We start from the raw sequence: 72089 nt of genomic DNA on the forward strand, positions 1-72089 counted from the left end.
ATCCCATTGAGGGGGAATGAGCAATCGGCAGTGTGGTGCTTAGCTCCCTACGGGGGTTAAACAATGACAAGCTCATAACGGGATGCTTATAAGGATCAGGTAGCCTAGAGGAAAGAATAAATGCCAAGTATCCTTATGAAAAACTGCAACTCATCTTTTCCAGAAATTCATGTCGAAAACAATGAAAATGCAAGCATGAAAATCTCTTTCAGCTGATGGACAACAAATAGGAGAGAAATGAGAGAATTGAGACATTGCTACTCAAGTAGTATGCAAGAAGTGGCAAGGCACAGGCAGCTCTACAGACCGGAATGTGATGCCCTGCAAGAGCTGCGTTAATAGCCAATTATCCCACTCCTTCCTCAGATGTACCCTTCAACCTAAACACATTAGTCAACTTTCCTACCCTATAGTAGGAAATTCAATTAATGTTCTATGTGTATGTGTGTATTTTGTGCATGTGCATAATATTTATTACACACATACATGAACACACAAGATTTATGGCAGGATGCTTTTCTGTTATGCCCTAAAGCCAGAAGTGAGAAACTAGGAGCAAGGTAGAGTTGACTGTGTATTTTTAATCCCTGGGGGGAGTTGTAACTGAAACAGAAGAGCAAACATACATTTTAAGACAACTTACCACCTTTAAGGCAACTTTTTGCTATGAAAAAATTCAATTTTCAAGGGTTTTTTTTAGAAAATGGAGAGTAAAAAAATAAAGAAAATTTGTATAACGGCAAGTTTTCTGCAGGAAAAAAAAATCTTCCTATTACTACAGAAAATAACAAAAGTTGTTTTCAAATCATCATGCTCACACTCCCAAAAATAATACAAGAAAACATTTGCTATGCACAGTTTCTACTTTGCATTGTTATTTATGACTACAAGATCAGTCACTGAACATCAGTCAGTAAGCTGGACGGGGGGAATGGAGAAATCAATCAATGATTAAGCAATATGGAAATTACACCTCTCATAAATGAAAGATGACCATCCTTTTAGAAAGAGCATACAAGGAAAGTAATTTTGCCATCAACTTTTGTGAATATTAGCTATAGTACTGTACTGTGTAGTACAGCGTAGTTTAGTATAGCATAGTACAGCAGTATAGCACAGGTAAAGGGCATGAAAGATCTGTCTTCACATAAAAGGGAGAGATTGAGTCTAAATCAGAAAACAACATATGCCACATTGTTGGTTGAGAACTAATAAAATAAAATTTAAAAAAAGGACACGATAATAAAAACATAAATACCTTCCACAAAGTTCCAAAATAATTAGACACCAAAAGTGAATGCTAATGTTTGGAGCTTGTTCCAATAAATAAAATGCATTCTTTACAAATTATATTCAGTTACTAGCTTTTGCTTTTGTGCCTCTTCCTCTCATTAGTACTGCTTGTTCAAAACTCATCTAGTGATATACGTTGTAGCCACAAAAAATTAATTAGTCTAAATCATTTCACCTCAGAAAATTAATTGCCTTTCTCTCTGTTGTATTCACAATGCCTCTGGAACATGCTGAATTATTGAGAAAGGTCAGCTCATTTGCAACAAGATTCTTTTTCTGCCAAATAAGCCTGTCTGACACTAGAAATAGGAGAAAGGTTTTGTGATTTAGTACATAAAAAAGCAATCCAATTTTTTTGCAAGGAGTGGCATACACAGAAAAGCTTGAGACAAAACTACTGACATTCGGTTTCCAACCTTAACAGCAATACTTTGTTGATGTAACTGGTAATCTCAGAGCACTTTACAAAGCAGATTAGGAGGATGGGAATTCTGAAGTTCAGAAAGGAACTGATTTCTCCAAACTGGGTTGTGCCACAGCCAAACTAGATGGCAGGCTCCACAAATCCAGTTCAATGGTCTTAGCACTCAGCAACCAATCGCCTTTTGCCTGCCACGGCTCTAGGAGACAGCATAAGATTAACTAAGAATATACTTTTCCTTACTTATTTTTTTTGAGTAAATATAGCTCATTCCACATGTTCAAAAACAAAACCTTTTTGTTTTAAGCAGTGTCAAGAAAACTGAACGGGGCTGAGGTAACACAAAAATGTGTAGCAGTCAGGTGATTTAATAGGTCAGCTCAATTAAAAGAAAAGGCAATAGGAATGCTACCCATGCTAAGACAAAACTAGTACAACTTGGCTCTTTTCTACAATTTGTAGATTATATCACCTGAAGAATCCGTGGTACTGCAGACCAGCCACAGAAGAAGCAGTACCAGCATACTTAGAATACTGTGTGCTAGTAGAAGCAAAAAGTGAGAAATACCTTTACTCTTCACTCCCCTCCTCTCCACGGCACAACTAAGGCTTATGCAAAGCTGAAAAATTAAATATTTTCAACAAAAGCCCAAAACAAAAAACTCAGGAAATAGTTTTGAAAATAATTTCTAATTAGAAGTTACTTTTCGTCAATCTTCTACTGATCAGTTGCCATGTTACAAGCACAGAATCTAATAAGAAAACGCTTTCTTGAACTCTGCTAATTCTCTAGTAATACTTCATAAATGAGAGAATAAAGTAGCCCAGAAAATACTTTTCTCTAGTGCATAGGAAAAGAAATCACTGAGAATAAGAGTTTGATGGATCAGATCCGCCCCCCCCACCCCACCGCCCCGCCCCATAAGGGAGCTAGCACATCCTATTACATAAGGTGATCAAAGCAAGGAAATATATTCAGTACTACAAATTATTCCTAGAATTATGATGAACGCAGAAATCCTAGCCTGATTCATATTTAAATTATATCTGCTCTTCCTGGATTATCTCCACTATTTATCTCCATTTTTGGCGGAGAACTTTTACTATTTTAAATGATGGCTAAGGTAAAAGGAGAAACTAAACCCTTACTTTTGGATGCAGACTTAAAAGCTGACTTTGCTGCAGACATTTCTAAAAGCAGACATTTAGAGCAACTCTCCAGAAATCAGAGTAATTCTGGATCAACAGCACTGTAAGTGAGATCAGAAGCTGTATTAATACCTAACCTAGCTTCAGCATGTCCCTTCATTCTTCCTTACAGTGACTTCTGTGAAGAGTTTAGACTGTACCCCTTTTTTAAGTAAATATATTTTCTGTAATAATCCACTGTGCTATAGTACTTTTCAGTTTTGTTATTACTACTACTTGTAATGTTCAATTCTTCCTGATTCCTTAATCTGCTCTGGTTAATCTGTTTGTTTCACAGAGGTTATGGATATTAAATGCGATCATATACTTTTTCTAAAAGCCTCAAAATGCAATTATTTTGATTTTCCTTTAACTTAACAATATAGAAATATGAGTGTAGCAGGAAAGCTTCTTTGGCTTTGTGAATAAAGCTAGAATGTTTAAAAAAAAAAAAAACAGTTTACTGAGCAGGCAGAAAGAGTAGCAATTTCGAGAACCATTTGCAGCAAACTTATGGGAAAAAGTATTTGTTGTCTGGAAGGCTTGGATGAGGGAAATTACAGTTAGCATATTTCCAGAAAATCTTCCATTAGAAAAACTAACAAAATTACCCTTTTTATTGTTCATCCTCTTTTTTTACTTTTTCTGTCATGGCTTTTTGGGGTCATAATGACCTAAAAATCTTCAAGTCAATGTGTAATCTGTCATATTTTCTCACATTTTTTGGACTGTAATGCAGCTTGCTGAACATCAACAAGCATGTGATCTTCAGCCATCAATAAACCATTGGCCAGTCACCTTCAGAGTGTCACTCCCTGGGCTGGCTGGAGGAATGAGTCCTCTCATGCTGAAAAATTTTAAATCTGAATCATAGGGTTGGAAGGGACCTCTGGAGATCATCTAGTCCAATCCCCCTGCCAGAGCAGGGTCACCTAGAGCAGGCTGCACAGGAACCTGCAGGTTTTGAATGTCTCCAGAGTTGGAGACTCCACCACCTCTCTGGGCAGCCTGTTCCAGTGCTCTGCCACCCTCAAAGTAAAGAAGTTCCTCCTCGTGTTTAGGTGGAACTCCCTATGCTCAAGTTTGTGCCTGTTAGCTCTTGTCCTGTCCCCGGGCGCCACTGAAAAGAGCCTGGCCCCATCCTCCTGACACCCACCCTTTAAGTATTTATAAGTGTTGATAAGGTTCCCCCTCAGCCGTCTTTCTTTCAGACTGAAGACACCCAAATCCCTCAGCCTTTCTTCATAAGAGAGGTGTTCCAGTCCCCTAATCATCTTGGTAGCTCTCTGCTGCACCCTCTCCAGCAGTTCCATGTCCCTCTTGAACCAGGGAGCCCAGAACTGGACACAGTACTCCAGAGGTGGCCTCACCAAGGCAGAGTAGAGGGGGAGGATGACCTCCGTCAACCTGCTGGCCACACTTTTCTTGATGCACCCCAGGATGCCATTGGCCTTCTTGTTCAAAAGGGCACATTGCTGGCTCGTGGTCATCCTGTTGTCCACCAGGACTCCCAGGTCTCTTCCCACAGAGCTGCTCTCCAGCAGCTCAGCCCCCAACCTGTACTGGTGCATGGGGTTATTCCTCCCCAGGGGCAGCACCCTACACTTGTCCTTGTTGAATTTCATAAGGTACATCTCTGCCCAAATCTCCAACCTGTCCAGGTCTCTCTGTATGGCGGCACAGCCTTCCGGTGTGTCAGCCACTCCCCCCAGCTTTGTGTCATCAGCAAACTTGCTGAGGGTGCACTCTATCCCCTCATCCAGGTCAGTGATGAATATATTGAAGAGGACCGGACCCAGTACTGACCCCTGGGGAACACCACTCGTCACTGACCTCCAACTAGACTCTGTGCCCCTCATCACTACCCTCTGAGCTCTGTCTTTCAACCAGTTATCTATCCACCTTACTGTCCGTTCATCTAGCCCACTCTTTCTAAGCTTCCCTATGAGGATGCTGTGGGAGACCGTGTCGACCGCCTTGCTTAAGTCAAGGTAGACCACATCTACCACCCTCCCCTCATCTATCCATCCAGTCATGCCATCATAGAAGGCTATCAGATTAGTCAGACATGATTTCCCCTTGGTGAATCCATGTTGAGTACTTCTGATAGCTTTCTTTTCCTCCACATGCCTTGAGATGATGCCCAGAATGAGCTGTTCCATCATCTTTCCAGGGATGGAGGTGAGGCTGACCGGCCTGTAGTTCCCCGGCTCCTCCTTCTTGCTTTTTTTGAAGACTGGAGTGACATTGGCTTTCCTCCAGTCCTCAGACACCTCTCCTGTTCTCCAGGACCTTTCAAAGATGATGGAGAGCAGCCCAGGAATGACATCTGCCAGCTCCCTCAGCACTCTCGGGTGCATCCCATTGGGGCCCATGGACTTGTGAATATCTAATTGATCTAATTGATCCCTCACTCGATCCTCCTCAACCCTAGAGAAGTCGTCTTCTTTCCCTGTTACTTCCCCCAATGCCTGGGACTCCTGAGGGCTGGGCCGAGCAGTAAAGACCGAAGCAAAGAAGGCATTCAGTAACTCCACCTTCTCCGCATCCTCCATCACCATGGCTCCTGTGTCATTCAACAGTGGGCCCACAACTTCTCTCGTCTTCCTTTTGCTCCCAATATACTTGTAGAAGCCCTTCCTGTTGAGCTTGACATCCCTAGCCAGGTTTAAATGATGATGAAAGGCAAGTGGGAAGTACTCTTGTTCTTACATAAGTAGACTTCTTTCAACATGAATATAGGAAATCAAATTAATAATAACTCTTTTGTAAATATATATCATCACAGAAATAAGACGGTCGAATGGTTTGACTAAGTTCTTGAAGCCACAAATTGAATTTCACTGATATGGTCATAGGATTTTTTTTCTTTTCATTCCAACTCATAAGGAAGAAGAATGATCACACAACAGAGAAACAGAAACTGAGCATTAGGGAGAAGGGACAGGAAAAAAAAATGTTTGGCAACAGCGATTAGCTGTAATTGAAAAATAATAGTTCTTAAGGCATGATTATTTCAATAACAGGTTCCATAAAACTCTACATAGGCAGATCATATTGTATTTTGGAAAAATAAATTAAAGTATTATTTCTGCTGAAAACCAACTAGCTAGCAGACCTTTTGTCTTAAGAACTCTATAGTTTAGAAACAGAATGTTTGTGATAAAATGTCATAAGAATACCATGATCCTTATGCACCAGTTTTGACGATTGTTTCTTTTCCACTGACAGTCACACAGGCAAACGCACAAAACTTGACAAGATATTGTCAGCATGTCTATTAAGTTATTATATGCTTACTGCATAAGAAATTACAAAATTCATTTGACTCCGATCCTCCTCTAGCACTTAGAATTTAAAATAATTTCTGGACAAAAGTCATGAGGCTTTAAAAATATCATGTGTAAACGTATACCTTTTTTTTTGCTTGTACAACAAAGACAATAGTAACATACTATTTCTATGCTGCCACAATATAGTCTCATATAAGCATTCCCATTAGAGAGTCTTCTGAAATGGATGAGATAACATTATTTTTTGAATAAATGCTCTGTAGATAGTATTCTAAACCTGTGAATTGCCTGTAATACTTTACGAAGAGCAATCCATAAAAATTCTTTTTTAATGAAGGAATCAAATAATGTTGAATGTTCTCTTGATATGACAGTGATAGTAAGATAATGTCTCCTGTTTTTAAAAAGCAAAGTCAAGAAGCCTCCTTGTTTTGCTTTTCAGGTAACAGTGAAACACAGATGCATCAGCTATGCTCTATGAATAATGTGGATAAAGCTACCTGAAAATCTTATTTGCTGATTTCACTCAGCACTGAGTTACCATGATTTCATTTACAGCTCCACATCTTTCTCAAGACCTTAAAATATGCATTTTATTATGTATTAATACGTATGTACATTTCATTATATAGAACATATATTCATTAACTACAGGAGGCAGAAAAGTCACCAATAAAATCTCCCTTATTTTGGACATTTGGAAGGAAACAAATTACTAGAAAGAGCCCTGTAGGAGACAGAGAAAATTGTGTTGCCAGTAGGTGCCTTTTCTATTGACTTTAGTGGGCTTACAAACAGGCCCACGGGAATTTCAGGTGGCAACAGCAGCTACCCATTAGTTTCGACTGTATGTTCCGAACCTGCAAGATCTAATAAAACACATTCTTTTCATCTCTGATTTATGTGACCGTATAATTCTGTTGTTGAACGTAACTTTAAAAAAAAATTATTAAAGCAATTTAAATGAAAAGTAGAATGGGGGAAACATATATGAGTGCATACATATATGCAAGTTGCTAGTTCATCTCACCTATGACATTAGACAGGCACTTGAGCAGTTGGAGAAAGATTAAAAGGCAGAGATGCCTGGAATTACAGTTGCAAATAATTTGTCTCCCACTTGAGAAAATAAAGAATGTACAGCATTTAGGAAAAAAAAAATATTTCAGTGAAGATTTCATACAAATTTGTGTTAGGGACTGCAACAAAGAATGTAAAGAGGAAAAGAATCAGAGCAGGAAAGAAGACTAATCACAATAGCCCAAGAAAATGTTTATTATATCACATCCTATTTCACTCTGCCTTTACCTCCTCTCCAGATATACTGCTGTCAGGTAGAAGAACCACTTGAATCAATCCACTTAATTTTTTTCCAAAAAATTGCAAGTATCGCACTTTGTATTATGTATTTTCCTCTCACAGCCCTAGCTGATTGGGAAAGAAAATAAATAAGAATTATTTTTCACAGAACTGTGCCCTACAATTTACATCTTGACACAAGCACCTCACTGTAACAGCTATTCAGGCCCTTCAGTCAGGTCCTATCTGCAGCAACTGAAAACCAGAGGACTAAGCTATGCTGGTGACAATGGAAACCAAGTGCATTCAGACTTCCACGAGGATCAGAAGATCAAACTCTCAGTGGCTGAAGAAATCCTGCTGGTTTTTCCTTCATCAAAGAAGAATAAAAGTTTTCTCATACAAAATAATTTGTGAATGCTACCTATAATTCAGAATAATCTTCATTTCTATTTAGTGTTAATTTCCCATAACTCATCCCTAGACCTGCTGAGTTTTCCTTTATTCTAAAAGTAGTTTTAGTCAAGTTTCACCTCAGCATCCCATTCAGGAAGAAAACTTGTCTGTAATCAGTTCTTTGGCTCTGACTGTCCCCACCCTTCTGCCAGCCTTTAGCTATGATGAAGAGCCACATCCAATACTTACAGTTTTGGCCTACCCTTTTGCTGCAACATCCTTACTCACATGCTTGTGAAGTTGCCTGGTATCCCACTGAGTCATTTTCAGTTGGTGCCAGGAAGAAGACTTTTGCATTCATAAGCAATAATCAGAAACCAAGTTCAAACTGAGTTTTCCAGCTGTGTTTTAAGCCACACAAATAAAAGCAAACTGTTCAAAATCCAGGTAGGCTGACATTGTCATGACAGCAGCACAATGCTAACGAGCAGCCATAATAAATAGGACAGTGCTCAGCATCCTTAAATTGCAAAAATTTTCCTGCCATAGTTAAAATTTTACATGACTGACTGATAAACAGGAGATATCAAAGATGAAGAAAAAAATTGGACCATCAAAGCCGCTGCTGAAGGATCGTCTCTTCCAGCTGGAGGCTGGAAGAAGGATGCAGGGAATGAGGTCATTAGGCTAAGACTAATCAAGCAAGCAAATCTAAAACCAAAAGCAAACTTAGCAATGCCCCCAGTGCTATATGCAAAAGAAAGGAACCATAGGGGACAGGTCTTGTGAAACAGAACTGCCCTAATTAACAATGATGCAGTTAGCACTCATGCTAAATAGATACACTGTGCAGGCTGCTGTTTTGCAACAAATCCCTAACTCGTCCCCTACTGATGACATTCTCTGGCTCTCCTTCCCATAGTACAGAGATGAATTTAGTGGAAGAGTGACTTCAGAGGAAAACTTCAAGTACACCAGAAGACCCGTAGAAGATTAAATCATAGTCTCATAAATAGCAAAGAATAGAATAATTTCTAAATCTACCTTGTAGTCAAGATGCTAAGTCAAGATCTTGTCTTTCATTCTGGGCTCAAGTAGGAAAGGTTGTGCTGGAACTGTGAAAAAATAGCTTCAAGCGATATAACAGAAAGGAAGACCTACAAACAATAACAGCTACTTTCCTGATCACACTTTGGATGTTTCTTTCACATTTCTAAGTATTTCTGTGAATCTGGGAATGAGGAACTGCTATAGCCACAAGTTTAACCACAGCTGATTGTACAAGCACAAAGTAGCTACCAGCAAAAGGGCAAAAGAGAACAGCAAATAGCAGGTGACCAGAAAGCAGTCACTCACAGAGATTTTCTTTACCATAGTTAATTCAATTTCTTACTTGGATTTTGCCTGTGACTTAGATAATGTATTACAAGTCACATTTCCTCACCCAGGTACGGGATTCTATCAGTCTGTCCCACTGGCCTATTTTGGACAATATGATACAACAAGGAGCCCTTAGCTAATAACCCTCTGGCCAGCACCCCACTGACTTTACCAGAAGAGTGCACATGAATTACTCAACCACTTATTCTTCACTGCCTTTCCAAAGTCCCCTCTATACATGTCCAAAGGAAGAGAAGTATATGCTACAGTTCACTGTAGTTTAAGCTAGCTTAAAGAGTGGTTCAGCCCGCTCAGCACTAGTACAGTTTCTTACTATGGGATCTCTTGAGAACAGGGCACAAAGCCTGTTGAGGAAATGGTGTGTGAGCTACTGTTCCCTTCTTCAGACTCACCTCCAGGGAGAGGATGAAAGACAATGCCGATGGAAGATGTAGGATGCTAAATGGAACTATAGGATCACCTCCAGTGGTTTTCCTGTGATGAGGACCTGCAGTGTATGTGTAGGTTCCAGACATGCTCTAGCAAAGGGTGGTTTTCAGCAGAGCTTCTTACACTGGGGTGGGCTGCCACTTGGGATTGTGTCAGCTGGTAAGACCTGAGAAATATATAGAAATGGCCACAAATGCAGTCATCCAAATTAAAACTGCAGTGAAGACCTGACAATTAAAGTGCAGACACTACTTCCATTGGGTAAATACAGCAGGGAGGAAGTGGCACACAGGAATATTTGACTTTTGTATAAAGCTTTTGTTTAAAAAAATGTAGAATGTGTCATTGCTAATAGGGGTATTGAATAGCTCCCACTGCTGCGATACAGTTGAAATCTCTGCTGATGATAAGTGGTAGCTCTAAATTGTTGAAGCGTAGAGCAGATCAGCACTAAAACACATTTTCTCCCTGAAGACTATTGAATAACAAAGGTTTGTTAGCTGAAGTCCCTTGCAATCAACCCTTGCACAAAGCATGCATTCCCAATGCCAGCTGTTGTTAACACATTAACAAGAAAACTGATTTCTTGGATGTGAAAACATCAGGTATCAAATTCCTCATTTACCCTTTTCTACCAGTATAGAAATCACTGCATATAAAAATATTATTTACTCAAAATAATAATAGTACTAAGTGTGGAATTAATGCAAATAAGTAAAAAGAGTTTTAATATTATTTGTTTTCAAAGACACAAAGAAAACAAACCCTTACCATTTTACCCATATCTAAGGACATCTATGTTTAGGGCTGCATAGTGTTTCAACAAAAAACAGTGTCTGCTGAACATGCAAATAGCTTTACAGGCACCAAAGTTAGTGCTGTAAGGAAAAGACAGTCACATTTTAATTTTATAAATATTTCTTGATGTCATTAAATTTTACAGATTGAAAAGCGAAATAAGGGAGCAGCAGGATGTATTTCTTTATCTGAAAGAGGTCGCTATTACAAATACGTAGTTACCGGAATGGTTAAAAGGAAACTGTGTACTAAATGAAACGACAGCACACACACAAAAAAAAGTACAGATCTGAATTCATCTGAAATAAATTCATAAATTCCTCCGGAAACAGCTTTAATAAAAAGCAGTCTCAATCCTGGGATGTTTGACTAAGCCAGCTAATTAGCCCTGCAAAGACAGGGCAAAAAGACTATTTAAAAAGGAAGCGCAATAATGAAACTTAAAGAAAGGCAATATAAAACAAATCTCTCAACAAAAACGAGACAAGAATTCATTTTCCCCGTGGTGCTCTCCACAGCTCCTGAAAGTGCCTGCTGCTGGCAATGAATGAAATAGAAGGGGAGGAGGGAGAACAGAGAGAAAGAGGTGTTATCTTACCAGCTGACGGAGTTTATCGCTCCACTCCCTTCATGACGCTGGGAACTCACAAGCCTATAAAATGTGCCTTGGCTCCCAATCCCTTTCTCCTTCAGCAAAACCAAAAGCAAGAGGCAGCTGTACAGAGGAGGAATGGGATGCTTTCTATCCAGAGGTAGCTCTTCTGTCTCAGCTAGTACATCTCAGCATTTCTAACAGTTTGAACACCATAACCAAAGCTTTTTCTGACAGATCTCTCCTTCCCAGTACCTGCTGTGCTGCTGTACTTCCTTTTTTCTTTCTTTCCTCTTCTTATCTGTTGGTGGGGATTTTGGAGGGTTGGGAGAGGGAGGTGGGAGAGGCACATCATTCCTGGAAGAAAGGAGAGGAACGTCCAACATGACTTCTGTCCCCACAGCCGACTGGAACATTAGCATGAGCAGCAGGTGGAACATGAGCATTGCTGCAGTGGGTGATCCCTGGGGACAGGTGCTGGGAGCACCAGCTGGAAATGCTTCTCCCCCTGTAGCATCCTCAGCAGCTAACTTCTCCAATCAGTTTGTGCAACCTTCTTGGCGCATTGCCCTGTGGTCTCTTGCTTATGGTGGTGTGGTGGCAGTGGCTGTTTTTGGAAATCTCATTGTCATCTGGATTATCCTGGCTCACAAGCGCATGAGGACAGTGACCAATTACTTCCTGGTGAACCTGGCCTTTTCCGATGCCTCTATGGCTGCTTTCAATACTCTCATCAACTTCATCTACGCGCTGCACAGCGAGTGGTACTTTGGAGAGGCTTACTGCCGCTTCCACAACTTCTTCCCAATCACAGCTGTCTTCGCCAGCATCTACTCCATGACAGCGATAGCTGTGGACAGGTGAGAAAAGAGAGGAAAAGTTTAGGGGTGAGAGCCTGAGATCAGATTCTCTACTGAAATAAAAATACAGAGATAACAATCATTAAATGATGAGAGGCAGAGTCCTTAAGAGTCCATTGATTGTGCTCTTCTGTACTTCTTTAAGATCTCTCCCTAACACACTGGTTTTCTTCCTGTCTTTGTTCTTTCTCCTTCAGCTTTTCATTGGTTTTACTCTCTTGCTTTCTTTTACAACAAACACTGCCTCTCTCTGTTTGACTACAGCTGCTCTCTGGGCTCTGTCTTTTAATACTAATACTGTAACAGCAGCCATTGCTCAGGGTTTTGCTTCCCCACCTGTGAAAACAGCATCTGTCCCTCAGTCAATGTCATCTAATTCATACTGATAAGGAGTTGTAGAGATTGTGTGTAAAGGGAGAGGATTTCAAATTTCCCTCCTCTTTTATTTCTGCAGCTGGCAGAGGCATTTTTCTCCTCTTCAAAAATCACTTCAGACTCCTGTTTTAATAACTCTTCTCATAGACAGCTCTGAACAGCTTGGTTCCTCCTGATTTTAACTAATGAGACTATTTACATTGCCATCTGTGCATATCCAGAGGTCTGGTATAACATGATTTCAAAGTGCTTGATTTTTTTTTTCTGATTACTTGCAGCAAAACAAGCCTTTGTGTCTGTGAAAGAAAACAGGACAGGGAAAAACTTTACCTTTGTGCTTCTGACAATAATGGAATAGGACAGCTGTAGTCTCTATAAGACTAAAGGGGAAACGTTGTGAGATTTCCAACACAGATGCTTTGATGGACCATCTTTCTCAGAAGGTGCTGTGAGTCTCCCCTAGGAAACATTGCTTTCTTCATGATCATTTTCACATTTGCTGTGCTGGAGAGATAACTTAGCCTATACTTTAGAAATCAAATTTCCTGAAATTTTAGAAACCAAAATTCCTGAATTTTCATTCATAAAACCAGGTCACTTTGTACTTCAGATCCTTTATTCCTTTTAGGAATGCACTGAAATTACTCAAAAACTCCTTCCTACATATTCAAATCATGTTATGCATCTTGCCTGAATTGACTTGGCAGAACCACAGCACTTTCCAGTGATGGTAGCTAAGATTTTTATAAGGTTCAATCCATCTTCTGAAACACTATTTCTCATTTCCAGCTGCAAAGATTGGGAAATGTGTTGTTGTACCTTTTGTGTGTGTTGTTGTGGACGAGTTCATAATAATGATTTTCTGCTGGCCCTACTAATTGCAAATTTTACGTGTCATTCTCAGCCACATGCATTTCTGTTCCATAAAGCTGAAAATGAGATTCTTAGCAACTCTTCTACCTCTCTGCTGCAGGGATGGGTGAAGACAGGAGGAAATCAGTATACTTTCCTCCTGCCAGTGATGTATCTCGTTCCTGACTCTTACTTCCCATTAATAATGGAGGAGGTAGTGTAAAGCCAGTGATACCATCCTTAACCACACGGAGATTTCTTCCATTGTCAATTTGGGTGTAGCTTAAGATTCTCACCGAGCTCGAGGTTTTCAGGGGGTTTTAGTTGATGCTGAGGATTTAACTGTTATTGCTGCAGATGATCATGTCATTAGCTGAGCAGTTACTAGGATGCTCTGAGTAAGGTTTTTTTTTTCATTTTTCTGACAAAAACACCCACAGAGATGCAGTACTTACTACTTTGAAAGTTCCTAAATTTATCTAGGAAATTGGAAACAAAGTGAATACAGTTTCTTGGGAATCCAAAGGATGCATTTCCAGACTGAGCTCTGCTCCACACTGACTGAAGTGCAATGGTCAGATACAAATGTATTGGAAACGTTTTCCTTGGTTTAGCAATGTGAGACACTGGTGCTCAGAAGTGAGTCAATTACTACTGTTACTCATTCTGATCTATTTCTTGTCTGAAAATCCACAGAAGAAATCACAATTTCCACCCAACCACATCTTCCAAGCTCACCTGCCCCCAAAGATAAATCAAAATCTTCCCTTGTGGGGAGCACAGTGAACAATGCCACAGCTGTGTTTAGGTGAGCCCTCTGTAGTACCAAGGAGCATCGTGTAAAACAAACAGAAAAGCGGTCTATCCCTCCTTCCCTATTCACACTGCTATTTGTTCTTCTTTTATACCAAATCACACATGATGTGTTCAGTAACTATTTCCCAACTACCTCTGTAAAACACGCATAGTCAAGAGGAAAACTGAGGGTCAAAGTGAATCCCAAGGAATGTCCTTGGAGGTACAGACTGCCCTATTCCAGGGCACAGATCTGCTGGGTGGACATTTTTTAAAACTTTGGTTCCCCTTCGCCTTCAGTAAAAGTTCAGCCAGTGCTTCAGACAGGATGCTCTGCTTTAGTTTTGACCCAGTAAACTCATCCTTGCACATTCATGTTCATTTAAAAATTAAAAAAAATAAATCTACAAATTTGGATAAAGCTACTGAGGGAACTGAAATGATGGGATCATATCAGATGATTTTCCAGTGGAAATTTTTAACATACCAAAATACTGAAGGGTCATAGGCTGCAACTCACTAAAAAGTATGTTGTGATATGCTCCATTGATCATTTCAGAACACCTAGATGTTCACAGAGTATGAATGAGTCACTGTGGTTCTAGACATCACTAGCAGAGGTCATGGGCAATACATATTTCCTTTCACATTTGATTCTGTAGGCCATGTTGTCTAAGTTGTGTGCAGACAGTTCCTGCAGTGGGGTGTGCTGTATCTGGAGATGAGGATGAAAGTATCCAAGACTGCTGTATGACCACCTGGTCATTGAACGTAAGACTCAAATCTATGTGGTTTTATTTACATTTCTGACTACCCCCTCCTGGTGGTCTTTCTCCCCTTTTCTCCCTTGCCTTCTACTTTTCCAACAGGCTGATTGCAGTCTACTGCAGAGATGCCACAGGTAGCTTTAACCAAGCCAGCTCAAGTACCAGAAGCAGCACAGATTTTACACTGTACTGCTTCGTAGGCATTCATTCTTCTGTATCTCGTGCTGCACAGCGCCACAGGTACACTGCTTCCAGTGCAATAGTTCCTTTAGCTACCTTATGGGGATAAACTTTTCCAATAGCCTAAGATAAACTGAATAGGGGATAGTTCCAGAGCCAATATGCCCTTGCCACTGGCCCATGCATGATACTAAAGGGGCACATGTCTTAATTCCATCTGTGACTACTGTCTGTGGTACAGTTTTTGTATACATAAAAGACAGTAACTTAGGCAGAACTTAAGCCATCTGGCCCTGGCCATTGAAGACCCACTGTCCCTTCCTACTAGCTCTTAGCATGCAAAAGAGATGATTTGTGTACACTGGCAATTAATTTCCAATCCCAAGATTGCCTCATTATACAACTAGTTCTCTGTGTGTTGGCCTGGAAATTCTCTGCAGACATTTCATGGTTAAAGTGGAAGTTTGGAGATGTAGCAATATAGCATAAAATAATGTGCCTTCAATAGAGCACTTAGTATATTTTTATGCATTTTTTTCCTGTTATTAGCACATCTACAGTATGACTTTCTCAGTTATTGTTCTTTCAGCAATTCCATAAGGATTTCTTCATTTCAACGAGTTTAACTCTTTGTAAAAGCAACTGCTCTGGAATTAACAGATTCTGGTATTCTAACAGTGATGGTGAGCAGTTGCTGATGCTATTCGCATCTTACCATTTCTTTTCTTCCCAGTATGCAAGCGAACTTTGGGTCTTTGAAGAGTTATTACATATATATTAGATTTCTTTATATGCAAAAGTAATTTAAAAGAATGACATATATATGCCAATATTTCATACAAATGTAAATAAAATTACATTTATGATACATCAATGTTCTGCATTACTGCAAAACAGCCTACAAGGCTTACTGCTGCTCAACATGGGTCAACATAATAGCATCAAAAAGACGTACGTAATATTTTTTTAAGAAATTATTAGGAAAGAGAAAAATGATGGATATGACCTAATCCTTTCTAAAGATCAGATTCTGCCAAATGTTACTCATCTATCCTAGCCCTATACTCTGCAAAAATCCCAGCCCATTTTTCAGTTCAGCTAGTTGCAGAGCCAAAGGTATTGCAACAGAATAATAAAGTCTAATGTTAAAGAGAATTCCACTTTCATGCGCTTTGTTCTAATCACAAGACTTTCCTCACATGTTGTGTTGATGTAAACTCTGGAGCTGTTACAATTTGCTGCCTCAGTGAGCCATTAATAATGAAAGTCCAACAACTAACTTCAAATCAGGACATTATCAAAGTAAATCAACATTTTTAAAACTTAAAAATTGATCATGTCCCAAAGTCCCGTTACAATTTCAATAACTTAATCTCTTCCCCGTTTTTTGGTCCTTCTGTTAGAATGAAATGCCCTTTTTTTGACCTACAGGCAGATACAGAACTCTATTCTATATTTGTCTAGTCCAACAGAGCTGTTAGCAAACTTCCTATTTGTATTTATTCCACAAAACTGTGCCTGCAATTCTAGAAGGAATAAGGCTATTAAAATTAGAGCTAAAAGACAGGTATATTAGCACTCTTACCTTGGGTACCCCAGACAGCTCACTTAAGTATGACTAAACAGCATCATGTTGTTGACATGAATAACACGTTGATATCAGGATGGATGTTTTAAAAAATTTGACTGAAAAATCAAATAATCAAACAATTTGCAGCAGAATGAGAATCAGAATCCAAGAGCCATGGGCCCAGCTTTCTCTTTTCCAACACCCCTACACTCCCTCTGCTGAACACCAGACTTAAAATCAAATTAACCTTCATTAATAAAATATTCAATAATTAGAGAATCTCTGTGTTTCAGAATATGACTGATTCTTGTTAATAGCAGTCTCTGTTTCCTTTTGGTTGCCCTTATAATTTCTTTTTAATAAGCTTCCTAAAGTTTTTATAGTTCCTCCTTTTTAAATGAAACACTACCACAGCAGCTTTTTTTGGCTTTTATTGTTTCTGCAGAGATGGTACAGCCAGACATACTCTAGACACTATTTGAAGAATAATAACATTTAAGCCTGACCATAGACACTGTTCAGGACCAACGTAAGAGCTCCTTGTTTACTTCAGGCTTCTCCTCATAGATGCTCCATAGAGCAGTCATTACTGTTGACCAAGAATATATTTTTTGTCTGCATAGAAGTGACTGAAATCTTCTATTATTATTGCATTACCTGCTATCACAGCCTTTCTAATTTCTTTTAGCATATCATCATTATTACTGTGAATTAGATAAGTGTGTAATCCTGCAGTTTATTTTTTCAGTCAAACCATAAAATTCTACATTATTCATGAATACATTTGTTTTACTTGACTTGATTTTAAACTATATTTAACATTCCTCCTATTGCACAATCTCCTCTCTTTTTCATGAACCTTAGTATTGCAGTGTTACACTGGTCCTACCTATGTTTTAGTATGCCTATTACACCCACATCATTATTAAAACCTCACTATTCTAGTTTCCCACCTTGTTTCTTGGACTTCTAATATGTCTACAGAAGCACACGTATACTGGGTCAGTTTTCTTTTTTTCTGTAACATTGTTCAGTTATTGATGGCTGTTAATAGTCCCTCTATACACTCATTAGACTCCAGCATAAGTAATATGATACAAGCTTGTAAAAGAAGACAGTTATGAGGCACAAACATATGATTCAATTTATCAAATGAAACCTAAATTCATGATGTGTACACACTCAGATCCTCAAAATATCACTTAGGCTCTTCATTCTCTTCAAGTGTATGCTGTAAGAGCAGTTATTATTGTCACAAAGTAGTACCACAAGCCCGATAAATGAATCTGTTACTGAAATTCTGAAGTAGGCAGTTGGCACATTGAAAAAATATATTATCTTTCCAGCAGAATAAATTTTGGGATCTGTCTGCATGAGTTCCTATCCTGGGACAAATTACTCAAGGCTTTCATGTGCCATAAACATTTTAAACTGATACTCCTGCCAAACTGTACATGACCATCTTTGATATAGAGTAACATTTTCTGAATTGGGAGTTAAGTACCAGTTACCTGTCCTGTGTGCTCAGAAACACTGACCTATAGGGAAACATGTATGTCAAAAAATGATCTCAAACATGTCTAACAGGTTAGGATATGGCGTGCAGAGGGCATGACCCTACGTTGTGGTCATATGGTAGTGGCGTCAGCAAAAGATGCACACCAAGAAGGTGTATACTGGTACTTGCATTCTTGTACATGTTCTTGGTACCAAGTGTTTTGCGTTTGGCTCACCAGTGACTAGAGGAGGTTGAAGCAATGGCAGGCAGGAAACCTGCACTGCCTGGCCACCTGTTGTCCCCTGCACAGAGCTGAGCCCAATAGAACTGCAGCCTTTGGCCCCTCTCTCACTCCCCTTCCCTCAAACTCTGTCATCTCAAAGGAAATGGTTTCCTTGTAAAAGAGAGAATTTGCACTGAAGAACAGGGAGAGACAGACAAAGATAGGAACAAGAAAAACAAAAATCTAGATTAATTATATTCAGGTTTCTTGTGCTTTACAGGCTATTTCCCCAAAGAGATCTCCCCCTCATACCTGAGAATATTTTCATACAAAGAAATGGATGAAGGGAGTTTCTGTAAACTCACTGTGCTGTTTTTTCCACAAGACGCCATTTTATTGTTAGTTAGCTTTATCTGCCTCTGGTTTCACATAACTACACAAAACACTACCTGCCCTACCCCCAAACTAAAGTTCAATATAGCTTTTTTTCCAAACTAATGGATGATTTCATAATCATGACTTCATGAATCAGACTGAGTCACTGCTTACCATGAAGGGAAAAATACAAGATATGCTTTTAAAATTATCACTATTATTATTACTATTAATTTGCCAGTCAAACTATAGAATTCAAATAGGAAATCCCTTCTCCATTTCTCTGTGTTTCCCGATTTGTATTTTAAGATAAAGCACAACGCATTTCTGGATTCCAGTATCTAGGCTGCCCTCTGCAAAATACTAGTCCTCAGAACTGGATGGAAAACATTGAACAGGAGAGCATTAAGGGTTCAAAAATTAAGAGGTGAAACATAAAGGACTCTTTATGTAAGCCTAAAATTATTTTCTGTGTTTGACAATTCTCCTTCTTTCTTTCTGAGAAAAGAGGTGAAATACTTTCTGCAGGACATTCTGATGCAACTGCTACAAGTTTCAGACTGCCAGAGACATAGGAAAAACAATCCCTTTCTTGCTATGGTACAAACTCATAACGATCAGGCAAAAAGACAGAATCTTTTTGGGTTTTGGTCAAAATTCATGTCACACTTATGTTATTAATACCATTCTGAGACAGTTTGTGACTAAATATAGGCATAACAGCTATTTTTTTCCTCTTTGTTTTGCATTGAGTAAATATTCTATTTAACAAGCTGCTTTCAAAAGATGCAGTGAAAAACCAAGGTTGATATGCCAGTATTATCTTGAGGACTATGAGCAACATTTACGACAGTGATTAGCCCCACGTCTTCTTGTTCTGGGCAGGAAACAACATTTGACAAGTTCGAACCATATGTTCAAATGAGAAGTTCACTTTAGACAGAGTCTTAACCTTAAATACATTTTCTCAGTGTCCTTACTTATAGCTTAATGAAAACTATTAAAAGATGTATCTGTGGTTTACTATCTAATGCAGCCTGCAGTACTTTTCAAAGATAGTTAAGGGCTGGGTGGTTTGGGGTTTTTTGTTTTTTTGGTTTTTTTTCTTCAATATTATTGCCTATATGAATGTATTTCTGACTAATTTACCAACCAGGAGAGAAATTTGTATCATTCACGTATTTGTGTTTACCTAAAATAAATTATTTCAGAATAACTGCAGAAACAAGAAGGAAGCCATTCAGATGACATTGTCAGAAATGCAGGTAATAACAGAATGGGTTGTAATCTGTGCAGATAGGCTGGTTTTGCAGACTTTTCATTAATATTGGTCCATGACAGCCCAGGTAGATCATATTCAAAGAATAGGAGAAACAGAAGCCCTTCTGTCAGGGGAATTCAGTTAGTCCGTCATTTTATGAGACAGACCAAAGAAAAATGTTATCCCTTTTCTATGAATATGCATAGGTATAGAATACATTGTGTAAAATCAATTGCATACTTATAAATATCTTGCCCATTGTCAGTCACAAACACATTCCTCAAGCAGAAAGCTTTGCACTGTTTACAAGAACTGAGCTATATTGAAGAATTTCAGTATTCATGTTTTAAGGTTTCTGTTAAGAGATACCCAAAAGCAAGGCGTTGGACACTAGTTCTGATTTCAGAAAAACTGCAGCGTTACCCCCTGCTCAAATCACAACAGCCATTCACCGAGAGCAGCACACGTGCCTCTGGATAAATCAAGGCCAAGTTATCCCTCTGGGATATTGCCCACTGATCTCTCAAATGTACAATGTGTTTGTTTATCTATCATGCTGTCATACACTCTTTCTTTATGCTGTTAGCTTTAAGGTGATCACTGTGTAACAGTAGCATTGTTCACTGTAGATCCTTCTGGCCACCAAAACTAGTCTTATTAGACAATGAGAGACAGTCCTACAAAAATGCTTGTAGCCACTCTTCCTGCAGAGAAAGTCAGTCTAAAAGAATGAATACAGCCCACTCCCACAAGAAAAGACAAAGCCCTGCACTAGTAGGTAGAAGATAAAAGATTAACGAATGCAAAAGTTAAAGATTTGGGTTTCATCATACAAAAAATGCCTCTAAAATCTCACAGTTCGTTCCATCCCCTTTAGTCTACTGTATCTACCTCACAGGGACCTTTTGTAGGACTTTCCAAAACAACGTTTTAAATAAGGGCAGGGAATCATAGCAATTTTTGTACCTAAGTTTCTTAATGACCAGTTGATTCCAAATACAAAGGTTTAAAAGCAGCTTCTGTTTTGAGGGAGTAACAGCATCTGTGCATTCATGAAGGAAGTGCACTCTGCTGTTTGCTGTTGATGAGCCACTTACACGCAAGCATTATGATTTTCTCTCAGTCTCTTGCTTTGTCAAGTCCCAATTTCCTGTTACAATCTGGGGCTGAATTGATTACTTTTTCCCCATTTGAGTTTATAAACACACTGTAAAAAGGTGAAACAAATCACTTAGGATGGTTAAAGGGTTCTAACTGTGTCTCCAGATGGGCATTTGTAGGATCCAATTTTGAGCATCATTTTGTTTTAAAAACATCTTATGTAGTTTTGCTACAATTTTCTAAATAATGTGTTGAAGAGGGAAGATTTTCCTGCCTGTATTAGCCAGTGTATGCTGTTTTACAAAAATATAAATTAGGATATTTTTTTTTTTCTTTTCTACTGTCAGGACCATAATACATAAACTTCAGAAGCTTTTATAGCATTTACCAGTTATTTGTCTCTTATGCTATTTACAAACTATAACAGAGCTACATGATTATGCTGTCATTATAACCACTAGGTTAGAGTTTATCAATGTTATTCAAATGAGGACTGTCTCTATTATCATTTCAGAGAAAACAGATTTTCTTTATTTGATGAACCCAAGAAACAAGTACCAAACAGTAAATTGTAGACTCCAGCCAAACTGAGCTGTTCTGGGGGAAACTAGATCTATTCTGGCCCCAGCAGATGAGAAAAAAGTCTTGAAGGAAAAGAGCAGTGCAGCAAGCACACCATGACGCACCAGCCGTTATATCTTGCAGCCTGACTCATTTCTCATTAAGTTCAATGCAAAGACTCTTGCTGACTTCAGTAGTAATTAGCTAGGGACAAAGACTCACACAAGCCAAAGCTGGAAGTAAAGCAATTACAGTGGGATATAGCATGATCGCAGCAAAACAAAATCATGTGCTAATGATTCTAATGATGAAACTAAAGAGCTACCTAAAAATGCTTTAGAGTAATGCATAGAACATGGTGCAGATGTTGAATAATCTATATTCTTGCCGGTGTTGGCTTGAGTCTCTCACTGCACATGTTTACATCCCTAAATTTCTAAATGTGCATATTCTATCTTATAATTATCTTCCAAGTGTTAGTGTTTATGTTGGATGGGGTAATAATGGTTTATGCTTGTTGTAATAAATACGCATAATGAGTTAATTCTTTTCAGTTGATACATACTTTAGATTCAGCATCCCTGCTTCTTTGTCTGGAACAAGATATCTGTGGCAGCAGCTCCCACTGGAGTGAGAAGGCATTAGAAATCCAACCCTGAAATCAAACGACCTCAGTGAGAGTTCAGAGCTCTCTACTTGGCAGGTGGTCACATTGCTGCAGCCTGGTGACTGACTGAACAGTAAATGTCCAAAGACTGCACAGCAAATTGGCACAGCACCCCACTGAATAATGTTTGTGTGGCTACAGAATGTTTTTCAGCGGTGTTACAAGTCTTCAGTTGTTTGTAGCCATTGTAAATCCTCCTTCATCTTGAATGCCTACCATCTTTTAGTGTCCTTAGAAAGAGAGGAGAGTGTGAGGAGGTCCAAGGACTGTGTATAAATATCGCAGAACATGGTGGACCTATGAGGGCCTCAGCACACACCAGTTTCAGTGACTGCATAAGTTCAGGCCACTTGAAAGAACAGTGGAGAAGCAAAACAGTCATTAAGGCAGATGACATCAGATGGCATCAGAGAAGTCCATCTGTTCCCCTTACACGCAGTTTATGGTTGGCTGATCAGAGAGGGACCAATTCTCTGGGAGTTCTCTCCTGTACACCCGCAGAGGGGCAAAAGGTCTTGCCACCATAGAGCTCTAGTGTCAAAACATTGTGCTTTTCTATCAGTTCTACTTAACTTGGAATCTCTGGTCCACCAGGGCTGATTTTTCTCATATATCTTTTGCCTCCACATCACCCCAGTTTCCTTTCTTATTTTCTTCTCTCTCCAATCAATTTCTATCTGCTATTATTTTACAATTCTCCTTTCTTTGCTTCTCCTCCTATTAGTTTCTCATTATTCTTGTGTCAGTTCTATTTTTGCACACAGGAAACTGTTCCCCAATCTCAGTTCTTTTGCTTTTGCTCCAGATCCTGTATCTCATGATTCTTCCTTTCATTCCTGGCCTACTCACACAATCCTCATTCTTCTACACCATGTTCAGCACCATTCAGTGCACAATTCAGACAAGTCTGCTGCTCCCCCATGTATCTGGCACTTTGCCATACAAAATATATGTAAGGATACCAAACAGAGTAAGGAAATGAGCCACAATGACAGAGCTACACAATGAAAGACAAGACAGAGTTGTCATCTGTGGGTAACTGGAATATATAGGGGCAATATCCTGCATCATACATACACATTATCCCCTATTTAGCCTCCCCACCTCACTAATTTTCTGAGCAACACCTAAGCATAGAACCTTTAGCCTGATGGAAACACCCTGGCCAAAATGAACAGAGATCAAAGTCAAAGGCCAACTGAAAAATTAGCTAGTGCTCCTCCAGGTTGAGACTGAAGAGATAGACAAACAACGTACCACCCCTCAGGTACCCGTAATGATGCAGCCTGGAATATTATTAATAAATGTTAAAGATAACATTTCCAGCAAAAAAAATTACAGGCAGGAGTGGCTAAGCCTGCTTTGCAAATGAAAGCGAACAGTGCAGGAAGGACTCAATTCTCTTCTGGGTTTCTTTTGGCTACAGAGATTAACATCCAGAGCCTGCTCAACTACAGAGGTGTTTTTTAACCAGCAAGTGAGAGTCATTCCACACTTTCCACTACCCTTAGTTATGGCAATGATGGCTTCTCTAGGAAAATGCTACCAAACTTACATGACAAATTTGAGTGAGTGTAACAATTGCAGCTATAAAGCAATATCTCATTATGTTAATTAAGCAATTTTGTTTCTAAGAAAAGCCACTTAGGGAACAAGTTAGGCATTTCATTGTAATTGTTAGTGTACTGGCAAATTAGAATAAATTAGATGTTATCAAAGGCTCAGTAGTGGAGAGTTGTCAATACTCTGCTCAGCTAAGTCCTTCCTGCACAAAGGCATTATGGAGGGAATGTTCAAGGTTCCTCCACCTCCTCCCCATCTTGTTTGTTAGAATGACTGCCTGCTACATTTTTGTAATCTGTCTTGTACAAGGGTTTGGCTGTTGCCTTATCACTCAAATTTGAAGAAAGACAAGTAGCCTGCTTTTCATCTGATCCTTGTCCTTTGACTTACCTCACTCAGACAGACAATAGTTAAAATTTCCATCAGTACTGCTGCATGAGTCATTTCACACAAACAATCCACAACTTTAAAGAGCAGTCCCCAGACAGGGAGATATAACAACAGAATTTTATCATAGCCAAAGAGAATTACTGCTGGTACCTATTGGGAATAAGAATAATATAACTGGGAATAAGAATAATGTGAATGTAATAGAAATTTGACAATAGCACATAAAATAATGTCAATGTGCAATCTGAAGAAAACTAGCAATTGAAAGGAATGATCCCAGGCTAGCAGGAGATGCTTTAAGAGTCTCACAAGCATGTAAAAATGATAACTTGTTTATGGGTTATCATCTACTACAGGTAAAGATCATCAAGCATTTTGGACAGTATCTGGCAGAACACGCTCAAGCTAGCTCAATTTGAAAGACAGGACTCATGACTACAAACTTATCTTCATTACCAAATTGTAATTACTCTTTGGAGGAGAAGGGAACTAGGGGGTAGAGGGCAACAATCCAACTGTTGTATATTTTCGTGATATCCGCTGCTCTCAGAACAAGACACACAGCACTAGAATAAAGCCATTTTAGTTAATATGTGATACCAAAAGCACCACTTTAGCTGAAAAAAAAAAAAAAAACAGGTAAAGGAGAAGGGAATTAATTACCCCATGGGAAAAAAATATATAAGTGCAGTAAAAACAATGCAAAATGAATAGGCTTCAAATTCTAGAGAAGGAAATTGATGATGCAAAACTGAAGTCGGTTTAGATCACTCTGTTTCTGACAGCATTTAGATGTTTCAGGGTATTAGCATAGTTATTATGTCTACTAGGCGCTGAGTACAACAATAATGGCAGATGTTGGATTTATCACATATTTGATGGTTAACGATAAACTGAGTTATTTTTGCTAAAACAAGTATCTATTCTATAATTGCCCATCTCAAGTATGAAGTTTAAAAAAATTAGGAATATCTTGAATGAAATTTATTTGCCGTAGCAGTTAAATACGGATGCAGAAGGTTACTTACACAAATTCTTATAAGGAGCATTAACTTATTAATATTATTATTGCCTTGTACCTAATGTCTGTACCTAAAAATCTTGGGCATGTCTGCCTAGAACCTAGACATGTAACTATAACAATTAGGACATGTTGCACTTTCCTTAATTTTAAATGAATGCTACTTTTCTAATTGCAGCAGACCAGAACTTACTCATCAAATAAAGGATTGATTCAAATCAATGGCAGCTTATCCATTGATTTCAATGGATTTCAGTTCAAATTCTGCCTAAAAATGTAGCAAACTCTATGGATTTGGAAGCACAGACACAAGCAGTCACCTAACAGTATAAGATGGGTTCTCATGATCTAAAGCCAAGGTAGAAGATGAGAACAAAAAAGTAAACATCATGAATGGCTTTGAATTTTTTTATCTACCAATGTCTAAAGGATAAACATAGGGAAGAAAAATAACAATAATTGCATATTAGTGTCACTTCTGAATAGGATTTACTGATTTATACTTGCTTACCTACAAAATCATTTATTCTCTGTGAGTGCAAAGTAAACAGATTTTATAACTTCTAAGCCACCCAGCAACACCAAGTCTCAAAAATAGCACTAAATCTACAAATGCTGATGAGACAAAGTGATTTTTTCTTCCACAGTCCTGCCATACAATGCCTATTACGGCCTATGTATTTTTCCATACAGAAAATAGTATCTGAATCTATCCCAATCCATCTTTATATAAGGTAGAAATGTAGAGAAAGAGTAGATGAAGAACCATAGTATATCTTTTACTTATTGTATTTCTTTAGAAATTATAAATGACACAAGGAGGAAGGCAATACTGTAAAGTTACGAAAATATTTTCTGTATGTATGTATGCTGGAATATGACTTTATAACTGTATTGAAAACCCAAAACAGACAGGGATAAGGGGAGTTACTAGGCATGAAGACTAGAGACCTACAATGGAAAAGTGAGAGATAAGAGGACCTTTAGGAAATCCCTGCGATACTCCATTAACCTTGTCAAAGATGATGAGATAACTGGATATGTATACTGTGAAAGAGTGTCAAAGTATATGGGCCATAATTATTCTCCAGCAATGAGTTTGCTTCTTCTGGAATTAGTACTAAGCACTGTGACTGATGACAAACTGTTGAAACTGATGCAGACATTCTCCAAGAAATTTGAAAAACTCCCATTACCAAAACATTCAAGCTGTTTTTCGTATTCATCACAGTTTCCTACTTGCTTCAGGTGTTTTCATATAATATGAAAATAAAAAAGCATAAGGAAACACAGAAAAGAATATTTAAATTTTGTTGGTGTTCTTTTGACTTGCCTGGTTATTCCTGAGGATCTTCTTACAACATTGCTATTCTAACTCTGATTTCAGAAAAGCAATGGTTTGGGAAACACAGTGTAGAACGTCAATGCTACCAATGACTGCAGAAGGGCAGACCTTCGGTTCCCTGGATAAGCACAGATACACTGAATACTTCCATGGAAATTTCTTGATTTAAGTTGCTGATCCATTAACTCCTACATTAACTCACAAACAGCATTGTGTTTCAATCACGAATAAAAGGATTTTTTAATATGCTTTGGGAACCTCTGTATGTGAAGCAAAATATTACTGTAAAAACCACTTCCTTGTGTTATTTTGGAAAAAATAAGGATGTCAGATTAAAGAACATGGAGTTACTTATTCAGTATGCTATATCAGTAACATGGTATAGACATAAATATAGCCCATATCTCCCTGGCTTTATAGAAGTAGAAAAATTTCTTTAAATGTGATTCTGGCTGATACTTATCAGCATTCCCCCTAATAGTGGAGGAAATTTTGAATAGTGTTCCTATATAATTAATATGATTAATGATTTTGCAAGTCATTATTTGGTCATTGTTAAATGAAACAAAATAGAGTGATCAGGGAAGTTAATGGAAAATATGTTGATTCAGGGTTTAGCCCAGAAATCAAAGCAGTAGTCATGCTATGAAAAATGTGAAAAACATGGGAAGTATCTGATATGGAGTATGTAAAATACAAAATTTCTGTGTCTCCCTTGCTCCTTGCATCTATAACAGAGGTCAAATGACAGAAAACAAGATTTGTTTTTTTTTTCTTTTACTGTCTGTCTTAATGCCTTCCTGTTGCTCTTTTTTCCTATGCTTTTAAATTGTAATTACTTAGAGGGATTTTATTGACTTTCTTGATTTTTTGCATGTTCTTCTAAAGATATCAGCATATGTGGATTGCCAATACAATTATAGGACAGCAACAAGAAGAGTATCCTACCTGAAAACACAGGAACCGAAAAACAAATGAGATGTTGTCATGCTTTATGCATACTTTTTTCTTGGTCCTTTTATCGCTGATACATTGCCCAGGGAAAAGCTCCTATGGCTCCTCTCTCAGTCTCTGTATGAACCAACTGCAGTCTAGGGCTCTTTGGCAGATGATGCAAAATCAGTCTGTTTACTGAAATAAATCCATGCAGACTTATCAGGTTCCTGTGGCTTTTGGACAGATGACTAATAATCCTGACAGCTTGGCTGTTAATTTTTTAATTAGAGATAAGCCCCATATTATGTAGCAGAGTAACAGAGGATGCAGCTGCCCTGTAGCTTTTCATCAAGTTGTGCAGTAACAGGGTTAACTAACTCTTTGAGAAATAGTTGCTCTGCTGGTATACATATGGTTAACTGGGTGTCCTACAGTTTTAAAATGATATTCAGTGAACCTTCTTTCTCTTCCAGCACTGCCTTCATGTGGACTGAACCACTCAAAGAGTACGATGCCATCAGAACTCCAGGGAGACAAATATGTCTGCTTTTATCCTTCTCCAAACCCTAAGCTTTGATTGATTCTATATACAACCTAATCTCTGAAGGCTTCTTATGCACGGGTTTTTGCTTTCTTTCACAGGTACATGGCCATTATTGATCCCTTGAAACCCAGGCTCTCTGCAACTGCTACCAAAGTGGTCATTGGGAGCATATGGATTTTGGCTTTCCTGTTGGCCTTTCCCCAGTGCCTATATTCGATAACCAAGGTGATGCCTGGGAGAACTCTTTGCTATGTAGCATGGCCAGGTGGTCCAAAACAGCATTTTACGTAAGCTTTTGTTCCTTTAAACTTGTGCATGGTGGTTTCTACGCTTGCAATGGACTTAGCAAAAGCCATAGAGTATCGTGCAGAATAACTCTACATGCAGAATAACTAACAGCATTGACCATTGAGAAATGTCAAGTGGGTGTTCTAAGCTAGAAAGATAGCGCATTTTAAGTGATAAGTGGAACCCCTTTGTTCTCTTCTACTTCTATGAGTGTTCTCCATCTCATTTCTGCATGTTTACCATCACTGCTTCACTTAAGATGGCTACTCCTATACAGATAGAGGTGGTCATAAACGGGCACAGAACATAAAATTCAAAGCAAGCTTCTTTTCCATCCTAACCAGGAAAACAAGTATTTCCAGCCCCTCATTGTCCTAATCAGGCTTTTTTTCTGTGTCTGTTCATCAAAGGATTGGATTTTCCCACTTCATTCTGTTACACTATCACAATTACTTACGTCAGATATCAGTTTAAATAAGAAAACTGTAAAACCTGTAATTGGTTCCAGTTTCCAAAAGTGTAGAATAACAGTCAATTACATTGAATTTATCCTATTTGTCCCTCTGTCAGAATTAGGAATGAGTGGCTACCTATCCATAGAAACATTATTTGCCCTTTCATGTCTTCATTGGCATTTAAAATGAACTCTGTATCCAAGGCTGAAAGCCTGTTTAACCATCCAGGATCAAACTTGACATTTTGTTCTCTTTTAGGCAGGTGAAAGAGGCCCTGATCATATATAATTTTTATCACTTTAGGAGCCATGCACAGATATTTCTCTTTAGGGCAGTAAGGTCACTCTCAGTGATGGATGGGGATTCTTCACTGATTATTTGTTGGGATTTTATCTGAAAATGGTGTTTAATAAGGAACAAACAGGAGGCAAAATAAGTTCTTTTCCATCCCTCCCCAGTGCTTACACCAGCAGCGATGACTATGTAGCACATGGGCAACAGATCTGCCATATGAAGTACTTTGGGTAATACAGGACACTTACCAGGGCCTTACCATTTAAATATTTATTTTCTGTTTTCATTTATAGTCCAGACTAGAGCTAAAAACCCCTAGCTTTCCCTTAGGACACATGGCTGTGCAATAATTAAATCAATTCAGCTAGTTATGGACAAACATACCATATTCTGCAGTCACTAATCATGATAACTATAGAGTCTGTCTTATTTTATGCTACTGCAAGTTCAGAATCAGAACTAGAAACCCCATAAAGCACTTGCATTAAAATGTAATTAATTTGCAGTGCAATTCTAGACTTTCAAAAAGACAGGGAAAACACTGACTACTAGCCAGTCAATACAAAACATGCTTTGTGCTATAGTAGCACTCTTGACTTCTAGTAGCCCATTCCATTAGCATAGCTCCTCTGAAAGCACTTATCGGCTTAATGCTTTTTCATTGCAGGTATCATGTCATTGTGATTGTGCTCGTCTACTGCTTTCCACTGCTTGTCATGGGCATCACTTACTCCATAGTGGGAATTACCCTGTGGGGAGGAGAAATACCAGGCGACACATCCAACAAATATCACGAGCAGCTCAAAGCTAAGAGAAAGGTATTGTTCCATTAAACCTCACTAAGTGAATCTTGATAATACCATCTGCAATTGTGTTGCAAACTATCCCAGTATACTCCTTCAGAAACAACAAGACACTTGAAAGAACAGTAATGAGAGATCTACTTCAATAAAACTTTTTATTAGGTTTGACAAGTTGTCTTCTATGTTCACTAGCTCTTCTTTTTTGAACTTTACTGTTCATCATTAACTGAAGTCAACATTTGGATTTTAATTTCTTACTCCACATGTAGCAGCATATAGTGTGTCTGATATGTGGAAACTAAGCCCAAATGTTTAGCCTTTACAGAGACAAAATACTGAGTTTTGAACAATGGGCTAACAAATGATTAGATCCTCCTGGGCCAGATTCTCATCCCACTGAAAGAAAAGTGAATCTTGCTGTAATTTTCAGTAAATTAAGGTGCATGCATCTTTGAGATGAGTGCTGATTGGCCTGCTCATATTGAATAATTTCGTTTTTAAATCAATAACTTCTGGTGAAAAATACCAACTATTTTTTCTAGTTATTTTATTTCAATATTTTTCACTGTAAGTATTGCCTAATTTAACAAGACTGTGGATTGTTGATGAACTGATTATTTGACTATTTCCAGTTCAGTTTTCGTTATGTTGCAGTGCCATGAAGGTTTCTCTCTTATAACATTTTTTCTTAACCTAACTTTTCTTCTTTAATAAGGCAGTCCTTCAACTTTTTATTTCTGACAAATTTTTCATACTAAAATGCATAGTAAAATACTTTACCCTTCGGATTTGTAAAAATGGTACCCAAACATGGAGTTCTAACTCACAATGATGAGCTCATTTTCAATTGCTCAGGTTGCTTCCTGATACTGTGAATATGTTTGAACAGTGGTGTATACTTCCACACTGTAGCAATAGCAGAGTGCAGCTTATTGGGTCCTGAGACGATAGATCTTCTGCAAATACTAAAGAACACTGATGCTTCCATTTCTTTCAGGGCACTGCCAGGAATATGAAAGGTTTTTTTCCCTCACATACTACACAGAAAAAGTTATGCCAGGGGATATATGAAAGGAAAGATCAGGATCATTTTGTCAGTCATACATCTTCAGACTCATAAGAGACAAATGCAAAACTTTCTATGGCAAGTTTCAGTTGTCAAAATGGTAGACATACCTAGACAGATTTACCGTATGATGCGCAATGCCTCCCATGAAATCAAAGGTGTTATTTATTGTTGCCTTTACATAGTTTTTTTTAAGAGGGCAAATTGCTAGCCTTTCTTAAGGAAGCAAAATACAGTTTGACTGATATTATCACTACTATTGCCTTGTAATACATATTCAAAGATTATTTTGAATGTGAATGGAGAGAAAATGATGAAAAGTCATCATGGAAAAGTAACCAATACGTTTTGCATATTTGCCCCAAGATGAAATTACTGGACTAATTTCCAGAAATGCTGAAAGTATTTCAAAAGATCAGCATTTTACTCTTTAACATTAACCATAAACATCCAACATTACCATCACAGTCTCTGCCATGCATGTTGTCACTTATCCAAAAGTGTATTTTCAAAGTTACGAAATCACCTTTCCTACACAACATAAGCAGAAAAAGATTTCACTGGTCAATTAACCATGCTATTATCAAAACTGCCTTTTCAGCCAGTGCAAAAAAGGAATCAGATATTGAGTGGAGGGTGTCCGGAGTCTGATTGTAAAGACAAACTGATGAATTACCTTCTGTAACAGACACAGTTTGAAAAAGCAAGTGTGGAAAGAAAATTATTAAAAGCTAACTTGGAGAACTAGGAGATCCCAGAACTTCAGCACCTGTTATAATGACTAAGTAAAATCAATCTCTTATGTCATAAAAACTAAAGGGCGCTGAAGGGAAAAGCTGTCTTCTACTACATGCTATGAAGGTTCCAACGAAATCCCTCAAATACTTTAAAACCAGCACCTCTTTAGAACTCTAAATATATGCAAGAGACAAGAAGTAGCATCCTTAATTAAAGGATTTTAAATGTGAGAGTACTGGAATGCATGCCTTCAATACATGCAACAATGGGATTAAATTATGTGCAGATATATTATAACTGCATCAGTGACCTTACTGGCAGAGCTCCATGACAGCTCTTCAATTCCACTGCTGTGCTCTCCAGCAGGATGTATGAAATAACTGCTATTTGTAAAGATGAATCATAATTGGTCAATCATGGAGATGAACTAATAGACTGGAGTCCAAATAAAGCTATCATTCAGCCTGACTTTCATAACAGAGCTATTGCTTTTCCTTTGTTAAGACGAAGAAATCATCTGTTTTTCTTGCTATTTAGCAAGCTAGCTATCTAGACATATGGAAAGTCTTTTCTGGCTGCACTTATAATGATGAATGAGAAATATAAAATAGCTGACTGCATGTTTCATATTATGCAATGACACAGTGCAAAGGAAGTTTATTAGGATTGTTTGAAATAGTATTTAATGTCAAGAAGGTAGTGAACAGCTCATGGAAGACCTCTTAAAGAAACCATATGTGCCAAGAAAAGACTTGAAGCTTTAGAAAATTGTTAGTAGTTTGATAGATAGTCTCATCACTTCATACATGTGACTATGCAATGCACCCTGAATCCTTCTGAAAGCGACATCAAAGAATGCAAAGAATTTTACAGTATGCACTAGAGGCTGGGCAACACAAAGTCATACTTAGTATCTTAAAGGGTCAAAGACTGGAAATTTTTGAAATTCAAGACTGCATGAGACTACTACGACTACTACTTTTTTTTTTTTTTCTTTGACAGATCAAATGTCTCAGGGACTGACCCATTTAAATTTGCCTGACATCAGTCTTTTGAATTTATGAACATCCACCACATGTGGGAACTTTGCAGCCATTACCTCTTCTTAGAGCTCCTGGTATGAGACTGACTGATGTTGAGCTCAACATCATTTCGTTTCCTGCAATTCCCATTTTCACAAGACAGAATTATAGTTTCAGTACTGTCATACGTAACTGAAGTTTATATAGGCAGCTCATACTGTTAATATCGGTTTTATTAGGCCAAAGGGTTCTTTATATACAATGCAAATAATTAGAGACTCAGATGTTGTCTCTACACTGCTTCTTCTATCTAACCTTCTGTTCTGATTCCTCTTCCAACTTTACTTAACCTGTAAGAGGGCATAATCATGTACTGAAAATAACATCAATCAGTTCCTGTTGTCTTTGTCAAGACGTAGTTCTGATGCAACTTTCCTCTGAAAAAAATAGCTTTTCTCTCAATAGAAGATGACATTGCCTTGTCCCAATAGGAAGAATACATAAGAACAGAAAATACTCTCCTTAACTTTTATATTTTGTCTTTATGATCCCCTTTACCTCTATTAACTTTATGATAATGTGTCACTGTGCAGCTTTTTCAGCATTTTTTATGATTCCTCCATACTTATGCTTCTGCCTGTATTCTTTCCTTCACCTAACACAGCTTGAGGTGTCATCTCAACTTCTCACTGCAATAAAGATTGACTAAAAGCCTCATTGTTCCAATATCACAATTGTTTTGCAAATTTGCATGTAAAAACAGCTTACTAGTTACTCGCAGCGTTACAGGAAGCACTAGAGAGATGGTCAAGTTTACCAGCCTAAATTTCCTAAATAAGGAAATTTTCAAAGTTTTCCATATATATTTTGACAGCAAAAGTAGACATCCCATATCAATTTACAGTCAAATGCATCTATTTAATCAGTTAATACAGTATATACAACAGAGTGGAGGAGAAAACAAAAAAGTAGAAAACTTAAGATTTCCATCTGAAAAGAAACTAATATTCAAAATGATGTGAGGCTGTAGGAATAATGATGTCATAAGAACCACTTTTGAATATGAATTTTAAATATTACATAGTGTGAGAAGCCAAATCAAGTAAGAAGGCAGGACACACTTTTCCAAGTCAGGGTCAAAACAGTTACATGAAAATTCAAAAATCACTTAACATTAAGGTGTGAAAAGCTTTTACTAAATAAACAGAAATATCCAGTTGAAGTCTTAAAGGACTACAAGTAAATATTACAAAAAGACATCCTAACAATTTTCTGAAATACTTACATGAAATATTTCCCCTCTTTCACAGACTACAGAAGTAAGCAACAGGCCAGAATCCGAACAAATGGTGTCTGTAAGAACTACTACGTGAACGCTTCACACACAGCCACTCACACGTATTTCTCTAGTTTGTTCTTTTTTTTTCCTTCATGGATTTAGAGAAAGTCCAAAGAAGGGCAACTAAAATGATCAAAGGTCTTATGAAGAGACTGAAATGGCCTGGACTTCTCAGTTTGGAGAGAAGGAGGCCAAGGAATGAGGTGATCAAGGTTTTCAGAATCATGAAGCTGGTAGATAAAGTGACTGAAGAACTGTTGGTCACCAAATCTTGAAATACAAGAACTAACAGGAGAGCAGTTTCAAGCAGGTAGAAGAGAAAGTACTTTAAGAGATGGAATTTTAGAGTTGGTAAAGAGCTTCTGAGATTCTCCTGCCAGATGTTATGGCCTGAGAAGGTTCAGAAAGAGATTAGGCAAATTATCAGACAATAAATTCATAAATAGATACTGAAAGGATGAAGCAGGGATGCACCCTTCTGTAAGATAATTTTGGATGCTGGGAGAGTATTAGGAAAATGGCCAGGTTCATGAGATCTCCCTAAACAGCACCTCCTATTATTCTGTCACAGAATTGTCTTATGTCCTTATGTTCCTTTTTTACACAGCAGTACACATATAAAAATATAGTTCAGCATATTATTCCTGACTTCTGACTTTCAGCGCAACTGAAAAGGCAGATTTTCCTTTTTTCTTTTTTTTTACCACACATAACTACATGACATGAAATCATGTTTATATACATTTTATACCACATTGCACAAAATAAGAAAAGCTCTAGTTAGAAATAATGATACTTTTGCTGGCATTAAACAGTAGCTGACCAGTTCAGGATGAAAGAAAGAAGCTGAATTGTTTCACTATGGAGGAGTTTATTAAGAGGCATAATTTGTTAAATTAAAAAGGAAAAAAAAGGCAAGAGAGTCAAAGCCCAAAACATTACAGTGTAGCATCAAAGGTCGTGGAACACTGAATTAATTATAAGCACCCACAAAGAATGACACAGATTTGGAAAAACTAGACTATACTCATAATATATATCTTATTAATCAAAAATAGCTGATGAGAGTATTACACTATGAACTCACATGTCATACGGTAAGTAATTCTGAAATCAAAGATCCTTATTATTAACAATCAACTACTAAGTCTAGACAGACAGACTAGTTAGATACTGGCCCATTCATAGAACCTCATGTGAAAGTTTGCATTCTGCCATATAAACGAAGTGTTTTGACACTCTGGGTCCAAGGACTTGTCTTGCACGTGACTTCCTATTTTCTGCCAACACCATCTTGAAGCCCCACTTTTATCCTAGACATTTGGTTCAGACTTCTTCAAGGTTGGAAAACAATTGCTACCCCGAGGGACTGCACGAAGATAGGGTAACTTTAATATCTTCCCAGTTATTTAAGCAATCCATCTTCTAGTTTTTCCCAGCATGAGGATCAGCTTTCCAATCTCCAATAACTTTTATGTTATATTCCATTTATTCCGTATATTCCAATGGCATAAGGGAGTTAAACAGTTTAATATAGCAGAAAGTCACTATAACTTCATTATTCTAAATTCCATTAAAAGCACCAGCTGCAATCAACTACTCTACACAGCTTTGTACTACAGACTTCAAGGGATAGTCCACATCTTCACAGCTGACACTAGTCTATACTGAATCATCACTTATGATTGTTTTTTAAAAGTCAGACAGTAATAGCCACTGAATTTTTTGGCCTTTATTTACATAATGGTCTACCAAGGCTGCACGTGTGTCTAAACAGTCACTTCTCCATGTTACGTATGCAAAGAGAACCAAATGCTGGAGCACACAGATACAGGAGAAAGGCATCTTAGTTACAGCTCATCCAAATTGGCCATGCAACAGCAGCCCGTGTAAGAGACTTATATTGCCATCATGCCTTTCCCACTACTTATTTATTCATGGGGCATGAATGTTTCCACCTTGTAGATTCATTGTGCTTGTGCTTCATGGATAGAAATGTCTTTGCTTACATACTGACAAAGTGCCCACTCCAGAGCTGTGCAAACATACACAAAGGGGCACGTGCGCTTCCCCCCTGGGAAAGTACCCCTTCCCTTTGGTTGATTTTACATTTCTGAGAGTGATAAGTGAAACAACCCACCCATTCTGTCATGGGGTAATGAGGTGCAGAAATTCAATTTGTTGTGAATAATACATACCTCCTGCCAAAAATTGGTGCCTGTTTAATTTTTTGGTCCATCAGTAATCCTCTTCTCTAAATGGGCCTATTATTTGACTTTGCAGAGATTAAAAATGAAAATAAAACGAAGAAAAAAAGATAGGGGTATGCTAGAACAGAAACAACAAACAAGAGGAAGCTGGAGAATTAAACACTATTTTAAGAACAGGTGGTCTCACATAGCTAACAGACAGCTTATATTGTGTGCATGTCTATATTGCTTGACTATCTGAAATTTCATACAGGCCCACTTAAATTATTATTTATCTGAAATGCTGATGCATTATGAGCACCTCGTTGGCAAAAGCTTTGACACGGTGGAAAACCACAGCTGTATTTCAGTGCAGCCACTCGTAAATTTAGCAGGCATTGTTCAGCACATCCAAAAAGCAAGAAGACTAAGCAATATCATGTTGAAGGACAATTTACCCCAGCTAGCACCAGTTCTGTACATTCCACTGCTTTGTTGTCAGCCAACAACCAAATGAAAAAAGGGATGCTTTTTAATGATTCCAGTCCTTACATGGAAGTATCTGCTGATTTATTCCTTAAACAGTTGAAGTTGTGACAAAAATAACCCTGAAAGTGGCAGCTTGTTATGCCCATACGATGTCTGTCCTCTACATGAAATACAATGAATGGAAACAAAAGTTTATGAAATTATTAGCTCAGAGCATCTCTTTGTTTTCCCTATCATAAAACTAGTCTAACTTCATGATTTCATACTTTTAAGTCAATCTCCTCTGAGCTTAGACTCACCTAGTCATACATCTTAGACTTTGTGAAACTACTCTAGAAATGAAATCCATTTGAAGATTTTCATATCAATGAGAGAAGGCAAGTTTTAAAGGTAATTTTTATCTGTCGTTATGTTTGACATTGTCACATTTCTTGCTTAAAGTAAAGAAAGAACTAGGAAGAAGGAATTCTCATGAGCTTTTAAAGGCTTCTCCAAAAGCAAAATTGTCCCTCGTTTGCCAGACATCTGAAGATGTTGAACTGTGTCCAGAGCTTTCTCCACTTATTCCCTCGGTGTCAGTTTGTCTCTTTCAATATTAAAATGTTAAAAGATAACAGGAGAGGAACCAGCCTCACGGCCCAAGACCTGTCATCACAGACAAACCTAACAGAACTCCTCCAACATCATCTTAAATCTTCATCTTAAACCCATTTTGCCTCTGGACCTCTACATCTAATGGGAGGTGTTCTAAAAATCTCACCACTCCCAGAGCTCCAGTTTCCAGGCTAAATTTATTTATGGACAGGTCTATTTATGCCATTATTTTCTGTTAGCTTAATTAATTACTTACTATCCCTCACTGGTGACACCTCTACAGATGTTTTTATAACCATATCCTCTCTCAGCCTTTATTTACATTCAGTACATAAATTAAACAAGTGTTTCTGGTCTTCTTTTATATACCAACATCTGTATGCAACTAGTGACCAAAACGAGACAAGGAATGCCAGCAATGAAGTCTCACCATGGTCTTGCATACTGGTAATAACACTTTCCTGTCTCCACTGAAAATGTCTCATCTGGAACATATCTCACATTTATTCCTTTCATTAAACTGATGGCCCGGTCATGCTGTAATGAATCAATACATCTCTCTCTTCCTCATTTGTTCACAACAACTGATTCCACAACTCAAAACATAACATTTTATTAGTCCTTAATTCAGCAAATCCCAGAATTTTTCCGAGTACGATCCGACCTATGGAAGAACAACGTTTTTGTCTCTGAATGCGTCTCATCTAATCTGCAAAGTTATCACAGTATATATACTAAATTGCAACTATATGTATAGCTCTGTATATAGAGAGATAGGTAAGAGAGAGCTCATAGGAAGCCCTTTCATCATTGAGTCCCTGTAGGGAAGTTGTGAGCTTTCTGGAATAGTGCTCAGCACTTGTGTGGTGAAAAGTCCAGGAAACCTGATACAGACCAGCCATTTTGGAGGACTGCAGAGCAGAACCGCAGCTCCAGTATTGCACTTGTACACTTTTACATTCATTACATGTTGCTATTCATGTAAAAAAAAAAACAACCAAAACCATAATTTCAGCTCATCTTTTTCTGAGTTAAAGCAGAGGCTACGTGACTATTTCCTTAAGATTTAGCATGAGAGACCTCACTAAACTCCTGTCACTGCAAAAACTTACAAAGGGGAAACCAGATGAAACAGGACAGAGACATCACAAATGGTGGCAGAAGCTGAACTGCAGAGAACCTACAATATTCCAAATGTGCTTTTTAGAAGGAGGTGAAAATTATCACCTACACACACAGGGGTATTTGCTATCTCTATTGATACTTTCACCTAACAAATTTAATCCTTTAACTCAAGTACCTCATACTTTAGAATTTTCTGGACAGCAACACTGTAAATGACCTATTCAAAGCCCCTTTATGTCATTATTCATCTGCTGGGGTGGATAGAAAGAGTTTGTGATTTCTATAGGCTTTGGATAGGGTTTTCTAGGAAACAGTTTCAGCCACCCTGACATGGGTCAGCTTATACCTTATTCCACAGGAGTATCCAACCACTGCAATAATGATCAGTGTGTTGACCGTTATGGCCAAGTAGTGTGGATACTTTAACACTTGAAATAATGCTAAAATGTCTGTACAAAAGCAGAAATAGCAGATGCTGTCAGGACAATGACACTCCTGATACGTTTTAGCAAGAATAACTGACCAGAGCATATACCGCCTTTTTACTGACCAAATATTTCCAAAGTATTTTATGAGAGTTACAAGCCTACTTCTCCTAATAAATTCATAACCTTGTACAGTCGTTTGTGGAATAACAAAAATAAACTAAGTGTATCAGATGCAAAATATAAACCACAAGCATCACTAACATTAACAGTTTCCTTTCAACTGAATTTAAATTAAAATAGACTGGGGGACATTAAGTTGTTGGTTTTTTTTCTTAGGTAGTAATAAACACTTTTGCTTCAACCTTTGAAAGGGAAGATGTTACTACCATTGCATATGCATAATTATGATGGCAATAAAAGAATAGCTGTAACTGTGTTTTTTTCTGAACAGAATTTTGCCATGCATTTTAAAAAAGTACAGTCCAGGAATAATTCATTTCATCTTAAGGCAACACAATTTTATTGCTATCAACAGAAAAGAGAAGCAAGATGTTTTCAAACTATGTATTAAATAATCTGCATTCTTTCCCATGATGTTCTTGCGCCAGAATTATAGAGAAATACCATAAACATTAAAATGGTTTATATATATATAAAAAAATCACTTATTTAATTCCCCTAAGTGAATAACCTGAAAATAAAAGAATGCAAAAGACTGTAGGCTTTCCATATGAAATTAGAGCCTGTGCTCCTATTTTGAAGACAACCAAAGGTATCCATCTCATTTTAGGTTCAAGAGGGCAGTTTTCATTGACACGAGCCCACATAAATCAAACCACGTGTAGGGATATTTTTGCATAATTCAGTGGCATAATTCATCATAGCCTTATTTGTTTATTGCCTATTCAATATAAGGTCTGGTTTCCAAGAGAGAAAATTCACACGTGACAGTCCCTCTTAAGTCTTATATGGAAAATTCAAGTGAGTCTTAAAACACTGGCAAGGTTCTGGGAGAGCCTTCAATGAGGATTAAAGGTCCCAGAACATTTTCAGAATTGTGGCAGAAAGTAGATTTAAGAACCAACTACTCCTATTGGCAAAACAAAAGAAGATATGATTATTTTGTTCCCCCTACATCAAATCTCATCTCTGCTTGGAAGCATGGAAGTGAAGTGTGCCCCATCACTCATTCCAGGTCAGGAAGGAAACCACTGTAAAATATGTGATGGTGTGAATTTTAAGTACAAAAGCTCTAGATCAGCTTTTTCACTTTTTTCAGAACTAGATCTCAGAACCATATCCAGTAATGCCGATCCCACAACAGCCACTTGGAGTAATTTTCTAAAGAACATAAATTTCTTATGCTACTCCATGCTGAAGACCAAGGCAATAATACAAGGCCACCTACCTTTATTTGTCATCTAGTTTGAGCAGCAGACATTAACACATTGTCTAATATCTAACAATCCCTTGTGAGAAATCGAGGTATCTCTTTTAGATAAAGTAACATAAGACTTGTGACAACTTTTCCTCCCCATCCCCAATCAGATGCTTGTAAAATCATGTCTTCTCAAGGCAAAAAGACTAAGCAAAAGTTTTACCCCTTTTCTTCAATGAAACAGACAGTTCTTGACATCTCGAGAAAGCCTCAAAGTCACTGTCAAAACTATGTTCCATGCAACATTGGAAAAGCAACATTTAAAAATGCAGTACCTAGACCTCATGAAAAATGCCAGAATTGCTTTGATTTGGGGGGGACCCCACATTTTAGCATTTGTAAGACAGCAATCTGATTCAAAGCTACTTCATACTAGAATAGAATATCTTTTTCAACTTTACAGCTTAAAAAACAAAATAAGCAATTGTGAATTCTGTCTGCAGCAAGGGATTATGCAAACTGAAATGAAAAGTAGTTTATTTCAAGCAATTGAGAAAAAAATGGATGGAAAGTATAAGTCAGAAGAATGAAATGATTTATCAAGCACTGGAATTGACAAGTACCTTACCTGACTGAAAAAATTCCAAGCTCTCTGATTCCTTCTCTTTCTAAACAGGCATCTCTTCATCTCTTAAGAATCTATCCTTTCTACGGGCTAAAAGACACAGAAGATACCTGAACTTGTCAAAATTATATGAAAACCCACAGCACTTGTTATCTCAGAAATCAGTCCTATCTCTGTACTAATATCAGGAGTGTTATCTTTGAATCCTAATTTTCTTGCAGAAGATAGATAGTTTACTCCAACTAAGTGTTGTGGAGGAGCAAAAGACATAATGGTGTTCCCTTCTCTCTGGTGCTTAGTTCACAAGTGCCACATATGTCCCCGGGATTGGGAACTGGGTTTACTGATGGCATCCTAACACACTGGGAGAAATACTTTGTGCAATGTTAGTTTGGTATTTTACTTCCTCCAAAAAAGCACAGAGAAGAAAGAGAAACACATTATGACTCTCAGAGATTATCTGTGAACTGCATTTAAGTTGTATTCATGGACAAATAACATCCATGAGTGGGTAAACAAAGACATTCTTACACTGTATGTGTTCTTAAAGCATTTGCCCTGCTTCTCATTTACATCTGCATAGCACCTACAAATAAAAGTTCTGAAACTAATGAAGTTATAGTGTGTGATATCAGTGCAAATGAAATCAGAAACCAAATTCCTGACCTTGCAGAAGCAGCACTATCAAAGATGACTCAGAATTCCAATAAGGAGCTGCAGAGCAGATTGAAAAATAAATGATTCCGTGGACTAAGTCTTAGACATTGATGGCAAATCAATGCCTTGCAATATGAATTGCTATAACCCCCTAGCAGCAACTGAGTCTCTCAGAAACGTATATTTAACTCCTAATCTTTCAAGAGCTGTTCTCAATGCTACATCTAAATCAGACTCATTTTTCTAGCTATTTTTCATGCAAAATAAAACCAGGAGGGAAAAGAAATGTGTTTGCTGCTCTTTCCAAGTGTAGCAGTCTGTTAGCTCCTTTTCACTTTTACTGCTTCAAATGTTTCACAACAAAGGCAAACCTGCCAACTCCAATTCCAATGAACTTACATGTGTTTTGTTCTTTTAAATACACGTTTTCCCATTACATGCCATTCATTAACAAAAGACTGCTTCTTACTCAGAAAGGAAGGATTTAAAGGAATGGACAAGACTACAAAGCACATCAATTAACTTTTTTTGTAGACATAGTTTTTCTCAGACAAAGGCAGAAGCACAACAATATCAGCAGAACATGTTGATCAACATGGATGACATGTTTTATGACAACATCATATTCCAAATCTAGCCTAAAGGTAGTACAACTCATTTTAATAAAAGTCCTGGAACAGAAAAAGACCCCTTTCCTCTGGTCATGCTGCCCACAATACTCCAAGAGAGACTGAACGGAACTCCAGGGAAAACAGTGCTGCTGGGACACAAGTTGGTGATGTTCGCTGCAGCCACACATTGTGGAAAGCTCTGTGGTGAAATGGTGGCAGGAACAGAGCTAGACATTAAGCACAACTGAATTCAGTAATTTTCTGGTTTGGTTGCTTTAGAAATGTTTTCTAATGCACAAGAGCAAACCCTTATTAATGAATTCTATGCAATACAGAGCAGAGGAGAAAGCAATTGCAAAATAATATTATCTCAAAAAAATAAAGCAGAACAGGCATATTAAGAAGAAACAAAAGAACTTTGTATGTCAGAGCCACATGTCTAAGCACTCCAAAATAATCCAAAAAGACCAAAGGGATGGAGAAGAACCGCAGCCATAAACTGTAAGGCACAGCCTTGCACACTGTGCGTGCCTGTCTCTGAAAGAGTAAAGGAAATTGGGAATAATCTCCCTTCTTTTCAACTACCTCTTATTCTTCTTTTCCTCCATTTCTGCCAACACATAGTCATTCTTAGCTGATGAAACAAGGACAGAAAAGTGCTTTTTGATTTGTCTCATAAATTCTGTGGTTGACTTCAAATTCAACTGTAACTGCCCTGTGTTTCAAACAGTTTTATGCCACACAGACTTGCAAATCTCACTTATCTTCTTAGGTAATATGTCAATGAGTGCATTGTACTACATAAATACTCAAAAGAACGGTAACTTAACCTTGACTTTTCTTAAACATCCCTTTTTGCTGGAAAAATTAGCACCTTTTTTGTTCCAGGAAAAAACACTGTACCTGTTAATAAAGAAACCCCATTGCACTTCTCCCCCTAAACATACACATATCGGTATGTTACCATTCACTTCAGTGAAACTCAGACTGATACAGCCTTATCTGACAGAAAAATGAAACTTTAAATTTTTAGGTAATTTGTTATTTATGAAAAACAGATGAAAACCTGAATGATTAAGAACGTACTGTGCTTCACTGTCTGTCATTCCAGTGATTTGTTACTTCACAAATTAAATCAAACACTAATTTCCACCTAAAACCATAATTTGTTTGTAGTCTAGTTTAAATACTTACTTCAGAAATTTCTGCTTTCATGATGATGATGATTTAATATTTAATCATAGATTTCCAGACAGCAACAAGAAAATTTTATACTGATTTAACTGTTTTTAAATATGAGTGTTTTGTTTTTAAAAAAAAAAAGAGTAACCTTGCAGGAAAAAACATGATTTTCTGTGGGTGATTTGGTATTTTTCATTTCAAAACTTTAAAAAAAGTTAAAATGTTTAAAATAAGAATCAAATTGCCTGAAATTCTGACAAAAAAAAAATCATCTGAGTATTTTATTTGGGTCATAGAGTAAATAGTTATTTTATTTCTGTTATTTTATAGTAGTTATTTTTAAATAGTTATTTTTATTTCTGTTTCCCTGAAGAAAACCTGAAACACTATATTTAGGTTAAATCAAAATTTAATAACTCATTTTGCATTAATTTTTGAGCGCAACAATTGAAATCAAAAAGTTATTATTTGTACAGCCTGTGAAGGTTTACTAACTTCAGGAGGCCTTTAAGTAGACTCTGGAAGCACTGCTTGCCTTTCCCTTCAACAGAACACAGAAAACTGGCCAATAAAAATTTAAATGTTAGAAAAAAGAGAAACAATTTTCTTCGGAAAATGTTGTTAACACAATTTAGTATGTCAAACTGGCAACCTGCACTCATACTGTGGTTTCTAGCAGCTCTGGGGCATGAGTGACACAGTGTTCCACCAAATTAAACTACATTTATTGCTGGAAAGCTGTACTGTTTCAGTTCTCAACCCTGATCTTCCTTCTGCAATTATTTATAGTTAACTGATGAAAAGTGCTTTAGGAGAACCAAATATTAATAGTGCTGTTATACGTGTGGACAAAACTACAAACAGTAGGAAATGGCACCACGTACAGAAGAATGAAAGGTACTGTTGATAGCAATCCCTATTATTCCTCAGTATTCACAGTAGAAGTGAACAAGAGACTTCCCACTACAGATCTATCCTGTCTGGTTTCATTTTGCCTACAAATAGAAAGTCTGTTGTGTAAACGTGTAACATAGTGTTGAAAACGATAGCTGGGCTAGTATTTGGCATAGCTGAAGAGGGAAAGACAGGAGCGAAAATTTTACATGACTCACGACTTTTCTTCTTGTGTTTCAAGTACAAAACAGAGCTCCTCTTCATTTGTGCTTAATGGAAACTACGGTAGGTAACAGATGTTACAATGCCTGCACAAAACAACAAATAATGATCACCAGCCAAGGAAATTGTTAGCCTCTGAAATTAAACAGGATACTGTAGTTTCTCATTTCCTACAACCTGGTGTTTATTCAAATCACATCTAATAACTGGGGACAAGGAATATACTTGCAGACCACAACAGATACCTGGGTCAATAAAGGCCAAAATGAAGTGCCCAAATAAAACACCCTGTAACTTTATTCCATGATTAGGGGTACAGAAAAAAAACTTTATTCTATGATTAGGGGTACAGAAAAAAAGTAATATTTTAGAGATAGTCAAATATAAACCAGCAAATATATTACTTGGAAGAATCAATGCAAATAAAGTTAGAGAAGATTTAACTAACTTTAATAATCAAGAAAATTATTAATGGATGTTGAAATGCTAGTCCAAATAATTAAAAAAAAAAGGCTAATGCATATTATAAAATAACATTATTACTTCCTTCTTTCAGGTGGTAAAAATGATGATAGTGGTTGTGCTGACATTTGCCATCTGCTGGCTGCCTTACCACATTTACTTCATAGTTACTGGGATCTATCAACAATTAAATCGGTGGAAATACATTCAGCAAATCTACTTGGCCAGCTTTTGGCTTGCCATGAGCTCTACAATGTACAATCCCATTATCTACTGCTGTCTTAACAAGAGGTAAGAGCTGGTTATGGAACAGTTAGCATGCATAACTTCAATGAGAATATAAATGGTTTAAATGGGATAAAAGACAAAGAATTTTCACTTGAATGGTTTTCAAATAGTGGGAAAGAAAATAAAACTGGAAAAAACCTTCCTTTAGGTTTGTACTTGAAATGAATCCCAAAAAAACAAATATGCACTTCCAGTAAATACTTTGGTCTACTTAAAGTTTCAGAGCAAAATCCAGTATTCAGAAGCCAACCACCCCCATTTCTATATGCGAAACTTAAAATCTATAGCAGTTCAATAGCTTTGGCTTGCAAAACATTAAAACAAAGAAGTAAAGACAATCATTAGCGGTATACAATGCAATCTGTACGTTCACTAACTAAATGTAACCACAAATTTGTTTTTCAGTGCTGGAAGGGTATAGTATAAAATGTGATTTACTGTGTATTTTATACCTCACAATTAGACTTCTACTAAGCTCTGAGGTCTGTAACAGGCTAATAAAACAAATATTTATATTCTCGTTACTCAATACTAAATTACAGTACTGTTTGATAGCAACGCATTATGCTCTGAATTTCAAAGGCACTGCACGTGTTAAGTTTGGTGAGATTTTACGGATATTTGACAGTTTGAGACTACTGGATTGCAGAATGAACTCATGTTTTTTCATTTCAGCTTATAGGACCAGGATCTAAACAAACATCATCCTGGCCATCCTATTTTTCAGTATTTTTTCTAGTATTACTGGATAAAGACCACCAAGAACAATTAATTAGTTCACAAACTCAGTCAGTATTAATCAGTATTGAATAAGTAATCTTAAATATTATTTGAAATCACTTTTAAATGAGCAGCCAGTGTCAAATTTAAGTGATGACAAGCTTTATACCAATTTTGTTAAATATTTATAAAACCCCACTAAAGATCACACAATATCTGTCAAAAGGAGTCCAATTGAAAATGATGTGATGAAATCCTGCCAAGTTTTTATTGGTGTAAAAACACTGCAAAATTAAATGTCTGGATTAAAGAATACAAATCAACAAAAATTTCATAATTTTGAGACACACTAAAGGTCACCTTGTTCAGAATTCAGTGCAAGAACGACATACCGGTAAAAGTTTTCATATAATTAAGTTCCATATTGAAATCAAGAAGCCGAAACGTCTGCTTCCTTTTCATGCAGTAGGAAAATACAGCCTGTTGCTAGGATTCAGATTAACTCATGTAGTGGTGTTACCTCTGCTAGATCTAGTATCAGACAGTTACACAACCTAGCCCCAGCCTCATCTTCCAGGCTAATTAGGATACTATTTATGTGTTTAGATAAAGAAAGCATTATTTCAAGATGAAGAAAAACAATGCCCTAGATGAGAATGAATGGGATAAAAGGTGAGATGAAAAGTAATACAGTTTAAAAATTAGGTTTTACAGTTTCGTTCACTTAAACCATTTCCATCAGTGGTTCTTTCAATATTTTTTCATAATGTGGACTGCATCTAAACAGAAGAATGCAGAATAGCAAGCTACCTGCTTGTTTGTCATCATGTGGCAGCTCCGTAGCAAACTTAAAAAATTGAGGAGGAAAGAAGGTTATTTTTGTGAGATCAGTCAACTTTCACTAAGAACTTAATCTAAATTCTTATCTGTAGTCATCACTGTGGTAGCTGAACCATTGCTCCAAAAAGCTTACAGACACAATAAACAACACATCTGAGTGTTGAAACAAAAACAAGAGAAGGAAGACAAGTGAGAAAGTCTGGTAAGTTTTAGATCTAAGTTAAAAGGTGTTCTTTTCAGGTTACATACGAATACACAGCCCATTGCTTTTTCTAATATGTTTAACTTCTATTCTGGAAATGCATATACACAGAAAGTAACAATAGTTTTTATAGTAAATCTCTGCTTCCGAATTGAAGTAAAGTAACTATGAACATTGCACGCACTAATGCGTTAAAGCCTCAAAATTTCTGTTTGTACATTGTTCACATTCTGTTTTCAACTTTCTAGGATCTTTTTTAATTATTACGAATGATTTTCCAAATATTTTATATGAACAGTTATTAGGCATTACATGATTCCCATTTAAGCATCTCTGTTAGAAACGGAAAAACAGACGGGATATTGGAATCTGGAAGCTTGGATGGTACTTTAGAGAAAAGAACGCTACAAAGTTTCTTGCTGAGAGAAGATGGAAATATAGGTGCAGTTTTCATCATAGGTCAAATCAATACAATTTCTGTGAAGACAGTGCTATGAAAGCTGACATTTATTTATTTAGGTGAAGGGAAATTGAGTAGCAGGAAAGTATCAAAGTTAAAATGCAGAGAAAGTATATAGAAAATCATAAACAGAAATGAGCTGTTACCACTATCTTTTTTACCCTACTCAGACTTTAGTCAAGGAAACTCCCGCTGACTTCGCCACAAATAGGATTAGGGTCAAGATAATTAGCCAAGTCAGCGTCCTTGTCAGCACGGTATGTGTTTTCAGATGGAGGCCTGTGCCTGGCTCCCACAAGCACAGGCTTTCACCAAGCATCTTTCCTCCCAGGTTCCGAGCTGGCTTCAAGCGAGCTTTCCGCTGGTGCCCCTTCATTGAGGTGTCCAGCTATGATGAGTTAGAGCTCAAGGCAGCCAGGTTTCACCCCACCCGGCAAAGTAGCCTATACGCTGTATCCAGAATGGAGTCCAGCATGACAGTGGTGTTTGACACTAATGATGGAGACAACACCCATGCCAGCCGTAAGAAAAGAGCAGCTTCGAGGGACACGAGTTTCAATGGCTGTTCGGGGAGGAAGGCCAAGACCATCTCCACAGCCTCAAGTCTCATCAGTTCACTGCACACATCAGTAGATGATTATTCCTAAGCATTTCATGGTGACATCTGCCAGAAGGGCAGCACTGGACAATGCGCTCCTATTTTGGGACTAGATATTCCTATCACAGGAAAGCAAATGCAATTCCACTGATGAACCCTAGCTATCAATATTGTGAGACTTTTAGGCGTCACTTACTTTTCTGCTTTGAAGAGGAAGAGGAACTTGAAGACATATGTATGCATCAGTTCGAAAGCACAGTCGCACCTTATATATGGCAATGTTTGTAGGGATTATCTAAAATAAACCAACGCCATAAAAAATATTGTTTGAGCTGTATCCGACCTGTGGCATTTACGTTTCATTTACTGAAATGTAACAGGATCCTTTACTTATTGAAGCCGAAACGTACAATGCTTTCTATTATGAGTGTATGATTCTACAATAACAAAATTACATAAGATTTGATAAAAAAATTCTTTATAATGAAGACATAATGAGCCCCAGTCTATTCAATTGTTTTATAATTTAGCCCTATTCTCAGGCAAAGAGGCAAAATGAAGTTCACGTGAATGAAGTTCAGCTTTGTCTGCAACAGTAAAATTTTTCAAAATATGTGAAAAAGGTATTTTTAAAAAGGAGAAAATCTCAAAGAGACTAAGTTAAATTCTACTGGCTTATATATTAGTGAACGTTAGACTCCAATGGAATGTGTACTTCCAGGAGGATGTATTGCTTAGATGAATGTCCTGTAGCTTTGTATCTTAGTGCTAAGGGTAAGATCCCCCTCCAGTGACTCTAACAGGAGCTTTATGATTCACTTCAGAAAGGTCAAAAGATTCACATTAAGAAAAATATCACTGTGGCAATGAACTCTTCTCTGCAGAAGATACAGTAGCATGTTTAATTGTGAAATACCTTCACCCGGGAAAAAAAATATTTGGGCTATTTTCCCAAATTTTCCATAGCTAGATGCATATAAATATACTCCTCTGTCTGCATCTGAAAACATGTTAGACGTTATCACACAGACACTTTCCCATCCAATTCAGTCAAAATCCACTAACCATCACTGTTGCAAAGAAAGCTGAACTTAATACAAAAGGGACCAGAGGGCAGCCTTTGTTTTAGATAAATGGCTATGTCAGTTGCATGGATCAACTGGTTGTGGGAATGTTTGTTCTCAAACAGTTAATCAAAACTTCAGCAAAAGACTGTGATTGTCTTCCTGAGTTGTCAGACCAGCACAGAGGAGTGTGTATATACAGGACTCAACCCAACACAGTACCAAAGCCGAGCAACTAACAAAGAGAAGTTTGAAGAGAGAAAGGCTTAAGATAGCTTTAGCAACCGGGGATGCCCAGTATTTTGTCGGTGAGCATATCAAAAGAGACTAGTAATGAGAATCATGTTTGTATTGTGATTCATCTGTATAGTCAATTGCTATATTCTGCTAAGTGTGATTTGTATTTGTATTGTGATTTCAGTGCATTGCTGTATCACTCTGCTAAATCAAAATCCTGCGTAAGGTCAAATATCCTCAAATAAGTAAATCCAGTATTTAACATTAAACCCTCCATGTGTGGCATAACTGAAGAACCTGGTCATAGAGTATTGTACTCTGATAAAAATACATCACAATTCCAGACTCACTCTTTCCCTACCCCAAGGCCTGATCTTAAATCCACTGAAGCAAAGAGCTCTGTTCATTAACGGCTTTCCTTTTAAATGCCAGTTCACGTTTTTCAGTGGTCTGCATTTCTGAAAAAACAGGTCTATTCTCCATCATGCCATAGTTGCACTTTCCATTTTCTTTTTTTTTTTTTAAAAAAAGTGTATAGTAATCCAGAAAGTGTCATGCAATGCCTATGAAAATATTTTTCTATTTTTTCCCCTGAAATGCTCTGTTTTAAGAATTTTAAATCTTCACAGGTGTTTAACAGCTCTGCTAGAAGATTCAGGATAGCCACACACACAATAAATAAATGAACCTACACATATTAACCTGATGGTGATGTATATGGTGACATAAATTTCAAAACCTTTCAGGCCGTTCTCTCCAGGAACTACAGAGCTTATAGAAACACTTGTTCCTGTTGCATTTATTTCAAGACTTGAATTCACCCCAGCTCAGATAGAAATTTAAGTCTGCTGTACTACTTCCTCTAGTTCAAGATAAGCTTTAAATTGAGAGTCACAATTAATACGTGCTGTTTATTAATGAATACCTCCACATATTGCTACAAAAGATGCAGGAGATACTGCTTAGGATACATCACTGTTTACAAATGTTGTGTGAATTCCATGTATTAAATAATGCATTCAGTTCAATTTAAGTCTTCCTGTTCATAAGCAGACTCAAGTGGTTCTGTGTTCATAATTCAAAATGATTTGTTGAGTGCAGTCAAAGATAATTCTTTATCAGTCCATGAGCAGTTGCTGTTGGTATTTAAATTCAAATTGTTTCAGATGGGTTCATATATCACATGGTATACCGTTATTGCTTAATTGGATTGCCTCTCTCCTATCTATAAGACTGAAACATGCATATTGGATTACAATTGGAAGCATATTTCCCAAAGTAAATGGTTACATTTACAAATACCAAACTTGCCTGTTATGAGTACTCTGTAACATAGCCTCTGGAACCACTGTTCCCAAGTTTCCCAGCAGTAGGTTTTTCACTGCAATATTTGTGATGCAAACAAAACAGCATCAGTTACATGAATTGTATTTCCAAAGCATACTCTGAAAATTCACGTTGCCCAGCCTGCTTGGATTTATATGCTTTAGATTATTAAAAAACCTAATCATTTAATCAATAGACATTCACCAGTGCTACAAATCTGTTAATACTTGAAATACTCAGCAGCTCTTCTATAACATTGCCCACAAATTTGTATGCAAATGAGAGTAACAACAGATCAAGTCTGTGGACACACAGCAAAACTTCAGGCAAGCTCCTTCTTGAATGCAAGGGGAAACTTCCCACAGACCATCTCCAAATTGGCAGAGGCTCTAGCAGATGAGGTCTGACAAGCCGAGGGCAAGGAAAGGTTCTAGCACCAAAGGACTCCACAGAGCAGCCCAGCCAGCAGCTCTTTCCTGTCTGCAATACTGAAACCTACCGCTTGGATGTTAACTGAAAAACTTAAGGCAGCCAGCAACACCTTAAAGATCAAAGATACTGCTTCTCCTTGGCCTGACGCTCTGTGTACTTCCAGGGCCTTATACTGGAAAAAGAAGTTTTGTGTTCAGAAGTGTGTTCTAAGTGTTCATTCATTTTGTTCCACTCTGGGACGTTAAAAACATTTAGGCAAGTGTATCACCAAGAAGTGACGGGCCAGGTGAGGCTACCCACCTGGAGCAGTTCTGGGGCTTGGTGACTTCAATAAGGCAGAATCTTCACTTCTCTTCCTATGCCCTGAACCCCAGCACCCTCAGGGCTACTAAATCAACACCGTTGCTGTCACCTAACCAGCTGATATGTATGGGGCAGCAGGACCAGTACTGTCAGAGGAATGAGACAGCAAGCCAAACAGTTTGTCCCTGGGTGCAAAACTACTTTTCATAGTTTGTTAGGTATGTAATACCCCTAAAACTAGTAGGATGTAAAGACACTTTGGAGCTAGCAGCAACTGACCTTTAGTACAAAAAATAGCACAGACATGTCAACGTAGAGCTCTGTGAGGGCTAAAATTTGCCTTGAAATTACCAAACTACCAAATTACCATGGGTAAACTTGCCCATGCTGCCAAGGCTGGACCATGTCTAGTATCCAGAATCACACACACATCCCCTTCATAATACATGTAGCTACTTCCACATTACAAACACAGGAGACACTGAGGGGACTCTTCTTTGAGGTAGCCTCCATTGAGCCCAAAATTTAGCCCAGCTTGCTCTATGTCAGTCTCCCACATAGAGTGATCAGAGCACTCTGCCTTCTGGTAACGTTGGATGGCTTCAGGAAACTGGAGATGTTCCCTCATCACGAAAGAGATCAGCCTTCAAAACACTCTGGTCACTCATCCTCTTAGGACTTCCTCACAAGTACTCATCAGGCACCACAGAAAGATGGATTAATCTTTCACCAAAGAAACTACAGATTATAAGAATTGAGGATGTTGGGCATTTGATTTCTCAGTCATCATGGCATCTTATCAAACTGCACCTAAAAAGGATAACTGGTGGCAATACCCATGATCAGTTTAACTATAGGTTGCAGGGGCATTTACAGCTGCATAACACTGTCCAAGGAAGAGATCCAACGCTTTAGATCCCAAAGAAGAAAGACTGGTAACCCCCTCACACTGGGACTGCAAATACAAGTTCAAAAACAACTATTCCGGTCAATGGTTTAAAGAGACATAATTCGCAAGTTTAGTTTTGCAGTTTACTGATCTATTCTGCAATATCTTGGACTAATTGTGCTAGCACCTTCTACACCTTGTACAGAAATCAAAAAATATTATGAAACATCCAAGGTATATGTATGTGAAGTTTTACTCTTTGGCCCTGAAAGACTAAAAAATGATAGAGTAGAAAACCACTGTAATGCATGTTGTCTTTGGAAAACGATGTCTCTGTTACTCAGAGTAGCCAAAGATGAGTTAAAATGCAATAATCTGAGATCAGTAATTGTCTCTTACAGTAGAAAAGGTTGACAATAACATTTTTCAATAGTATTTAAGTAAACAGCATAAAAAAAATAATCACAGAGTACCAAGTGATTTTTTAGTTGAACTATATCTCATCCTTGGAAATATCTGTGGAAAAGAAAGCACCTGAAAATAAATTAATTTCATGAAAAAAATCTTATTTGAACATGCCAAATAGCTAACAAAATTGACCAGCTTCAAAATTCAGACTTAGCAGAGTTGTAAGTGAATTAGACTGATAAACAGAATTTGTCAGAGTTCTGCTAATGTTTTTCAAATCTGGAAAAACGATTGTCCTAGCTCTTATGAGTTGTGTTGTTTGTTACCTGAATGCTGAATTCACAAACCACAGAATGCTCTGAATTTTGGCACAAATTATTATATGTGTGAAAGATCATATCAGAAGCATGTTTCCATGTGCATATTGTGCTACAAACCACCCATAATGAATATCAAACACTGAATTGCTGAATCAACTTAAAAACAACAGTCTGGGAGTATATTACCATGCAGGAAACATTTTTAAATAAATGTTTTTCAAAACTAAAATAGCATGAACAACCCAAGAAAATAGAAAAGTATTACTGAACAAATACGACAGCCTAAAAAAAGCTTCTAATGTATTTCTGTTATTTATCTTTGAATGTATCTCCTTTTCAAACAGTCTAAGTACCAGTGCCCTGTATTCCCAAGTATCAAGCTGGCTGATTAGGAAATTATCTTTAATTAAGTGTCTGTAGCAAGGCTGTCTGTCCTACTAGGCTAACATGATTAAGTTATGCCAGTTTCTGTAGACAGCAGCATGCAAGGAAGAGATGTAGCTAACTTTACACCTGCCCAGCTCCCACTCCCAGATGACACTATGTCATCCAGTACAACAATGGGATCATAGAATCATAGAATCATTTAGGTTGGAAAAGACCTTTAGGATCATCAAGTCCAACCATCAACTCCACTCTACAAAGTTCTCTCCTACACCATATCCCCCAACACCACATCTAAACGACTCCTAAACACATTCAGGGATGGTGACTCCACCGCCTCCCTGGGCAGCCTATTCCAGTGTCTGACCACTCGTCTGTGAAGAATTTTTTCCTAATGTCCAGCCTAAACCTACCCTGTTGCAGCTTGAACCCATTCCCTCTTGTTCTATCGCTGATTACGTGTGAGAAGAGACCAGCACCAACGTCTCCACAATGTCCTTTCAAGTAGTTGTAGAGAGTGACGAGGCCTCCCCTCAGCCTCCTCTTCCTCAAACTAAACAGTCCCAGCTCCTTCAATTGCTCCTCATAAGATCTATTCTCCACGCCCTTCACCAGCTTCATTGCCCTCCTCTGCACTCGCTCCAGCACCTCGATATCTCTCTCGTATTGAGGTGCCCAAAACTGGACACAATACTCAAGGTGTAGCCTCACCAGTGCTGAGTAGAGGGGGGACAATCACCTCCCTCCTTCTGCTGGTCACACTATTTCTAATACAAGCCAGGATGCCATTGGCCCTCTTGGCCACCTGGGCACACTGCTGGCTCATGTTTAGCTGCTTCTCAATTAGAACCCCCAGGTCCTTTTCTGCCAGGCAGCTCTCCAGCCACACTTCCCCAAGCCTGTAGTGATGCATGGGGTTGTTGTGGCCCAAGTGCAGGACCTGGCACTTGGCCTTGTTGAAGCTCATTCCGTTAGTGTTGGCCCATCGATCAAATCTATCCAAGTCTCTCTGTAGAGCCTCCCTATCCTCATGCAGATCAACGCTCCTGCTTAACTTGGTGTCATCTGCAAATTTATTGGATCAAATGGAAGTCTGCTTGTTACAGCTCTACACAAGGCATAAAGCTCACGTGTCAGCTCAGGAGGATTTAACTGATTTGCTACATAACCTAACTATATGTGCTCAGTTATTTATTGTTTCTTTTAAAATCTTGGTATAAATACATTCCAAAAATGATGAGCATTAGCAGTATCAATCACCCTAGAGGGTGATTAGAGGCTGTATTGGAGCCAGCAGAAATACCAAGGTAAGTTACAATTTATTCACTTCCTGAGGATGTACCCATAGGCATGAATGGAGAGGTTGAGCTTTGAATGAAAAGACAATGAAAGCCGGCAAATGAAAGGGCAGTTATGGTCCACAACATTATGTATTAATGTGTATTAAACTATTACATTGACATTTAACATTTATATTTTAGAACCCTTTGGCTCTGCCTGTTCCAAAGGAAATGGCAAAACTCCTCACACACCCTACCTGCCTCCTGTCTTTGTGCCATAACAAGATCTTTGGTCAACCTCTCCTTGTTTCAACTCAAAAGCAGCCTGACCCCGAGGAGGGAGCTGTGATGCAACCTGACAGGTTTCCCAGCATGACTGTGCCTCTGCAAGCTCTGACACAGAGAGCTCTACAACTTTTCTCAATGTAGACTTAGAGACCTGAATGAGGCAGGAACCTCATGAGGCAGGTGCTAGTTCTAATCACTTTCTACCAAGCAATTACATTTGCCTTGCCTGCCACTGTGACATACCAAGCTGGGTGTTACACAGACATTCTTTGAAACATGCATGCATACACACACAAGTTCCAGGGAAGGAGAAAGACCTTGAATGAAATCTGTGAGTTTCATCCATGGAAAAGAACTATGCAATTTCCCAATGCACCTTGGCCTCTCAGTGGTGGCGCTGGGGTCCATTCACAGAGCTCAGATCCTTGCAAGAATTTTCAAGTGACATAAACACCCAACAGGAGTTCAGAAATGACATGTTGGGACAACCAAATAGTTGAATGCTAATAATCATCCTCCCCAATCCCCTACTGGCAGAGTATTTCAACAGAAACCCATGTGGATGTGTCAGAGGTTGATCGAGGAAAGTGTGCTGATCATATCATTTTGATGTACAGCTTTGAAGGTATCTAGGTCACCATTTTCCTAATCAATGTAATATGATCTTCAGCCCAAAATGCATGTTCCTGTTCTACTGGCTTGGGGACCAATAATTCCAGAAGGGCTTTAATTCTTTTGAGGCCTCTGAGGAGGCAATAAAAGAATTTGCAGGTCATATGCTGAAATACCCACGAGCCCTTGGCTTTAGGAGTAATTGAAAACAGAAACAAAATTAAATTCCTCTTACACAGGCCACCATGTGTTTCTGGATATATTAGGATAGGCCTTGACATTTTAATTGACAAAACACTGTTGACATTACTTCTGTCTTTCCAATGACTGCCAGAGCTATTGGGAGTTAAGGTCAAACAGCTGACACTTGTAACAGCTGAGCATCAGCTGGATGCTTTTAAAAACCCAGGACTATGCACACAAAATAAATTAGGAAATGTAATTAACTTGTTATCACAAGTTATTGATGCACAGGGTCAGACTTCACCATGATATGAATAATCAAAAGTGTACTTTGCTCTCTTCTCCTTCCACAGCTTAGCTGAATGCTTCACAAAATCACAGTACTGCAGTGTGAGAAACTGATGAAGTCCAATCCCTTGCAAATATCTGAAGTTTCCTATCTTTCTGCAATAGATGAAATAGTGTTAAAGCCACTGATTTCATGTTTCTGTCAGTATATGTAAACGACCTCTTTTTTTTTTTTTCTCCTCTCATTGCTTATTATGCATAGAGTGTATTATTTGTAAGGCAACTTGAAAGTGGCCCTACTGCTGTGAACTCCATTAGGAGTGTGTTACAGTTAGGCCACTATAGTTGAGAAACATCAGTTTACAGCTCTTCCTCCTCTTTTGTCAGAAGGCTTGTCTGAAACTCTGCAGATGAGAAGGGCATAACTTGGTTTGTTTATAATCCTAAAGACGAGAATTGCAGAAGATGCTTTGATACTCAACAAGAAAGAAAACAATATTACTACATAACACAGAGTCAAAGCAGCTGATGATTAGTTATGTATCTGTACTGTTTCTCCCAGAGTGCATTGTGCCCTTAAATGATTGATACAATTTATCTTAAATAAGACTCTATCAAATACCTGATTATTCATTTTATTTCAAAGACCTTCAAAAAAAAGGAAGAAAAAGTGGGAAAAAGAATAGAAAAGGTAGAAAAATAGGGTACTAATGTTGCTTACTCTGAGAGAAAGCACTCAGTCTCTAAGCCATAGAAATCACTAAATGTACATTTTTAAAGCTCGGCATTTCTGTAAATGAATACACCAGAAAAGATTTTACTGGAAATACACAGGGGGGAAAACGGGACAGGGGGGTAGGGGGGTGGAAGGTGTATATCATGATCAAAGGTAATTTATTTATCTTGCTTTCCCACAAATGCCAATAAAGCTGTGGGTTTTTTTTATCCCCCTCTCCAGGTCATCTATGGCCTTATACTATCAAAGTACAAACATGTCTGTATCCTTCTCATGTGGAAAACCAATAGGACCCCCAAAAATGCCTAACAGATATACTTATTTTAATATATCAAACTGTGTGCCTGCAGAAGACGCTGGGTAACATTACACTGAAAACTGTGATAGGGAATTGATATGTATCATCTCATAGATAGTAGTATGATAAAATAAATAATTCTTATTTTATAATCATAATATATAAGCATTGTACTTATTTCTCTTACATTAGTAATTTAATACTGCCAAAGTTATTGCCATGGAACAAGACCCACTGTGCTGCATACCTCACACAACAGAAAACAAAAACATCTGCTACTTCAATGAGCTTACAATTAAAATGTAACACAAGAAATGACTGGCAGATGAAAATAGGTTTGCTAAGAATATTAGTCAACTTGGTTAGAAAAGGCTTTCAAAATGTCTCCTGGTTCTCTCAGTGGAAAAGTACAATGCCTCTCTTCCCCTTGCAACATTAACATTCAATTCACATTACATGTGTGAGAGAGTACCTGGGACCAAATACTGTATTTCTTTCAACTGCATGCAACAAAGTTCATTAAATTACGCAGGGTTCACTCTGATATGACTGATCAAAATCGGCTAAGATATTTCCATTATAGAGTTTCATTTGTCGTCATTCAGATAGAAAGAAGAAAACATAAAGCATTATTTTTTCTTAGTTTTGCTCCTAAGGCATCCATATACGCAGAAATTGAGAATTTGTTAAATTATATAGCCATAAACGGCAAGATTTTCTGAAAGAGATGAAACAAAAAAGCACTGTTAGCATCCAACCATTAATGAGAGTTTAGGTATTTCCACTAAGCTATTCAAATTATTTGATTTACTGAATGCAAGAGGAAAGCTGATGTGCAACAGTGGACGTTTTGGAGAAATCTTACAATTAACGGAAATGTAACAGCAGGGTTTGGTCTCAAAACCTCGTGATATTTTGAAAACATGATATGCATTAAGGATGGAATCAAATCCTTAACCTGCGGACACAGAGCACAGCCAACAGAGGCAGCAGTTTGCACAGCAGTCTTCGGCTTCTGCCAGAACAATTTTGTCACTTTTTCATCCTGCCTAAGTCCCTTGGAACTACTGGCTTTCAATGCACTTTTTTACCTTATTGACAGAGGTTTTGTGATCTTTCTCAAGTGACTTTTGTTCTACAACTATCTGATATTTATCCTTCAGTACATATTAATGCTAGCATCATGCATGGAAATCTTAATTGTGAGCAACACAGACACAGTCCTAACATTTCAAAAACACAAACCCTGCTTTCTAGCTGCATAAAAGCAAGAACTTGTAACTGGCAAAATCATTTAAATAGACAAAATAATGTAAAAAGTTTAATATGTTAACAAGCAAGAGATCTGCTTTAGTACTTACTCTAAAAGCTACTAATGACCATTATTCTGCAATTGGTCTGCAGTGTTTAGAGTTCAGGATGCCTTTGATATTATTAAGATACAGAGCTTCTCAAAGTACCCCTGATACCTCAGGTATCTTTAAATACGTATGAAATTTCTTTAAATATGTATGAAAGCCTAAAAAACAGCTTGCCTGAATGACCATCATATAACTGGAACATTCCATTTCAGAGGAAGAAAAAAAGCTACTATACGTGATAAAACCATCAGCACCACAGTAAGAATCAAAGAGAAACAACTCATCTAATGCTACAAACTGGAAAAGTACTCCTGTTTGAAGTATGTGAGAGTTTTTCCCATTTGTCTTATCAGATAGCCATGAAAGCATCATGAAAATAACGTATGCCTTTTCAGAGAGTAAGAGAAACTGATTTAACAATTATATACCCATCGAAACCCAGTGCTCAGATTATCCATTAAGATTAATGTTGTTAGCTTTTCTGGAAAGGAAAGGATGAGCTTTATTATTTTCAAAGCAGCACTTTTGGACAACATTAAGAAAATCAGTAATTTTAATAGTGCTTATTTCAAACAAAGACTATGAGAAAGTCAGAAGACAAGTCTAAGTAGGTGGGAAGAAGTAGTACACTACTTAAAAACCTTTGGGATTTTTATTCCAGCACCCATTGAGCTAAGTTGTCAATCGAAAATCTTGGCAAGATGAAAAACCCTTCCTTTACAAAAATATTCTTATGGTGCTTAGCCAGAAAGAAAAACCTCACTTGATACCTTTGAACATTTTTAGTATTTCTTATCATATATGAATATTTCTAAAACAAAAGTAATTTTGAGCCAAAAAAATTACATTTTACTAACATAAATACCTGTTTTACACATTTCAACTTCTTTTCAAAATTTTCAAATTTGAATGTTTATAAGAAATTAATGTTTTCTCCAACTATATTTTGCCATGAAACTTCTGACCTTCTCTAACCAAAAGATGAAAGAAAAAAATTAATCTGAAATTCCTGTGACATCTAAAATTTCAACTGATGACATAAATTAAGCTTCTTAACCTCTTTAACTAGTTGAAACTTCCCCTGATCAAAAATTCTTATTCCTCAAGGGGCACTTTAGCTATATAATATGGAAGCACAAAGCTGTGAAGTTCATTAGTAGATAGAGAATTGGAAAAACTTTGAAAGGAATCCTCTCACACAGGAAAGCTACGAGCATCTGGAAAGCCTGTGTGCAGTAAAGCCTGCACTAGGAAGAACTGGAACATGATTTGACTAAACTGAAAAAAAATCACATTAACTTTTGCATAACAAGATACTAAATAAAATCTGATATATGCTTATTATATTTTTCATTAATGGAAAAATGTTCCTCTTTTAGCCACTCACGTTTCTGTGAAAGTCATGTATGTATTTCATTTGCCATGTCCCTCCATATTTCACAATATTTTTATAAGGTAAACTACGTAGCTGGTAAGTTACATAGTTTTCAGGAAGTTTTAACAGTTCTACTCCCTAGACTAGACAAGGCTTATGAGTAACTTAACAAATGAATATTTCCATCAGATATAAACCTACACAATACAGTGTAAGAATAGATTCCTAATCTGCATTTTAGTTTTATTTTAATCAAGATTTCATCCCGGCTTCCCATCGCAAGACCACAGATAGAAGACAGTAAAACAAGATGTTCCACACCTGTCTGCACCCAAAGGTGTTTGAGCAGCTTATCAAAAAATATCACCTTTAAAAATCAGAAAATTATAAGTACATGTAATGGAAACCGTCATATCACACAAGACAAGGCAGAAAGCTATCTTACTTTAAATGTGAAACTTAGGGAAGCTGAACAGTATAATGCACATTCTCGGAGCAAGTCAGGTACTGAAATGGATAAATCACAGGCACAAAAGAAAAAAAGCCCTCTAACAAAAGCATCACTGAAAATTATTCTTGGGCAGGTATCTCACAAAATGCACACACGCCATCATTACAGGAAGTACGGCAATCACCCACCTCCCTTACGTGCCAAGAGTTATTAGTTAACATCTCTATGTCTGGGACATACTTCTGTATCTAATGAGCATCAGAGAAAGCACTTATTCAGCTTTAGCTATTCCCTTGTGATTGCTAGTGTTCACCATTTAGGCCAACTAAACAAAAGCCGAAGAAGTTATCATTACAGAATATTACGTAGCAGGATACCTTGCAATTACAATGCAACGAAAAGAACATGGAAAAATCATAAGGACCAAATCACAAACCAGCTTAGAGAAGCCCAAGATACCCCCAAAGAATCAGAGACTTAGTCTTCTCCTTGTCTTTAAGAAAGCTTCAACTCATCTACCAGCTAAATGGATATGCCTGTGTAGGTGTTTGGGCACATAGCTAGGTGCTCTAAGACACAGCCAAGCAGCTAGATACCCAACTAGAAGAACATCTTCCTTCTCATTGCAACCAAAATTTTTTGGCCTCAGTAAATTGGGGACAAAAGTTAAGAACAATTTATAAAAGTTGATCCTTTTCCCTTTAGGAGCTAGTACAACATATGTTCTTAATTAAAATTACCTACCTCAGGCAAATGCAAAAGTTGTATAGACTTTGAACCAGAAACTTCAGTGGCATCCATTAAAGTTTTGTTGTAGCAAGTAAATTACTTTCCCATAGCATTTCACTGAAGTAGCACAGGGAACATCAGGACTCAGAGAATTCTTCTGAAGTACTTTCACAGACATCTGTAAGTCTAAGCATACAAGATGAAAGACCAAAAAATCTGACACGCACTGATTCACAAAGGAAAAGGAAATACAAAGCTTGCAGGTGAGGTGGAGTGCCATATACCACTCTTCTCAACTACTTGTTCACCCTCTGCACTTCATTTGTCCCCTTGCCAAATTAATACTGTCACACACCATGGGAAAGAACACATTGGCAGACTCCCTAGCAATAACAAGTACTGTAATTTTATCTGCAATGCATTACAGATGACCACTGCTGGCTTTCTACCATAGAAATGTGCCTGAATCAGGTAATAAACAGTCACAAAAAATAAATAAATCCTTAATTATCTCTTTTTAGATTCAGTTCTATACAGCCTGGTTGGATTGGTTCACTGGTATTTTTTCTTTTTTTGGCATGTAAAGTACAAACAAAACCAAAAGGTAATGAGGGCTTTTCATGCACATTATATCAAAACACCAAAAAAAGAAGTAGAATTGATATTATGATGAAGTCATTGATTTATTAATATATATTAATTATAGAGCCACTAAATCTCCCAGCTGACAGCTTTGCTAGAAAAAAAGTTATTTCTTATGAATTATTTTATAATATTTTTCATACTATCGTTAAAAAAAAAACAGAATTAAGACAGTTTCCTGCATTTGCCTTTGGAAATTTTCCATGCCCAGTGAAACTGTTTGTCAGAAGATATTTTCTCTTAGTTAAAAAGTTGCTTTTTCCTGAATTGAATAAAATTAATCTTAGTTATAACCCATTTTGTTCCATTTATAGAAGACCTTTCAGTGGCTAATCCTACTCCAATATGTATTTACCTCCTCAATTAGTTACTACTGGGTTTTTATATTTTATTTCTTTTTAAACTTAGTACCATTGAGTTTTTTCCTGCCTAATTCTAGCATCACTTTCTAGCTCCAGTTATGGAATTAAACATTCCAGTCTGGAATTAAACATGCAGCCATAATCCAAGGTGAAGTTTGCATGGGAAGAAAAGAGAGTTATTTCTTTGTTCTGTCACATGACACTTCCAAGGAAAGCACAGATCTTCCTTGGCTTTTGCAGTTGGTCTATTTCATTACACTTCACGCTTAAATAGACATTCACAGGGTTTTACAGCAATAGGCCTTCCTAAAAAAAAGAAATTCAATTTTAAAATAATGAGCTATTTTCTCCTTCATTAATGAACAACTAGCTTTCAGTTTTCTTCTTGTTTAATTTCACTTTTCTCCTCATACAGTTGTAAAGGTGCTTACTCTCTCTAGTTTCTTTGTCCAACATTAAATCACTGTGTTTCAGTTTGCTTGGCTCTACCGAGTTAAAGAAAGGAAAAGAGTAATGGAGAATGGAGTAACGAAGAATTCTATGCACTGCTCTTCTGGGGCATAACCCTCTGCTAGAGCATTAATCATAGCACAGTCTCTAAACTGGACCGGAATGGGTGACAAAACATTGCAATAACTTAGAGTAGTGCTCCTAAGACAGTCAGTCAAACACTGATGCTCCCTCCCCATCCTTTAGTGTCCACAATTTGTGGTGCATTCAGTTTTGCAGCATTATCAATGTAGTCTCATGATATGAAAGTCTGTTGTTTTACAGATTCTCTCGAGGGAAAGGAAGCTGTCTGTTGTCCGTAAACATTTAAGAAATTTTGTGGAATATAACATAAGTCAGGATGTCTTGCAAATATATTATATTAATTATTTATTTCTGTTTCTAGCAAATCTCTAGGTTTAATTTTAATTCCTACAAAAAGGCATACCCATGTAATCGGTTATTTTCTGAAAAGTCAAGAATGATGCCTCTGCAAATTGAGAAATAGACTGTGATCACAATGATGAGGTGTTGGGTTTTTTTTATAATCAAACATGTCACATATGATTAGATAAGTCATCGAGTTGTTATTGTTATTTTTCAATAGGTGAACCAAACATTAGTAGATTTGGCAGTGGTTTACTCACTGAGATATCTTTAATTGTTAATGTCAAGCTGTCATTGATGATTGCTAAAATATCATCATTCAGAAATCAGCATCAGGCACTGAACTTCAAAGTGAGTCCTGCTGTTCAGTGATTACCACCTCTGGAAAACTTCTATTTTTAGATATTTAACTTACCATCAGTTTAACATAACTTGCAGCAACTGAAATCTTTGCCTGAGTCCCTAATCTCATTAATTCATAGACAGAGGTTACAGTAAGCATGCACTGTTACAAAAAGCAATAAATAAAATATCAGTGTCCAGGACTGTCATTCTGTTGTGCTAAAGAAAGTTGAAATAAATCAACTGATGGACCACACTAAGCAATGCAGAGGTGCTATTGTATCAGGCAGAGTGTGAAGTAAAACAGTACACCATAAAGATTCTAAAAGAAAATGGGAACAATGCCCATGTCACATTTCCGGTGCACATAATAGGGAGGCTCCTGTGACAACACAGTACTCTAGTAGCCAGGGGAAGAACTCGTGTCACAAAAACTTTGACTTTCAGGTTAAATGGCTCCAAAAACTAATTTGCATTCTGAAGTTGAAGTGAAGTCTTTTCTTGTCCAGAGGAAACAGTCTAGTGGTCTACACTTTTGGCTGGATACACAGGATTAAATGTTTGGTCTGGGGTTTGCCTTACTATCTGGTTTTGGCAAACAGCAAGCCAAAATCATCTTCCAGTTTTACTGGCTTAACCAAGAACAGTACTTGATCCACTGCTTTTATTTCCTTACTTCTTTTTCTTTTGGGTGCTAATAAAAGATTGGTGACTTCATGCAGCATTACTTAATTGAAGATCATCAACCACCTCCACGAAAACTTTATACTCTCTCAATGTCTATTGGAGATGCACAGAGTAAGAACTCTAGATGAACTGTACCTTCCCATCGGTATGTATTCACGTTTTTGCTAGAAGTATTTGCTTTTCATCTAATCAGTAGAGTGCCTCTCTCTGGAGACATGATAGATAAAAAGAGGCTGAATTCATTATAAGCCAGATAGTGAAAGCAAGCCATTTGGTGCCCAAAGTCTATTCAGAAGATCTCAGAAATTATCTCATCTGGTTCTCACTGATAGTGAGCACTTGCTCACTTCTTTAAAGAAGCTTCCACTATCTGCATTACTGAAGACTACCTCATACTCACACCTGAGTATCATAAAAAGCCATAGACAGAAAGCTTGCATGGTACCTGAGCTACATATAAAGTGGCATCTGTCCAGCAACTTCCATTAAATATACACCACAAAGAATGCCACTTCTTCCTGTGGGAACTTGAATATTCAAAGTGGTGAAAACATAGTTAAGATTTGTTGCCTACCTCTTGTACTTGAGAGAAAGAGCATTGTACACTCCAAGTTTGTTAAACTTACACTTTTCTTGAGAGGGTTTGTGTGTCACTTATCAAGCCTAGCTAGACATATGAGAAGAGCCAAGCCCCAAAAGAAAAGATGGTCATAAAAAGGAAGACTACGTAAACTATCTGAAGCAAATAGTCTATGGGAGACAAGAAGGGTTGGTGTGTGCAGAAGGCAACTGTTTCTCAGGCAGATTTCTAAAGGGCTGTCAGTCTGGTGTTTTCCGTTAGTTGTACCAATTTTAACCTACTTAGGTAATTATACTAAGATTGTAAGATGGGGCTGGAGTACATGATCTCCAGAGGTCCATTCCAACCCCTATCACTCTGTGATTCTGTCAAAGAATGAAACTAATACAATGTATTGTCTCTTTAATGCTTTCATCAGCACGCACTTTTGTTTCGTTTAATGTGAACCAAAAGACAGTAGAAAAGTGATTAAGTATAAAAAGAAATTTCTTCCTTTCAACTGAATTCAAGGTGTGTATATGTGAAGGAGAGCAGGAACTGAATCTGAATAGAAAGACCAATTAAAGGAACAATAAATGTATCTGTAAAAAGAGAGTACGCCGAATCTCCAGTAGATACAGGAGCCAGTTCTAACTACTATTCGACTGCTAAGCCAATTCACTCTTGCAGAAAAAAATAGTTCACTTCATAGGTGATAATAACGATTTCAAGAAGGCTTTTTACAAAAAAGGAGGAGCTGAGTCCTACTGAATGCATAGCATCCAGGATAAGAGAGGCAGTGAAGGACACAAAGGGATTTCTATTCAATTCTCGGCTTGAGGGACAATTTCAGTAAACAACTTACTGTGTTTCTGTGAAAAAGTTAGTATTTCCCTATTACACCAGAGGATGTGTGTGCATGTGTGGACATGTTTGTCAGGATCATTTTGTCAAGGTTTGTGAAGTGCTGGGAAGGCATGAGAACTGTGTAAGGGCTGCTATATCTCATAAAAAGATTTTTTATATATATATATACACACATATATACACACACACACATATATAAACATATTGGTTCTTGCTACAATAGGCTCCGAATGTACTGTATCCAGTCTTATGCCTTACACTTTTCTTCTGCAAGAGCTCATTAAAAATTCAGATTTGTGTGTTCTTTTTTTGATAATTAGCATTAGAGTTGAATGTTATTTCTATACAATCAAACTCAGATGTAAAGCTTGATTAATACTTATGTTTGCCTACTGGTTCTACCTAAAATAACTGCCTATCACCCCCTGTAACTGGCCTGATCATAATTACTGTATGTTATACATAGTTCATTAGTTATAGAAAAAGACTTGCATTAAACACTTCATAAGATTTGATTCACATTCTGCTTTCACTTTGGGGCACCTGAAACCGCACTATTAAAGAAGAGCTTTTCTCTATAACAATACAATTTCTATAAGCATTTGCATAATAAATACATTAAGGCTTGTTTCTGCTTTAGTCATGTATTGCAAACAAACTCCCAAGAAAATAAAGGGTGCTTTCCAGGTATTATAACTGACTAAAATCAGAGTATCTTTTCTTTTCACCACCTTCTGCTTATTGCCATCACTAATTACACTAGTTTCCAGTCACCTGTACGCTGCCCAAATTTCAGAAGTAGTATGGCAGCACACCTCACACATTCTGAACAATGTTAGACCCTCTCAGGATACAAAGGTGAGCTTCACAATGCTAGTGCCAGCAAAAAAAAAAGCCTGGAAGTCTGCGGCCATATCCCATTTTCTGCAATAAACTTGCAATTTGTGGTTGATATATTAGACATTCTGGTAACTTAATAGTGTAGGAATTAACAGTTTGGAAGGAAGTAGCAGTTTGTAACTGAACTACTCCTGCTTTCTGATGGGCTGATACTTGCTTTTTTTCCTGTTAAAGAGCAATCACAAGCACGACCATTCACAGCAAATGATTTTCCTTCAGGTGTTCAGGATGAATATAATCATGCAGGGCTTTGTGACTGCCCATAAATGACATATCTAATTTCCTGTTGACCCGAGAAGCAGGCCCACTTGTTATCTATGAAGCATCAGGGGACAGCCTTTGTGACCACAATCACATAAAGCACTTGAAAGTCTTCTCCTCCTAAAGCGTTAGAGAAAACTTAACCTCTCTTTTGTGAAACAGAATATAAGTAAGAGCGTTTTCTTGAATATGAAGCCAGGATTTCATGTGAAGCTAGGATTTAATTTACAATAGAAAAGAAAAAGCTATAGCATGAGCTTTGTCCACTTGGGAGAAATTGGAAAGAGGACGAACATTAACAAATAGTAAATAAGAAAAACATGGCGGGGGGGAAATCAAACAAATGTTGGAGCCCTTACCGGAATTCAAAATAAGGAAGCCCTTGGAATAAAGTGAGCAGGGGAAAACGTTTAAGCTAATCAACTTTCAAGATCTTTACAGAGTGGACAGTAATGATCCCTGGTTCTCACTTCCAGACTTCTGCCACAGAACGTTCTTGTACGCTGATTAAAGTTGGTCCCAACGAGTAGCATGCAGTGGAAGGCATCCCAGAAGATCTAAAGTGTTTTCCAAAGAAATGGAAAGAAAGGGAAGTATGCAAATACTGCCACAAGAGTGCCTGACAAACTTCTCTAGAAAGTAGTTTTACTACTGAACAAAAACATTTGAGAAGAGTTACAAGGAAAAAAAAAAAAGTTCCTTTCCACCTCACCACCTTACTGTAGTCCACTCTCCCACTCTCCTTGAGTATGAATCCGTGCTCTACAGACTCCCTTACTACCTCCGGCTTAGTTACCATTTGCTGATTCAGAGACTGGCTCCGTCCTGTGCCATCTACAGCACTGGAGAACTGCATTTTGGCTTATGAATTTACATAACAATGACATGTGCAAAACCTGACAACCCAGATAATTTGCAACCAAGAAGGGTGGAGAAAAAGACATGCTGATGGTGATGAAGTAGAAATAACTTTAATAGGACAAGCCCTTTCTCTTACACAACATTAGGGGCAGAAAGCAAAAAATGGTGAATCCAGGAGACACTTCAGACAGCTGTCCCAGAATATAGAAATATGCTTGTAGAGGGGAAAAAGAGTGAAAAGTGTCTGAAGAAGGAAATGTGGCAGGTAGCCTAAGAGAAAAATGGGTAGGATATCCTACGTATCCTGGGCACATGAGTTCTATTAACTTCCCTGTAAAAGTCAAGCTTAGAGACAAGATTCTTAAAAGTTATCCTTTGTGTGTTCCTGTAAAAACAAAGAAATTCTGCAGCAGACCACCAATGACAATGTACTGTCTCCCACAGCCCAAAGAATCTTTATAACTAGCATATAAATAATCTCACAAATAGCCTTTTCCTATTTGGTGTATCTTTTTCAAGTTTGAACGTGCATGAACAGCATTTTCCTCAATATGTTGCCTCTAAGAATGAATTGCAGACTCCAACCAGCCCATAGATGTGTTGACTCTTATGCCTTCAAACCCTGTTTTCTAACTCATACAAAAACATTAATTAAAACTAAATAGCTTGTGCTGAGGAAAATAAGTTAATTCTCATTGCTTGAGAATGTAAATAAACTTCTTCAATCAGGAAACATTTCACAAAGCTGAGATTACTTTCAACTTCAGTTTTATCTCCAAGGTAAAGAAAAGTAATTCTAAAATTTCTCTATATTCCAGCATCCACCATCATTGGCTTCCCCCCAGAAATGTTTTTAGTGCATTTTGGCAGGCAAAATCCAAAAAATGCCCTTGAGACAAGACTTAGTCAACAATACAATCTGAGTTAATGCATTGCTAAATGAATTCTATTTACTGTGTATTGACTGTCATAAAATTAAAGGCTTGTTCTTACAATAAACCTGAAGTTAAGTCCACAGAACTTAATTATATAGAAAAATAATATTCTACTGTGTTACAGAGCTTTTTTTTCTTTCCAATCCATAAATGTAATCCTTTCTCTTTTCTTGTATTTTTTCTTTATATTATAGCGTCATTGCTGGACCTAGGTGACATCTGAGATCAATAGTAAAACCATGTTAATATAGCCTTAAGGATGCACCTAAGGGTCCAGCCAGTCTTACAAGCACTTTTAATTAACAAGGACAGATTGATGTCAGCGCAGTTCCTCAGGACAGTAAGAGATATCCATACAAATGAGGACTTCGAACTCACCAATGCTAAAAAATAGAAGCATACCTGCAACGCTTCTTTCTTTAAGGTGTTGTCCTTAATTTCATACACGTCTGGATACATTTTTTTCAAAGCTTGGGTTTGGAAGAAGGCATTTTATACAAAGAATAAACCAATTTGCCACAAATGCTTACATTATTTACAAATTACTACAATGATTTCCCTCACAGAAACTCAAGTTTGCTACGTACTGCACTCTACAAGCCAATTTGAAGGCGATAGTAAACCTGGAATCTGATATCTAACAGTGACAGATATCTAGCCAGAAATGACAGAAAACTTGTAAACATTCAAAGGCTTCAGCCTCTAAATCCTAGTTCAAATCAAGGAATGACAATGTTTTGATGATTTCTCCTAGATTGCAATTATAAATTAAAATAATTAATTTATTGTTGCAATTATATTTCTATGGTTACATGGTCACAATTAGTAGGACTCTACATTTATTCTGTTTCATTGTGTATTGTGGGGAAATACTTAAATGTAAGAGAAAAATGGAATAGATTTCCAATTTCTAACCATTAAAAAAAATTATCAACTTTTTGTTTCACTGAATCAAAGGTCAAGTCCCACCCACTAAATAAAGTGTGTTGTTCACACTAAATGCTGGACTTGCATTTGTGCTACCACTATTGCACCTATTGCAGTGGCTCCTACCTCTAGATACCCATGCTGCTGGCAGGGGTATTTCTACAGGCGTCTTCCAAACAGGCAGGACTAGAGAACTGATTAGACTGGGGAAAAAAAAAAAATTTGAGCAGGAATTTTTTCCCAAAGAAAAGATTAGTTGCAGAAAGATTAGTTCCATTAATGAGTGGGTGATAGAACAAAAGCCATGGAGCAACAGACGCAGGGTTAAGATGGCTTAAGTAGCACTGTTGCCAAAGCAACAATGACAATCCCCAAGTCAATGTTCCTAGCAGTAAACCTGGGATAGCTGTTGTCTATCTTTGCATAGTTACATACTATGCTTCCATTAAATTCCAAGGATTGTCTTCCTCCAGATTTTTAGCCAGGTAAAGAGCACATCATTGAGATATAAGGGACAGAAAATGGACTCTTTCAAACCTAAACGTGCTGTTTGCTGTAGCCTGTCAGTTGAGTCCACTTTTTTCCCTGCATAGCTAAATTAAAACTTTCCCTTCTGCATATTTCTTGTACCTTCTGTAAATATGTCTTCTTACTTCAGAGGTTGCCTTCTTCATGTTCACTTTGTCAGACTTTTATACACTCATCAGTGAAAAATATTAAAAAGAAAAAAAAATACCGACATGTCACTGAATGCTGTGTCATTCTCTGACTTGCTGGCTATGCATTTATTCTTGACAAACTGCTTGCTTTTGGAAACCAAGAGTTGGACTATTTTTTAAAGCTAATTTGTTTTCTGCTAGAAAATCCTGTTGATTTGACAGCCCTAAAGGTAACCCCTCCACACGTAAAGCCCTATCTGGTTTGTTGCCAGGCGTGATTATTAACTCTCAGTTCAGCACGCAGCTTCCACAGGGCTTATACAGCTGCAAGAACATAGTATGAAGAAAAGATACCAGGTTTAGTGCACAGCCTGGACTACGTTGAGATCAAGAACTACAGACCAGGAGCTGGCATTGTGAAAATGTGTAAAACAGATTGGAAAATGGGACTGGAATGGAGATCACTGGTGAATGGTAGCATACAAATGCAGTGTCTCAGAAATAATACAACCTCAAAACTACAGGAGGAGTTGGCAGGAACAGGTAGGGTAATTGAGCACTGTTAATACACATATGGAAAGAGTTCTTTGAGCTCTTACTTACCAATGCAAGACAAAATTTGTGTTGACAAGCACTGAGGCTTTGCACTGCCTTGAGTTAATGCAGTAATCCACTTCTGTCACAATGAACGACATAAAATGGATGTATGACTGTTCCTTTCTGGCATCAAACAAGGCTGACATTGCACCACCTGATCAGCACTGTGCTGATACAATAGTGGTGGACAGATCAAAAACTCTAACATCGCTTAAAAAAAAAAAATATATACAGCATCTTCCCGTGCCATTGACTTCTCAGATGCTACCCTATTTACTTTTCCTTGAAGAGCCGTTTGGAAGGTGGTGACATTCCTGAGTTCTTTTGAACAAACACATTTGATACATTTGAGCTCTGAATTGGCCTGTGCCCTTGTTTCAGGTTTTTGTTTCTTTACCAAACTTCAGTAACTATTATACTGTTCCGTGTCATAGCACATTCTGCCTGTATTTTTCTTCTCTGCTTCACAGTTTAGTTTCTGGATTAGAGTCCCTAGAGAATCACAAAGTTTTCTTACCTCCTATAACTGATAGAGGTAATTACACTGCAGACTAATGCACGGTCAAGGAGTCAATATTGCTACATTACTATACTGAATGAATACAGATACTTATAGCAAAGACAGCTGTTCAGCAATTTGTCTGGAAAAACATACTCAGAAAGAAAAACAGCAAAGAAATTCCTGTAGATGTCTCCTGCATAATGCACAGGAGAAAATGTTATAAAGCGTCTCCATGAGAATAAATTATTTCCATGACTTTAAGGGTAGTTTTCTGGGAAAACACATTTTCATTGACTAAAAGAGTAGCAAGTTTTTCTTGTTCTTGTTCCAGAATTCTCAGGCAAGTAACAGCCTAAAAAATGGAACAAATACATTAACTTGACAAAAGTTTTTCCAGGACATGCTGTCTTCAAAGTGCAGCAGTAAAAAGGCAGAATTTAGTTGCAATGCTTTATCATTTAAATGATAAAGAAATCAGAACCTCCACCAGGCTGTTAAAAAGAGGTAAAGCTTGAAATATTTAAGTCAAAATGAAGCCTCCCTTTAGACTCATCATAGCACAGAACAAGGGCTAGAGGATTGTCATAAAATCTGCATATACAGAAATTTCACTGACAAAATTCTTTTGTGTTTTCACCAGTTGCCACATCAAGTGTTTCAGTTAAGGGAGTAAAGGGTAATTACAAAAAGAAAAACCACACAAATCTCTTCCCTATGGACTACAGAAAAGCTACTTACAGTGAGTCTGTTAAAGTTTCACATAGGATGACTAAATATAGCAATAATAATTAATTGAAAAGAAAGATGCACCTTGAGTGAGATGCCCCGTAGTAGTATATATGATTAGTGAGATTAGTTCCTGGCTGCATGCTGCAATATTAAAATGTCCTCCTGTGACTGATGCTTTTAATATGCTGTTCACTTTTCCTCTTTTCATCAGTAGATCAAAGAAAGGTTAAAGAAAACAAGAGAAAAAAAATCTAGTATATATGATCAATATGTTTGCCAGTCTCTCATCATCAGATTTGGAAGCATGACACAATGTCAGAGAAAAAACAACTGTTGCAGGAAGTTATTTAAAGCAAAACAATCTAAATAATCAGGGCAAACTCTGACATCCTTTCCAGAGACTGTCACATCGTTTGGGCTCAATTCTATTACAGCAATATAAAGATAAAGCCATCT

At 37.5% G+C, this 72089-nt stretch overlaps 1 protein-coding gene across 2 annotated transcripts; it reads left to right on the forward strand.

Moving 5' to 3' along the window:
* Positions 1-11177: 11177 nt before the first annotated feature.
* Positions 11178-48105, forward strand: TACR3 (tachykinin receptor 3). 2 transcript variants are annotated; one of them, XM_063336162.1, is made up of 6 exons: positions 11178-11256; positions 11502-11970; positions 28093-28281; positions 29699-29849; positions 44950-45146; positions 47697-48105. In XM_063336162.1, the coding sequence occupies exons 1-6, from the start codon at positions 11178-11180 to the stop codon at positions 48010-48012; spliced, it is 1401 nt and encodes a 466-aa protein (XP_063192232.1). In that variant the 3' UTR covers positions 48013-48105. The 2 variants fall into 2 exon arrangements, with proteins under 2 accessions (XP_063192232.1, XP_063192233.1); XM_063336163.1 differs by lacking the exon at positions 11178-11256 and having other exon boundaries at positions 11494-11970.
* The last annotated feature ends 23984 nt before the right edge of the window (positions 48106-72089 follow it).

Source organism: Chroicocephalus ridibundus, chromosome 5 (genome assembly GCF_963924245.1).
Source record: "Chroicocephalus ridibundus chromosome 5, bChrRid1.1, whole genome shotgun sequence".
NCBI classification, from domain to species: domain Eukaryota; kingdom Metazoa; phylum Chordata; class Aves; order Charadriiformes; family Laridae; genus Chroicocephalus; species Chroicocephalus ridibundus.

What these genes read in the sequence shown, in the direction of transcription:
- TACR3 (XM_063336162.1), top strand. Translation starts at nt 11,178, where the DNA reads ATGTGCCTTGGCTCCCAATCCCTTTCTCCTTCAGCAAAACCAAAAGCA. An exon ending in GGTCCAAAACAGCATTTTAC is followed by an intron (nt 28,282 to 29,698) that starts GTAAGCTTTTGT and finishes TTTTCATTGCAG; the next exon opens with GTATCATGTCATTGTGATTG. An exon ending in AGCTCAAAGCTAAGAGAAAG is followed by an intron (nt 29,850 to 44,949) that starts GTATTGTTCCAT and finishes TCCTTCTTTCAG; the next exon opens with GTGGTAAAAATGATGATAGT.